The 72,089-nt window shown below is 36.7% G+C and overlaps 5 protein-coding genes across 5 annotated transcripts in view; 3 read left to right on the forward strand and 2 right to left on the reverse strand.

The window, feature by feature from the left end:
• The window catches only part of LOC109009165 (delta(8)-fatty-acid desaturase 2-like), a 1,979-nt gene extending 1,490 nt beyond the window's left edge, over nt 1-489 (forward strand). Inside the window, exon 1 of the mRNA XM_018989549.2 lies at nt 1-489. This exon is cut by the window's left edge and continues 1,490 nt beyond it. Within this exon, the coding sequence (XP_018845094.1) occupies nt 1-241 (241 nt within the window). The 3' untranslated portion in view covers nt 242-489.
• Nucleotides 490-4,697: 4,208 nt separating this feature from the next.
• LOC109009164 (acidic endochitinase-like) lies at nt 4,698-5,833 on the reverse strand. Its single transcript, XM_018989548.2, has one exon. It carries the CDS (start codon nt 5,702-5,704, stop codon nt 4,805-4,807), a length of 900 nt encoding a protein of 299 aa, XP_018845093.1. The 5' UTR covers nt 5,705-5,833; the 3' UTR covers nt 4,698-4,804.
• Nucleotides 5,834-11,078: 5,245 nt separating this feature from the next.
• Nucleotides 11,079-12,557, forward strand: LOC109021829. The gene has a single exon (XM_019004548.1). It carries the CDS (start codon nt 11,079-11,081, stop codon nt 12,555-12,557), a length of 1,479 nt encoding a protein of 492 aa, XP_018860093.1.
• Nucleotides 12,558-43,122: 30,565 nt separating this feature from the next.
• LOC108988371 (hevamine-A-like) lies at nt 43,123-44,203 on the reverse strand. Its single transcript, XM_018961617.2, has one exon. The coding sequence runs from the start codon at nt 44,135-44,137 to the stop codon at nt 43,241-43,243; it is 897 nt and encodes a 298-aa protein (XP_018817162.2). The 5' UTR covers nt 44,138-44,203; the 3' UTR covers nt 43,123-43,240.
• Nucleotides 44,204-48,094: 3,891 nt separating this feature from the next.
• Nucleotides 48,095-55,177, forward strand: LOC108988372 (protein ABIL1-like). Its single transcript, XM_018961619.2, has 9 exons — nt 48,095-48,539; nt 52,222-52,304; nt 53,221-53,371; nt 53,474-53,573; nt 53,685-53,774; nt 53,898-53,982; nt 54,131-54,183; nt 54,297-54,403; nt 54,640-55,177. The coding sequence occupies exons 1-9, from the start codon at nt 48,441-48,443 to the stop codon at nt 54,796-54,798; spliced, it is 927 nt and encodes a 308-aa protein (XP_018817164.1). The 5' UTR covers nt 48,095-48,440; the 3' UTR covers nt 54,799-55,177.
• Nucleotides 55,178-72,089: the final 16,912 nt, after the last annotated feature.

A 72,089-nucleotide genomic window follows, 5' to 3' on the forward strand; every position in this document is an offset into this window, starting at 1 on the left:
ATTGCAGTTCCAGCTCGAGCACCATTTGTTCCCACGATTACCTCGGGGCCAGCTGAGGAATATCTCTCCTATTGTGCAGGAGTTATGCAAAAAACACAACTTGCCTTACAGGAGCTTGCCCTTCTGGGCGGCCAACATTTCCACCATTAGGACACTCAGGACCGCCGCCTTCCAAGCTCGCGACTTCACCGGCCCTGTCCCCAAGAACTTGGTTTGGGAGGCTGTCAACACTCATGGCTGAGTCTACTAACCATTAATTTTCCATTTCTTTTTTGATATTTCCATAAAACTCTCATGGCTTGCCAGCTTGGGGTTGTTAGGACGATTGTTTATTCCAAAAGTGATATCATGTCTCACATACTATGCTTCGTTTTTTTGGGATCCAGATTCGTTTCTCTTTTTCTGAAGTATAACATTTGATGATGTTTTGACCTCCATTAACACAGGGTGTTATATATTTATATATGCTTGATATGTCTTCATATTATCTGTCTGTTGTATATATTCTTGTTAGGGTTCTAGATAAGTAGAAGAAAGTTAAGTTTACTCGTCTACTCTTTACAGTTCTTCTATAAGCCTTATCCCTGGAATTGGTTTATTTCAAGATTGATTATCTCGGATCAAGGATAACCTCCTTTGAGATGTTGTTGGGGCGCCAGGCTGAGGCTATTGGATGCTTATATTGCAGCTGAGCAGTACTGCTTATTACTGCTGTTAGGTAAATGCATGTAGAAAATGTATATAGTTGAAATTGCAAACCTTAAAGTCTGTCCCATGTCTACCAGAGTGTCGAATGAGGAATGATTTTGTCATGTGACATTATCAATACCCGTGCCAAGGGATTTGAATCTTTGTGCTTTGCGAGAGCCCTTGATGTAGTGAACTACTCATTAGTCAGCTCTCTCGCTGGAAAGCTACTCTGAAAGGCATCCCAAAACAGCCGTGCTGAGATACTTCTTGGATGCCTTCTCAAAAACTTGAAAAGATCTCTAGTCAAATGTCAAGGGTGTCTAGGAAAATAAGTTTTGCTGTTTTCCATGTCGGTATATGAACACAAAGCTTACTGTGGGCCTAGAACATTTGTTAACAATGTGGAAAAGTCAGTATTTTTCTATGGATACTGATGTGACAGACTCGTATAGCTTGTGTTTATAGGCGGAATTGGGTCCAATCTTCCGGCTATTAGAACATATTTAACTTCGGTCCTTCAGTTTAGCACAAAATTGATATTTGAATATCAATGGCAAGCTAGATTAATTAAATAAATCTCAAAGGTGTATTGCCAAGGTGCCTCTGCTCCTTTGAGAGCTTCAAGTACCAGACTCAGTAATTATTCAAAAACAGAGCCCTACCCTCCTATTAAATTTCATAGTAATAGCACTATGATTTGTAAGATAATGTAGATATTACTATCTGGATATTATTAATATAGATTGTATATTAGAGATTGTAAAAGTCATCTTTTTTAGACAATTCCCTTTTGTGGATCCTGAACAACTTTTGAGAAAAATTCTTAAATCTTTTTTTAAAAGAAAAACTATCAAATATATTGAGTCATTATCGATTTAAGACTTTTAAGTGATAAATATATGAAATCGCTTAAATGTGATTGATTACATTTTTAAATATGTTCCGAGATAACAAAATTTGATAGTTTTTTTTTTTTTTTTAATTTTTTTTATCTTTTTATGCTTTGGCTCATCTTAAACATCAACTCAACTCGTCTTATTAGACTACTTTTCCAATGTCGAATTATGTTAACAATTCCGCTATGTTTAGTCAGTTTCGCGCATTGCACCCCACATGGTGGGACTTGTTTTTTTTTTTTTTTTTAAATAAATATTAAATTGAAAAACACTTTGAAAAGAAGATGACCGACTTCTGCAAACCTTGAGAAGCTCAACTGTATTTTTCCTCCGCATTCACTTTCCATTGTTTCTGCATATGCACTTGCCATCGCCACTAAGGTTAGATCTTGGGTTTTCCCCCTCTGCCGGCACGCATGTCTCTCTCTTAGATTGTGGGTATTCTTGGGTCGATTGATTCTTCTCTTCTTGTAAGCATCATCATTTCGTTGCTTTTCTCTTGGCTTATTAACAACCAAACAAAGCAGGAAATGCTTATTGCTTCATTTGGACAATTCAGATGTATATAGATGTGGGTTTATTCCTTTATTTGTAATTTTTCTGGAGGACTCTTCGTGCGTGAGATTTTAAATTCTAGGTTGCTTAAATAGACAATCTATGGTGAGCAATTAAAGTCGTCGATGAACATCACGGCGCAACATCTCCTTATATTCATCAGCAAGATTTTATCGTTGCACAATTTATTAATAAGATCTTCAAAACCACTTCTGTCGAATAACTGAATTGCATTTTTGACTACATAATAGAAAACATTTTCAGATGGATTTGATCGCTCAATCCTCGCAACCTTGGGCTCATTATAGTGCGATTAGGCTTTAGCCTCCATGGCAGGAAAAAGCTGAGTGGTTTGATCCACCTCTGAGGACTTGGGAAACAACGAGCATCATTTGTTGGAAGTTGCAACATCCTAGGCAAATCAAGGCTACTACCTTGGCCTCTTCCAAGCTTAGCAAACATGTTTTTAAGATCTTGGCTATCAACTTGTTGAACAACTTGACTGACTGTGTTCCTCATCTGGGGGCTTTGAGAGATCATCTTGACAATGGAGCTTCCAATATTGAACGATTGTCTTAACCTTCATATTAGGAAAAGTCGAGAAAAGCAATTAGGAATTTTTATCCTTTGAAAATGAGCATCATTTGGAATTTCGAAAACTGTTTTTAAGTTGTTTTGATAATGTTGTAGGGCCGAACGACAAACCAACAAATGTTTGAACCTAAAAGCAATGGTCTAAAACATTTGCTTGTTTGGATAAGTTTCCCAAAATTTACGAGGTTTATTTTATAGCAGCCAATGCATGAAATAAGGGTAGTGCTAAACGGTCTAGTTCGAGAAAGCTTATACTCCTACCACTGAAGCCATCATTCTAACATTCTTTAAACTGGTATTCATATCTTCCAAAAAAACATCAGATCTAACCTCACAAACAAGGCTCATTGAACTGAGTCACAAAAGAGGTAAAAATGAAAACGTTGATAACAAATAGTAATCCAGAGGTGAGTAAACAATAAAAGAACACAACTTAACCCAGAAAACTTGAGAAAAAAGAAGTTGATTTGAGAGAGGCATTTTGTGAGATCTTTTAGTCATTTCAAAAAACTCTTATGCTTCCTTATTCTGATATCCCGACATTTTGGCGATTTCAAAAAACTCTTTTATGCTTCCTCATTAGTCTCTGTCAGCATACTCTTGCAAGCTTCGCAACAAATGAAAAATTAATTCTCAACATTTCGTGAGATCTTTTGGTACTTTCAAAAAACTCTTTCATGCTTCTTCATTATTTTCTACCCTTATCCTCTTGCATGCTTCGTAGCACATGAAAGAAATCCCGGTGGCAGGGACCAACTTCATGCAGCTAGGGCCAAGCCCTTTATATAAATCCTGAAACCCTTCTTGTTCAAAAAGTTAGAGAGTAGAGAATCCGATCGTGGAGGAGATGGGTTTTTTGAAATTTTTAGGCAATGCTTCATTTAAGGTCTTGTCTTTTTTTTTACAAATGAGACGAATTGAGATAAAAGTTGAAAGTTAAATAAAATATTATTAGAATATATTTTTTTAATATTATTTTATTTTAAGATTTGAAAAAATTAAATTATTATTTTTTATTTTATATAAAATTAAAAAAAATTATAATAATAAAATAAAATAAAATAAGATAGATGAGATCGGAATAATTATAAAAGAGTAATGCTACTCATCATCCCAACTTCCATCATCCTCCTATCATCCTATGATGTGTCATTAAATGATTTGAGATTATTTATTATATTTTACTTGTAAACTTATAATTTAATGCCACATCATGGAATGATAGGAGGATGATGAAAGTTAGGATGATGAATAGATTTTTTCATTATAAAAACGCCCCATTCTGCAAGCCCAAAACGTCTCCCGCACGTCTGAAAACGCCCCCATCTCATTTCGCAAGAATTTGGGAAATTTCTTGACATTTCCCCCATCTCATTTTCGTCTCCCGCACGTCTGAAAACGTCCCATTTCGCAAGTCCAAAACGTCCCGCCTAATTTTGTGGGTCCCATGCCATGTACATTGGTTGCGCAAGGGGCGCATCGCTTGCATTTAATAGAGTTTTATCTTTCCTTTTATATTTTCTCATCTTTACTTATTAGGCCAAACAATTATACGAATTTAGAAAAGAAATATGTTGGCGCAATTTTTTAAGCAAAGCAGTTCGAATATGCTGCTTTGCTTCTTAGAAAAATCGTAAGGGATACCGAAACAAGAAGACAGAAATCCTTCAGTTGGACTTGAATCTAGTTGGAAATGTTTAATTATTTAGATACCAAAAATAATTTATTCTTTGATATGGCAGTTTATAGAAAATGCATTTCATCATTATAAATATACACATTGCAGAACTGTATTAATGCTGATAACTCGATATTTAGTAGTAAGAAAAGTTTTGGGAAAAATGAGGTTGTTTCTCAGCATGTCATCAGGATTCAGGATCAGAGGGAGAAGAGAATCAAAGGGAAGAAGAAGGGAACACGTACCCATGACAGCACACAATTATATTTATATATATATATATATATATATATATTTATGCATGAAAATAATACACATATAGATAGAACTCAAGTAGAACATAAATCTAGGACGTTACTGGGATACAAATCTCAAATAGTGATCAAGCTTTTCAAACATCGCTCTTGATGGAGGAACTGTATCCAGATTGATCATCGTAATACTTGGACCACAACATAACGCCTCCATACTTGGGAGAATCCTTGATGGCTGGAAGCACTTTGGAAGTGAGATCGGTTGCAGGAATGAAGCCACTTCCAGCTGCTGCAGGAGCAGCAGGAAGTCCTAAGAAAATCTTTGTAGCTGGGATATCAGATGTCCACTGCGCCCAGGCACTTTCAAGATCATTAATACTACCAGGAGTGTATTGGCAAGGAGGGTTGTTGTAGAATTGAACCCAGACATAGTCAAATAGACCAGTTTTAAGGGCATCTCCAACCCAAGCATCAGGAAAGGGACACTGAGGAGCTGCAGTTAAGTACACTTTCTTACCCTGATTACTGTAATCAGATAGGTACCTTGCCAAATCATCCCAATATAGGTTGCTGCCTCCTTCGATATCAAAGTCAATTCCATCCAAAACAGCGTCGCCAAGTGGGCGAGAGGAGGATTGTCCCCCCAAGAAGTTGTCCCAAAGATAAGTAGCAACCTGTCTAGCATCATCGGACGAGGTAAGGGAGTAGCTCCCTGCCCCTCCTCCGATCGAGAGTATCACCTTAATACCTTTGGCTTGACATGATTTGACGTCGGAGCTTATGCCGGTACACCCATTATTGGATGGATCACAATGACCAGCAAGGTTAATGACAGGAGTCTGACCATTTCCAAAGGTGGCTAGAAAAGCTATATTCACGTAGTCATAGTTTCCTGTGGCACAAGTCTCTGCCAAGGTGCCCTCATTTCCATTTTGACCCCAGTAGATGGATATTCCTCCTGCATTCGAACTCACTGCAAGTGCTAGCATTTCTAGGCAGAGAAACACTACCACAATCTGGGACTTGATCAATGCCATCTTTTTCAGGCCTGCTGGAATTTGAAGCACAGATGATCAGATGAATAGGGTTTTAGTGACTTGTTTTGCTTGACTATTTCAGAGAAAAGCAAATGCTTTTTATAGGGTAATGATGGCCTAATAATGATGTTTAGCATCTTGTTTTGGTGCCAGGAGGAGTGCGTGGCTTAAGGGTTACTTGGGCTACATTACAGCTCATGCTTCTTTTTTCTAATCTCAATATTAATATTTTGTGTTAAAACTTACGTACACGGCCGTTTAGATTTCAGGCTATTAATTTTTGGATCGCCACATGTTCATGCTCTTTTTAAGATTGTCGCGTCTCTTTGTTTTTCAGTTTGTGTATTGACTAATGACTTGGTGAAATTTCGGTGTCGTTTCATGAGTCGCATGCATGCTGTTCTGGAAGCCCTTCATGTTCTCCAACACCAACCACATGAAAGTTCTTTAATTATTTGATCTCTTCTTGAATTTTAATTTGGAGTGACCTTATTGTTGTTATCTATACCTTCCAATACTAATTAAATAAACAATCCCTATGATAACGATGGCAGAATTATTGACTTATCTTGAAGTACCTTGGAATGGTGTTGTTTGTGAAACTTTATTTTTATTATTTTTTTTTTTTAAAATTTTTTTTTATTTTTTTATTTACCCTTTTGTCCATATCACGTCTCTAATTTGTCCACTTCATAGTCAGCCCGGCCGATTATGCAACATAACCATTAAATTATTGATTTTTTTTTTTTTACTTTAATCTCCAAAATTTTTGTTTATTTTAATGATCAAGCTGTCTTGAAAATTAATATCAAGATTCACTACAAGAAAATAGGTTTATTGCGGCGATTTTAATTTCGCCGTAATAAAAAACGCCGCAATATGCGGTTAATTGCAGCGACTTTGTGGTCGCCGGTCACTTTTAACAACAACTTCCACTGTTTTCATTTATTGGGTATTGTTTTACTTTTTGCAACGATATTATGGTCTACTGCGTCAGAAAGTTTCGTCGCAACTTCCTCATAACTTGTTGCGTCGGTTTTTCCGTCGGCAAAAATGTGCTCCAACGGTAAGATAAGATCAATTGGACGCCATGCATAACGCACCAAATTTCCATCCCCAAACCCTCTAAACCCAAAACACACGAAAACTTTCCCCTTCTCAGATTTCCTCTTCCATTTACCACGAAATCATAGTGCTCCCACAGAAATCCCCTTCTCCATAGCAACCTTCTCCACTCCATTGTCGCAATCTTCGGTCACCTTCTCCCTGCAGTTGCCTTCACATCCACAATGAGGAGCCCCTAGTATTTTGAATCCACTGGACTCGTAGAAGATTTTCGGCCAAAGGTTGGGATAAGTCGCAAATCCACCGAATTGATAGCTCCTCCTCATTCAACGTCTTCCACGGCACCCAAATCTACTGATTATTTGCAGAGAAGATCCCTCCACAAAGTGGAAATTCTGGTTCCCTATCACAGGGGACTAGAATTATTCTTGGCACCAATTTCGACCTGAATTGACTCTACCAAGTCGCCGTCGAGTGACTATTGGGCAACCCACATCGGAGGCTTATTGTCTTGAATAATCAAAAATTTGCTCCCGACTTTTTACAACTCTACAGGTAACTCTATATCTCTTTGGATTTCCGCTCCCCTTCACCCTTGCAGTTCTCGATATTGCATTGCCATATTCCATTACTCATTATTTTGCTGGGGACTTTAATCTTTAGTGATTAGTACATACTTACAAATTCCTCTAGGTATCTTCCCTTTTGTCTGCCGTGTGCCATTCTTATGATGTAGGTATTACTTTCTGGCGAATTTTTCCTTGGGTAGTATTCTGCAGTGACACAGCACATATGCATGGATTTTGCATTGGTATGCCAAACATACCATTATTTTGGCAATATTTTCAACATTTGTTTTGGCATTATTAGCATTTCACATACATGTCATAATGGTGCATGTCTGTAAAAGTGACTTAAATGAGCAGGGCCTGCATGTTGGTTACTGTATGGACCAACATGGAACATTATTCCCCACCATTCAATCTTGGACAAAAATTAACGTTGTTGTTCACGTCCTGCGTGCATTGTTGAAACAATTATTGCATACCTGTTAAGAGCTGCCCTATTACTTACTAAAGTGTGTTACTGACATCGTGTGGTATAACAATCGATACATTTTGTTTTGCTTTGTATTATTACCGAAAGGGGAAAAGGAAGATGGTAAATTAACAATGCACAATAACATTAACAAGCCATAATGAATTTTAATACTTGTAAATATGATTCTAAGTTTCATCTAGCCCACATAGGGTCCCACATTCTTTCTCTCTGTTAGCTGAAATAGAGCCAACACAAACATGTCAATATAAGCATTTTAACTGGCTATGAATTTAATTGGGGTGTTATAGCCATTATGATCAACAACAACTGATAAAGTGTAGGTGCAAAAGAGTGAATGGACCATCTCCCACCTGAATTAGAAGACCTCCATCAAACTGACTAAAAGACTGATTTACACCTCCCACCAGAATCCCCATTAAGTTAAGATGCTTGATATATATTGATAGTAATTAAATTGTAACTTTCTTACAATTAAACTCATTAAATATATTTAGATCTTTATATTGAGTTTATTAATTAAATTAGTTCATGTATTGTGGCAAATTCTCATAAGTCCAGAGTCTTTTTAATAGATGGTTAAAGTCAATAAATATCCTGCATATTGCAACTACTAAGTATATGTCATCAACGTAGACAAAAATAGATGGTTAAAGTCAATAAATATCCTGCATATATTCAATCTATTATTAAGTTTATAAAGACACTTAAGGCATAAAGTATATAGAGTCTTGTTGGGTAATGTTAAGCGGATCCCGAACTGTTTTGTTGTTTCCCCATGGCATTTAGGACAGATTATTTGCATCCAATAATATATCAAATTCACATGCTTCTCATGAACAACCAATACATTCAATTTTAAATTTCTGGGTTAAGGATTTCTCTCCCTATTCAACTGCGCAACCAATTGCACCATTTGGATTCTTGACTTGCTGTTTTATTTATTTTTCCTATAGACTGCATAAATCTTAGCCGGCAGCCATTCATGCTATCTAGTTAATGGATCTTACTTGACTGAATCTCTCCCACTACATAATATGTTCTCTGTTTTATGACAGTGGTCATTACATATGCGAATAATTACTAGAAGATGCTTATTACTTTCTATATTGGTACGTAACAACTTGACTTGTCATGGTACAAGTGTCATCAAGAAGGGGAGTTTTTGTTCTCTGCTTATTTTGTAATCCTATCTTGATGCATGCTACTGTGCAGATCTGAATTGTTACCTGAGAAAGTGATCTGGACATTTTACTATTTCGTTGTCCCCGCGAATAATATATATTCAATTGCATAAACTCAGTTATTCATCTTTCTCTATTAATTAATGATAGCAATGAGAGGATAAAAACCTGAATATTTCTGTTATTGTGAGGTTGTCCTTTAGCCCTCTAGTTTTTTTAATTGGCGCATGTGGACTATTTTTTACGTGCGCCAATTCAGTATTATGACTCGTTAGTGGACCATTTCAAATTAGATGATCACGACATTAACAATAGTTTAATAATGTCTTTGTATGGTTAGCTGAGCCTTAAACAGAGTTTTAACAGAAAACTCGTTCCCACAATAAATTAGCATGGAAAACAACTGTCATTGCACTTGAAGAACTCCCATAGTACACTAATAATTGCGATATAAGCTTTAGACTTCAAGCTGTGCACAGGCTTCACGTCTACTTGCGTATAAATCTGAAGGGTATCCCTGTGAAGCTCACAAATATATGGGTTGATGCCGGCATCAATAAGACCAAATACAACTAACTTTATAGCTGCGTTCACACAATGGGAATTAAAGATGCAATTCCTAATATATAAATGATAGTAGTACTGTTCAAGTGGGATACATGAATGGTAAGGAATACTCACCACATTGGATTCTCCTCTAGGCCATCATTGTGTACCGATAAAAGGTTGAATCAGCTTTGGTTAGATATCAAATCTGATCCTAACGTCAAAAACTATTGGGGAAAATTGTTGATGTGAAAAGGTTACCATGCAACAAATCAAATAACAATTTTGAACCACAATAGTTTTTTATGTGGATTTGTCATCTTTACTTAACCCAATCGCGTATGCCCTAAAATCATTTTATACCAAAAATCCGCTAATGAAGTCTAACACCGCTATTTAAAAAAAGCTAGTTGGGAGTTTGGATGGTTTTGTGCATACTTGGGGAATGACTGGGATCAAAGGGGGACTAAATTGGCTTTGTAAATTTCTTCCGGATTAGAACTACAATATTAGTTCTACCTTGTAGCTAACTCAACTACTCACTTTTCCTTCCTTGGAATATAAAAGTAATACATTTGTCATAAATGTGATGTTACAAAAGTTTTCGCTACCGTGCAAAGTAATGTGATTTAATGCAATTAGCAGGTTAGATTATAACATGATTTTGGCTGTAAAACACCATTCTAATATATTATATCTACCTACATCATTGCATAAGAAATTTTGCTATATATTCCTCATGTTAGACCCCTATATATTCCTTAGATGCATATCCAATGTGGGTGTTACTCTCTGTTTTCTTCTCTTAATGGTCTACAATATGATCAACTTGTTTATCCTAGATGTTTCATTTCTTTTTATGCACTTCTCTTGGCCCTTTGAAACTTCACACGCCAAACTCTCTCTCTCTCTCTCTCTCTCTCTCTAGATAGTTTGAGGAGAAGTTGTGTTCTCATCAACTGTATATTGTTGTTGTAAATAGATAGACTAGTGCTCTCATTCATAGGGCCTATGCTCTTCCTATGAACGATTATATTCACCCATTTGAAGGCTGACTGGATACCCTACTCATATACCCATTTAAAGCTATTGCAGCCATCAATAAACCTTTGCTTATTGAGTTCAAAGAATTAGATTGGGATTCTTTGAACTCAAGACCCACCTCACAACTCTCCAAGATGAATATTTTAAATGTGTCTTCGCTCTCAACCCATAATTAACACTCAACCAACTAGCCCCGCCAACTTCCCCTCTATCACCATATATATCACCAGAAATATATCCATTTGCCGCTTTGGAGGTTGGCAGACCAAGTTAATTCAGCTCTCCCACAGATGCACTAACTATAGTTAAGTTAAAGACTTAGTTGGGGTCTTTCTAATTATTTAGATGTAATCATTTTTCATCCACCCTTATTAGCTCTCTGTTCTGAGCTAATATAGCCATATTCTCATTTTGAATATCTTCCAAACGACAATGTTGCTATACTCTACTAATAATGTTGTATCATTATTGTAGTGATGGACAAAAGCTGGATGACTGAGCCCAATAGACTTCGATCACTTGCTTATGCCGTAGGTGTTAACAATTTTCTTGAGATGGCGCAAAACCACGCTAGGGGAAGTGATCGCATTCGGTGTCCATGTCGAATATGTTGTAATAATCTCTTCCTACCTTTATTTACCGTAGAGAGTCACTTGTTCATAAATGAGATCGATCTGAACTACACTGAATGGATTTTCCATGGTGAGGAGGAAACCCGAAATTTCAATGTGGACGATGAAGAAGTTGCTGTTAGTGATGAAAATGAATTCATCGATGATATGGACAATATGTTAGACGACATATTGGCTGGGACAAACGTCGATGTTCCCCAAAGCAGCACTCTATTGCCGAGCCGGGATTTAGTTCCTAAAGCATTACCAGTGTCATCGTTTGACGAGCTATTAGAGGATGCTCGATGTCCACTTTTCGGAGGTTGTACAAAATTCTCTAAACTGTCGTTCATTGTGAAATTGTTACACATAAAAACTCTTGGTGGCTGGTCAATCAAGTCATTTGATATGCTTCTTAACTTGTTGAAGTCTGCTTTTCTGGATGCTGAATTGCCACTCTCATATGAAGATGCTCGTTCATTGGAGCGAGGTTTGGGCTTCAAGTACAACAAAATTCATGCCTGCCCCAACGATTGCATCTTATATTGGAAGGAATATTCAGAACTAAATTCATACCCTATATGTAAGGCCTCAAGGTGGATGTCAACTACAATTGGGACCCGTGTGATCCCTCAGAAGGTGTTGCGGCATTTTCCTTTAAAGCTAAGATTACAACGGCTTTTCCTATCTACAAAGATAGCAGCTGAAATGAGATGGCATAAAGAGAAGCGAGTGACAGATGAGAATAATATTCGTCATCCCGCCGACTCTAAGTCTTGGAAGGCATTTGACGAGGCACATAGTTGGTTCGCGAACGATGCTCGCAATGTTAGGCTTGGTTTGGCAAGTGATGGTTTCAATCCCTTCAACAATATGGCTAAGCCTTATAGCATATGGCCAGTGATCCTTGTACCATATAACTTGCCATCGTGGTTATGCATGAAAGACCAATTCTTTATAACATCCCTCATTATTCCTAGCCCAAAATCACCGGGGAATGACATCGATGTTTATTTGAAGCCGTTGCTTGATGAATTGCTTGAACTTTGGGAACATGGGGTACCTACGTATGATTCCTCCACCAAGGAAACATTCATGCTACATGTCACTTTATTGTGGACAATCAATGACTTTCTTGCCTATGGGAATCTTTCCGATTGGTCAACAAAAGGAAAATTTATATGTCCATGTTGCAATGCGAATACAGATTGTAATTGGTTGAGTATGGCCAGAAACACTGTTATATGGGACATCGGCGTTTCCTCCCGCAAAACCACATTTGGAGGAAGAAAAAGTTGTTGTTTAATGGTAATGAAGATCATCGCATTCCACCAAGACTGTTAGGGGTTGCAGATATTTCAAGTCAGTTACAGATGGTTGGGGATGTATCATTTGGAAAATCTCTTAGGAAGAGAAAATGCACTGCCGTAGAGTTGAACTGGACGAAGCACAACATATTTTTCAAGTTACCTTATTGGCCAACACTACTACTTCGACATAATTTAGATGTCATGCATATTGAGAAGAATATATGCGATAACATTTTCGGCACTTTATTGAATATTCCTGGGAAAACAAAGGATAATATAAACTCTAGACGTGATCTAGAGCTATTAGGGTTAAGAAAGGAATTGCATTTGAAGGTTGAAGGGCAGAAAATTACCATGCCTCATGCATTGTACACGTTACACGGAGATGAAAGGAAGAAATTTTATTCTTGGATGGCCAATGTTAAATTTCCAGATGGGTTCGCATCCAATATCTCCCGTTGTGTTTCTGTACATGATTGCAAAATCGCGGGCTTGAAAAGCCATGACTGCCATGTTTTCTTGTAGCGCTTACTACCTATTGCTGTCGGTGGGTACTTAAGGAGTGATATCGCCTTAGCGTTGACTGAACTAAGCACTTTGTTCAAAGAGTTGTGTGCGAGAACACTAGATATCAATCGCCTGTCCCAGCTTGAAACTGATGTTGTAAGCATCCTATGAAAATTGGAGATGATATTCCCTCCATCATTTTTCGATGTCATGGTTCACCTAGCTGTCCATTTACCTCGTGAGGCCATACTTGGGGTCCAGTTCAATATCAGTGTATGTACCCATTTGAGAGGTATTTGGGCAAATTCAAGCAGTATGTAAAAAATAAAGCACGCCTAGAAGGTTCAATAGCGGAAGTATACATTCACACCGAATGCCTAACATTTTGCTCGATGTATCTTAATGATGTTGAGGCGAGGTTTAATCGATTGGACCGCAATGTTGATGTTCAAGAAGAGCCGACTACAAATGGATTTTCAATCTTTAACCAAAAAGTTCATTCGTTGGGTATTGCTTCTGATGTGCGATTAGAAGATAAACTCTTTATCGTAGCCCGTTGGTACGTGCTTAACAATTGCCAAGAAATTGGCCACTACTTGGAGTAAGCATCCTTGATATACCATTGCCATTATTAATTTCTTGTTACCCACAGACGACATTTTTCAGCCCTTTCCATTTGTGGCAAAATTGTTGCATGTCTGATTCAAGCGGTAGTACTAACATGGTAGATTTCCTCTATTTCCTGTGTGCAGGGAGCACTACGAGAAATGTCAGGTGAACAACCAAAATTCCATTGATCGAACACATCAACATGAGTTTCCAGCGTGGTTCAAGAAACGTGTAAGTTAGACTGATGTTTGTCTACTTAGAATGACCAATAAGACCATTCTATATGGTTTCCTGCACTTAATTTGGACAATTAACGTGTCTATATTTTGTAGGTTCAAGACTAGCGAGCTAGCAACCCACTTGAGGTCTTTGTCGATCTATATGCGTTAGCTTGTGGTCCTGACAATTGGATGGGATCGTATGCTGCTTGCATAATAAATGAGAAAAGGTTCCATACAAAGAAGCGCGAACTTCGGCGACGAACAAAAAATTCGGGTGTGGTGGTAGCTGGGGACCAACAGTCTAATAATGTGGACTTTTATGATATTATCAATAATGTCGTGGAGATACACTACATGGGAGGGCGTCGAGTGTACTTGTTCAGTTGTGATTGGTTTGATGTTGGCGATAAGAAATGGGGTGTACGAGTAGACCACCACATGACTAGTGTCAATATGGACAGGACTTGGTATAAGGACGACCCATTTGTGTTGGCATGCCAGGCTTCGCAGTGTTTTTACATTAGAGATCTAAGAACGAGGGGAAATTGGTGTGTTGTGCAGAAGTTCAATAATAGGAATGTATATGACATTCCACCGATCATGAGGGTGTTAGAAGATTTGGATGGTCAATGTAGTGACGATGATGCTTATCAAGAAAATGAATCTGCATATGATTACGTACCCATGCAATGTGATGAAGTTCCTATCGTGACTCCACTAAGTCGGATTGATATAGAACCTAGGGAAATTGATGCACGTGAAGTGGCGATGATGGGTCCAACAGGCATAGATTCAATTACAAGAGCAAGCATGGAAGATTGCCTCCCCATGTCTGGTTCAGATGATGGGTATGGGGATGGAGAATATTCTGATGAGGAAGACCTATCCACAGATGAGGAGTCCATGTAAGATTACACAATTCGTGGGGGGATATTTCTTGGAAGGTAAATACTCTGTATTTCTCAAACCCCCGAAATGGCATGTTTACCACACACCTGTTTCCATGTCAACTACAACATAGTTTTTCAATCGCGTTGGTGCGTGTCGTTAATATGCTCAATAATTACATGTCCTTATTGAGCTAACCCAACTGTTGTGGTTTTGTTAACAGGTGTATGCTCCAAGGGATGCGAGATGGCCAACGCACAACATTTCATCAATAATACAAGTTAACTTATTCATATTGCTGGTAAAAGATTTTTTTCAACACATTTTGTTCACCCATTAAGATATAGAAGATTTAGATGCCACTTACCTTGGGCTTCGATACACATGTGATGTTAATGCAGGTGCGAGGTTGGTGTACATGTTCTCAAGACGTGGCAAGGAATATAAGATGAGAGATCTTCAAATGAATATTACTAGAAGATGTGCTGTAGTGTATAGGCTAATTCCCAAAATCCAGCAATATGCATGGCGATTAGCGGCAACTTAAATTTAAACAAAGCAGTCCATTAATTGTTTAGCAAATCTATACAAACCATGATAATCTTTAAAATCTGCAGCATTTCGAAATAATACCTCTCACCCCCTAAATGAAATTTGAAGAATTAAGATGGTATTGCCAGATTAATGGGAGATTAAACATGTCCTTGGAATGCTATATTGTGTACTATCTTATCACGTATATTTTGTTTAATATCTGACCAACTTTATCAAATGGAATATAGTGGTACAAATGACATCACCCTTGGGTGCAACATTTGCCAAACAGAGTGTAGATGGTGATGAGATTGTTAACTTAATATGTTATGTAGTAATGTTAGATAATGCCATGGTCAATTCATCAGGTGTAACATCGAAATTGGAATGGAAAAACTGGTTACATGTAAAACGTATACGAGCATCAGCTTATTTTCTATTTTGGATTGATGCTTGCTGCATGTTGGCATAATAAATAGGTTGACAATAAAATTCTCCAACCACAATAGGGGCCATTTCTTCAAGGCCTAGAGAGAAGTGAGGTACGAATGATGAATAAAATAGAGTTTCCCATGAAAAATTATAATTACATTACCCAGCTTGAAATTTGTTAAATTATATGGAGCTCTCAAATTTAAGCTAAGGACTTAAACGGGTGATCCCATATTGCTGTGAGTAAATTGTGATTTACATATGTTCTATAAAGATGATGCTAAGCACAACAATATAAATGGGATAAAGTACATATGTTAAAGACTAGGGGATAATAACAAAGAATTTGGCCAGGTAGAGTGGTGCCAAGAATTTTTAGTACGATAATTAGCATGAACTACACTCCCTTACAAACATTGTCAAAATGCATGGCCGTCTCTACACTCAGTATACAGCTGTCATCGTGGAGTTACAAGCCAATTTGCATGTCCCTATCTACTACTAATATCCGAAACTTGTGTATCTCAGGATAAATTCCAAAATGTTGGCTCTAACATCCAAGACAAGATGGGCCGGAGTTTTACAAAAAGCTGAGACAGAATGAGGGCAAAATAGTAATCTCATGCTGCTGACATCAGATTGAGAGCTAACACAGTTTAAGTCATGCTCCATATCATACTTTCACACGGCAGAACCAAAAAACACTTGAAGAATATATATGTTCCTGCCTTTATGCACCTCTATCTGCCCTGCTGCAACCTGAAGAAAAGCTTCAGCTTTTCACCAACCCATGTCCATACCTAAAAGCTGCACTGGACCAGTGCTGATCTACTCCAAAATTGCACAATAACAGAAGCTGTTTCCTGGTAAGTAGTATAGTGGAGCCATTTTTAATCAAGTCATATAGAGAAATGTTTGGTTATGTGTGGTAGGCTTCTCCAAAAAATTACTGGTACGTATTGTTGAAGACCCTTAAGCACACTTTGTCCATAAAAGTGGGAGGTTTCCCTGAAACATGTAAATTTTTCATTTGCAATTTCTGGGTGTTGTGCTGATGTATATTAGCTTGGGGTTTGTTGGGTTAAAATAACATGCAGGGAGGGGGTAGCTATTTACAACATAGTTATATGCAATAAATATGTGGAGTTGATGTAAAAATCGAAATGGCATGTTTACTTACTGGTTCTCTATAATGGGAACCAGATTTGTTTTCAGCCATCCATATGGTATTGCACCCACTTGCCAAATCTCCAAAACAGAAGGTTAGTATATAATGTTTGAATCCTTCCATGAGTAGTATAATTACTATTTATCATCTTCAATAATAAAAAATACATGCATAGTTGGGAAGTTGTCTGGCTTGAAGAATAATGTATCCAATGACTAAGCATGTGAATGTTATAATAGGTTGATGACAATAATGTGATCTGTGGTTCGTTCTTTTCTGCATTATTTTGTGGGACATTCGAATATGGCCAGCAACATGAGGCATTGCCATGCAATCTCTGTTTTTAGATTTTAGCATTAGATCTTTTCACATATTGTATACAGTTGTTGGTAGTTTTGATTAGAAAAATAAGTGAGGCACGAAGTTGAATATTCTGATGCTTATGCTCTTTTGTTTCTGTTCCAGCACATTTAAATGTACTTTGGCATTCTCTGCATCCAATATTATTTGTAGCCAATTGTTAACTAACTACAACTGACAAGATTTAATGAGTTATATTTTTAGGTGCCCTCATGGAGACAAGTGGCCGTTTTAGAGGAAGGGGACCAGTGATCTGTCCTAGAAGACGTTTGCCATCGTGGTCAAGTCGAGCCCACCGACCACACGGTGTTCACATCGCGTCTTACCACAGCCCTGTTGAGTCATCTGAGTCTAACTCAGATGACTCAACACAGCCTCCCTCACACGTTTGGGAGACTCCACCTGCCAATCCAATCCCACAACCGCAACCTACTAGAGATGAAATTGGGAAGGTTAATTACTATTTATAACTGGATTAATACTAATTAACAGTTTTAATCATGTAATAGTACAATAGGCAATAATCACCATTCATTGTGAGATTGATATATTAATTTATACTTTCATACAGACATGGAGGCAACGATGGTGCCTATTGTAAACCAAGTTCAGAATAAACGGAAGCGGGGGCCCGCGAAGTGCACAGAGTTTGAAAAATTGCGAAAGCATGGAAAAATTCACTTGAAGATTAATGATGGAGAAACCGCACCTTGTTGTGAGAACGCGTCAATGTTTACGATGCGGATAACATGGATATTAAAACATCATTTGGACATGTCATATGCTAGATGGAGTGACGTAGCGAAGGCAGAGAAGGATGAGCTGATTGAACGGGTCCGGGTAATTTTCTCAAAACTTCGCTGACAAAACTAAAAGTGAACTTAGCATATATGTCTGGTAAATGACTACATTTTTTGTTATAAATATGTAGGGTGACTTCGAATTAGATTGGGAGCTGGATAATCATCGATTGGCAGTTACAAAACAGCTGCGAAAGAGGTTTAACGCCTTCCACCATGAGTTGCATAAGAAGTACATGGCTTATGGCAGCCATGAAGAAGCGTTGGCGTCTGGAACAACTTTGGTCGACAATCTCGTATGGGTAAAGCTATGTGGTCGATGGGGAAGTGACGCGTTCAAGGTATGGTGTGGTTGTTTTCTGAACTTAGTTAGATAAGTAATACAATATATAGTGCTGTAGATTGGAGGTTGGCTGGTGGGATCACACATGTAGTAGTACTAAGAATGGTTGTTTTTGGGCAGAAAATGTTAGCCCAAAATCGGGAGAACCATCAGAGACTCAATACCAATCACACTGCAGGGCGTAAATCGTTTGTCCGGATCCTAGAGGAGAAGGTAATATGGACAATAGTTTGGGTGGGATATGCTATAAGCGGTACGTAAAATAGATTCAGCTTTGCTAGAGCTAGTTGTGGTAGTCAAAATAAGCATTGTTTGAGTAACGGAATATATTTTAGAATAATCATCTTTCGTATACAAAGTGTATATTCGATTGATACATGTCATATGCACAAATTTGTAGAGGGCTGAACGAGCCAACTTGGTGGACTTCTACAAGGAAGTTCATTGGTCGAAGAAGAACCAAAAATTTGTGACGCCTACCACAGAAGACATACATGTGCGTGTTGAGAAATTACATTCAGCCACTACTACTTCTTGGTTAAATTTTTGTTCCAAAAGTGATAAACAAATCAACGTCATAGGAGCACTTAAAACAAATCTTCTCTGACCATGTGCAGAAATCCATGGTCTCCAAGATGTCTGAGTTAGAACCTTCCCAACGTACTGAGGAGGCAGCGGCGACAGTCTTTAGGGAGGTCCTTGGAAGTCGACCAGGTTATGCACGAGGGCTAGGTGAGATGGTGATACCAGAGACTACTAGAGTTCGTGACCGGGAGCGAGATCAACGATACTTAGATTTAGTGGCCAAACATAAGGGAGATGCAGAGATGCACAAAGCTGAAATAGACGAGATGAAGGAAAGGTTGAACAGAGTTTTGGATAGACAGAATGAGATGGAGAGGATGTTGACGACATTCATTGCCGAATTCCCTTCTCAGCTCACTGACTCTCTTCGGAGGTCTCAGTGAACAAGATACAATCAGTAGATTTTTGGGTGGGATCTTTTTGAGTATTTTGGGTGCATTTTTGGTAGAGAGATGGTGGCTGGGCAGTATATATGCATTGGAGGTTGAAGATATAGTGTTTTGTGGTAACTAGAATAACCTCGATGCAAACTAGTGTCATTTGATATGAATCATGTACATCTTTTTTGATATGAGAGGATCTGCCGATCTAGTAATATGGATGTTGCTTTTTTGGCAAATATGGGTTTTGGGGGGGACACAACAGGCTGTGTTGTAATGGTAACGAGGTATGATCTTTAGATTTTGGTACCCTATATTTTCCTGAAATGCAGTGATATAAATTGTGACTACTGGCATGCTATCTAACTCCTGTATAATGTTGTTATACAGGCACTTCTGATGGGCAGACTTGGGTTAAATTGGGAAACCCAAGTTGTGGTTAAGACTGAGGTGGGAGAGACGGACGTTTTCAAGTTGTATTTAAGATGCATACTTGGGGAAAAGGCCAGTGTTTTCCTTTGGGGTGCATTTCAGGTGCGGTTGTTTTTCATGTTATATAGATTAAGAATATATTATAAGACATAACCCGAAGATGAAATTAAGCATGTTTCTGTTTGATATTTGTTTGCAAAAAAACCACCTCCATCACATATCTTCCCTATCTTCCAGACTACATACAATAGTGTCAATATATGCTGATGATATTTGAACATCACAAAATAAATGATAGTTATTTTGTAATTCCATGATAACAATCAAGTATTCTGATGATATACTTGTCATCCCTCCCACTAGAGTTTTAACATGCTACATGCCGTTGTGGGGGAATTTTTGAATGTAGGGGCAGTAGAGTGTAATAGACATCCTGCATGATGTCTACAAAGTTAGATAGAAGCAGTAAATACTCTGCCATAGGGTGTTCATAGGTACAACAAGACTTATATTAAATCATGGACAAATTAGATAGTAAGCATGTACCGCCACAAAAAATTTCGGTCTGTTTTCTTGTGAAAAATGACTGCAGTTACTTTCAGATTATAACTATCCATCCTCAATGCCAGGATATATCAACATATATGCTGAAATCAGTCCACAACTATAGCCCACCTTTATCAGCATATATCAATCTAATGTCAACAACAAACTAAAATTACCCAATGCCATTAATTGATGGTATATATAGTAATTTATCCATGCTGGAAGAGAACAAAAAGGCCTTCTCAAAAATTGAATAAAACTAGTCAACTAGTTTCCACACTCCGGGGACCAAATACATGAAAAATCCTACAAACCAACCTGGGGAATGCTGAGTGGAAGTTGGGAATTACAATATATGCACTAACTTCTAACTAGTATGTCAATGGATTTGCATATATACCATTATATATATATATATGCATAGGTGAGGTATATATATATATATATACCTCCACTCAATAAAGAAAAACTTCAAGAAATATCATGTAAAAGTGACATCCCTCATTATTGGGTAAAAAACAACATAGACATTCAAAAATTAATTAAAATAAAAAGGGAAAAGGAAGCTGGCTAGCTAAATAAGAATGAAGGGAGCCAACTAGCTAATTATGTACAACATAGCCACACTGAGTTGTATTGTGGGTAACATTACATATTGGATACCCTGGGAATACAGACCTGAAGCTAGCTTAGCTTAATATTATTTTGTCAAACGAATTGATATTTGAAGGGTTATTGACAAGATCTAGAGAGAGAGAGAGAGAGAGAGAGATCTTAAAATTTGTCCATGATTTAATAATACTAAGTAGTACTAAGATACAAACAAAGAACAAACTCTTAGATGTTATCATGAGAATATTCATTTAATTAATTGTGTAAATTAAAACCAAGATCTCTGCATATTCCTCATTTATTATATCATGAGGATATTCATGTAAATTTGATCCTTTCAGCGCCCATCTTTCCCTGAAGGTCAAGGGGAGTTTTTGAGTCAGCTTTCTGAGTCTTTTATTTCAAAATATTAGTTCTATCAGCTTACCATAGATCGATTAATTCCATTACTTCTGTGTAGATCAAATGAGAAAATTATCGTTGTTACAAGACCAGTAATGGTAAATATAATGATATATCATTAGTGGGGTTGAGGCTAATGATACCATGATTCTACAGAGAGAGAATTTATGTTACTGCATGTCGTGTAGTATATATATAAGCAATGAAAGGATGTATGTCATTTGGTTATATTCAGTGGTTATATTCAAGCGGTTATATTCAAGTGGTTTCATCTCACTAATGATATATGTTAAAGATGTATTACACTGAGATGCAGGGTTGTAACCTAGATGCAAGAGCTGATTAATGTACACATATGAAAAAAGATGCTGCTAGTGTGTAGACGGGAAAGTAGATGCAGTACTTATGTTGGTGGAGATCCAGTAGTCATGCATGCGGCAACAAAGATCAGAATATAACTAAGAGTTGTGTGGGCATATGGATTGAAGGAGAAAGCTGTAGGTCATTGAGTCCATGTCTGTTTGTGAAATAGGGTATCATTCCTAACTGCTCAAGCCATAAATCTTTCTACATGTCTATAGCCAATATGCACGGGACCATGTATATAGTGGCTTATAATTTTGTTAAAATGACATGATGTATGCCTCTTGGGGGGCTATGCTGTTGATATGAACTGCTTTAGATATTTGATGAATGAATCATGATCTCTATCTATTGTCTCATGATGATGGTTTATTTAATATAGAAAAAGGAATGTGTTTCTATATATGTATATAGCCATTGGGTGTTCAGGATCGTCATTCTCAACTTGATGCTATATGTATACATGTATATATGTAGCTATATTATACTAGATGACTACTATGCATTGACATGTTCATAATTAGTCATAATTGAATTTGTTTGTTTAAGTCATAATTTGTTCAAGATATATGTTTGTTTAATTATAAAGTATGTACCATCCCAGATTGACGTTACCACTTGGATTTTAATGCAAATATATATTGCAAAATATAACATATATGTTAAAACAAACATATATGTATTTGGGGTATGTACGTAAAATTGTGCCAAACGTAGTGCAGCAGGACAGTAGCAATTTAAGTGCCCACTAATGGGCTTTTTTACACGCAAATACGTGCACGTTTTGGGCTGAAACAACACTGTAAAAAAATACCTATCGCGGCGAAATGGGAATGACACCCCAGAATCCCAATTACAGCGTGTCGAATACAAAATTCGTTGGAAAAAACCTATTGCTTGGAAAAAACTGCCGTTGCAAGAGTCAGACATTGGGTCATACACATTTCCGTCGTATGCTAACATCGTTGGTGAAATTGCTTATTGCGGTGATGAAGGAACGTTGCCAGAAGAAAATAAATGTTGGAATAGACATATTGCAGCAGACTGTATATTCGTCGAGACAGCAGATTTTCGGCGAGAGAGGTGGATTTTACGTCGACATACATTGCGGCAAGAAATCCTAATTACGGCGATTACTGACACACTGGCGAAAAGCGCAATTAATTGCTAATTGCGTCACAAAATATTGACGGAAGCAAATTATTCCATCGATAAATTGTGATTCCTGACATGCATTTGTGGCGAGTATGAACATATTCGCGGGAAAAGAAATGCCATTTGTGGCGATTTTAACATCTCGCTGACTGTCATAAAAAAATTGCATTTAATCTCAACCAACGTGCGGCAATTTGCTTATCGTCGAGAGAGGGTATTTGCAGCGAATTGGGGGGGATAATTGTGACGAAAACTGGCACTGAGAAATGCCTGTTTTCTTGTAGTGATTTTTAGAAAGTAGAATATATATTAAAATAAAATCAAGATTTTTATTTTTTTCAAAAAGCTAATTTCAAACTAAAATACTAAAAACCATAACTTTTGTTAGAATGATTTTTATCAGTCAAAATAGTCTCTCAACCTGCAGGCCAGGTGTAACGCCCTGGTCCCGCATGGGTCGGAGAGTTACTTCCTAACACTTAAACTCATATTTCAATAGTATAAAAATAGATTCCAAATTCCCAATATCATATAGAAAATTCGATTCAATCTAATTTACTCAATATAACCAATTTTTCAAAATGCCAAGTTATCAAAACATAATAAAATTTCTTAATAAAAAACGACAATACTCATAAAAAACTTCCTCTGCTTAAACCACTATACTTAAATCATCTCACCCAATGCCGCATAATCTTGATCCTCAGCTGAACTATCAATGTCATCTGAAATATTATGAAGATTAAGGGGTGAGTTATCAACAACTAAGTAAGCAGAGAGCATATACTAGCATGTAAACATGAGCATTTTTAAAGTTCGGTATGCAAAACAAGACATTTACTTTCAGAATGCAAAAACAACATATTTTCTTTTAGAATGTATAAACAAAACTTGTTACAAAATATTAGAGCGAAATTTTCAGAAAAACAAACTTGTTCTCAAAAAGAAAATCCTTTGGCATTTCCAAACTGAAACATTATATTCATTTCATCTCATAGCATCACATCGGGACAAATACCATGTTTAACCCCCGTGGTAGGGTTATAAACCACCATTATACCCGTGGCTGGGCCGTATACCATGTTTCACCCCCCGTGGTAGGGTTATAAACCACCATTATACCCGTGGCTGGGCCGTATTCCATGTTTCACCCCTGTGGTAGGGTTATAAACCACCATTATGTTCGTGGCTGAGCCTTAACAGAAACAGAACGGAACATCATCGGAATCAGATCACATTCAGATACAGAATCAGAACTTCATCCCAAGGTTTTCATATGACACATCATATAAAAACAAAATAATGAAAAGCTTCAGATCATTTCACATGTTCGAAATAAACAGATACCAAAACATTTTCATTTATTCATAGCAAAAACTTTTAGACTTTCATATTCGCTCTTTTTGTATAGTTCAGAAACAGAATGTACAAAACTAGCTCATGTCTACACCAGTCATGACAGAAAATACTTTCTCTTATAGAATTTATGCATATACAGAACAAACATCTGAGGTCTTTTTTAGATTTCTTTTCAAAAATAAACATAAATATTTTCAAAATCAACTTCATTTCATTTCTTTTATGCAAAACTAGTATATGAACCCCGCTTACCTGGACTTTTTAGCTTTACAGAAAATTCTCCACAACAGTACTGATCAATTGTCAACCGTCACCTATAAAAATTCATGTAACTTAAATAAATCTCCAATGAACAGATAATCTCATATTACACTTGAAGTACCTATTTTAATTCCTTAAAAACCTAAAATTTCTCTTAATTCTAAAATACTATCACTTCCTAAATTCCTCAATATCCACATACCTATTAAACTCAAAATATTTCTTAAATTGCATAATAAAATTAATAAGAAATACAACTATGCCATAAAATACATTTTCGATTTAAAGACTTATTAAAACAAAACTGATTAAAGTAGGAGAGAAAATATTTCATTTAATAAAAAATAGACTAATTAGTTCTCTTTAAAGAGTTCAAAATAAACGTCTTGCACTACTGTGTTCTTCTAAAAAAATATATATATATATTAGTACTAATAAATATTTCAAATATTTATTTATTCCGTATTTAAAAGAAAACTCATACAAAGTGAGATTAATATATAAAAACTAAAACACGATCAACTTATAATTACTCTGTTAAAAGCATCAGTATACTGACTTAGTAGTATAAGTCCAAACGTCTACATCTAAATAAAAATATAACATGCACGTAATATAAAACTCATGATTTCAATTCCAATATACATAAACAACTCATTAAAATATAAATCCATTAACTTAGGACATCCGAAATAATATATCTGAAAACATCATAGGGGCAGAAATGGTAACAGCACAATCTATTAGGTTAACCGAGACATCAAAATATTTCATTTTTAAGTAAGCAATCACAAAAACAGAGTAGCGGCAGTAGCACTTACCCAAGGAAAACTACGATGCAGCAGCACCGAGGGGAATGAGGTCGCGGCGGAGTTGGGTTGTGGTGGACGGTGGCTGTTTAGACGGCGGCGCACTGGAAGAGAGAGAGAGTGATGAGCGAGAAAGAGAGAACGGAGAGTGAGAGATGCGCGAGAGATAAACAGAGAGGGAGGCTTACGGTGCTGATGGTCGGAAATGGAGATGGGACTGTGAGGACTCCGAGAGGCACCTTGGGGTTAGGGGGTGCATAACCGACGACGACAGTGGCTAACTCGCAGTGGTTGGCGGTCTGAACAGTGAAACAAGGGCTGGTTTTGGTGTGGAAGTGGGTATGGTTTTTGCTCTGTTTTTAGTGCTTGGAACAGGGGCTAGCCTACGTTGGCTTACGGTTTCACGTGGGGTTAGGCAAAGTTTGGTGGCTTCCATCGTGCAGAGGGAAAGACTCGCACGGGGTGGTTTCCATTTGGTTGAATGCACACGGGCTTGGGTTTTTTGTGCTGGTGAGGACGTGCAACTAGGCTGGCAAGGTCTAACGCAATGGGTGTGGAGGCGTGGGGCTGGGCAGTGGAAGTTGTCCCACGGTGGTACATGGCTGCGACAAAGGCTGGTACCTTGAGGAGGAACTTTCGTGACTTACGGCAACAGGGAAAAACCCGAGAGGTAACATGAGATAGGAAGCATTTACAAGGTGCAGTGTGTTGAGAAACCAAATTGCCTGGCATTGAGCGCACGGGAAAGGAAGAAAAAAATACAAAGAGGAAGGTAGTTACGTGCATGGCAACGGTTATCATGAAGTTACCGTGCTTGATGCGGGGAACTTCTTGTACGTGGGGAGTAGCAAACGAGTGAGAAGAGAAACGGTTGGGAGAAAAAAAAAAAAAATTTATATATATATATATATATATTGATTGCAAGCTCTATGCTAGACTCGGGTGTTACCCCAGGTACCCTTCTAGAGATCGAAGGGAGTCACACAAACTCATGTAGACTGCAAGACACAACATGCTTGCGCACATACATGAGATCAATGTCTCCTAGCCTTATGTTGTTGTCCAAATTATTTGAAGCCTCAAGTAAGAGAGAGATAGATACATACATATAGTGAGTCTTACTACATTTATAACTCATTTAATGCTGACCAAAATATTTATACGAACATTAATAAATATTGTAGGATCCACTTCATTTGCCCATCTCTCTTTCACTTGATGCTTTCCCAAACTAAATGTTTTTTCCCACACAAGTGCGCATCCCAAATCATTCAAATGCTGGGTTCTATGGTCTTTCCTTGTCATGGGACCTTAAAATAGGTCAAGCATTATATGAGCACATTCCTTGATGGTCATATTAGGAAAAATCAAAGAGGTGATATTTGAGGATAAAATTTAATGTGATTTTCTCATTATAAAATATTTGCATATTCTCATAAATATATGAATCAATAGCTTGAATGGAAATGAATAATATAAACTACCCACCGTTTGGATTCAAAAAGTATTTCATCTTATCTCATATCATCATTACAACTTTTTCAAATTTTCCTATAAAATATAATAAACAATTCAATTAACTTTTTCAAATCCTAAAACAATAATTAATAATATTAAAAACTAATATTCTAACAATATATTTTTTTAATTTTCATCTTTTATCTAAAGTCATCTCATCTCATCTTTGAATCCAAACCACTCATTATGAACTAATGTCTCCGACTCTATGTAAACTAAGACAACTTTTGAGTGAAATGAGAGCAATTGGTATATCCAGAGTACAGACATGTACATGTGAGTACCACATCATCCACTTTACGGGAGTACCTAAGAAATTGTTGTCAAGTTGAAACTTATAACACTAATTAACCTTTTCTTGCCAAGGTTCTTATGATGAAATGATATCTCTTTAGGGGTGAAAGTAGCTAGAAGAAATTAGATCAACAAAGCACTATATGTCAACTATATATCAACCCCATGCAAGAACCGTTTGCAGTCCAAACCATGCAGGTCCTTCTAAGTTCTACCTATATACATTGAAAATGATGCCAAGGTTTAGCTTGGTCTTTACCTAATCACAACATAGGTACCAAATTTTATCAAAGTACTTTAGTAATGATAATTAGTTCTCTCCGAAGAAGATGGAGGACAAAAGATTTCAAAACAATCGGTCTTAGGTAAGGGTGTTGAACCGGACCGGATTTTTTCCGGATCCGGTCCGAAACCCGGAAATCCGGGTGCATCCGGGCGGTTATCCGCCCGGATTACACCCGGGCGGTTAAAAAACTCCGGATCCGGTTACGGATCTGGTCATGTGACCCGGTTATCCGTAACCGGGTCATTTAAAACGAAAAAAACCCGCCCCTTTCTCTCGTCTTCAGTCTCGCTTTGCTGTCTCGACTCTCGAATAGTTAGGGTTTCTCGTCTTCTCGAATCCGTCGTCACTCTCAGTCTCGAATCTGCCTCGTCTTCAATCCGTCGTCTATCTCGGTCTCTCTCGGTCTAGAATCTGCCTTCTCTCTCAGTCTCTCTCGAATAGTTAGGGTTTGCTGTCTCTCGGTCTCGAATCCACCTTCTCTCTCAGTCTCTCTCGAAGTGCTTAAGGTATTTTTTTTCATTTGCTCTGTTTTTCACATGTAAGTTTTAATCACTGTTTTATGTAATACTCGGTTTGTTTAGTTTATATTATTTTTCCTTTGCTCTGTTTTTCACATGGGATTTAGTTTTGTCAGACATCGTGGGTCAACGAGTTTTGGACGTGCTGTGAGCATATGATTATGGTATCCAATTATTATAAAAGCAAAACCCAAGTAAATACTTTGTAGCAGTAATGAATTTTCAAAACTTTCATCACAAATAAAATTCAATTTAATTCACCAACAGATTCCCGTGTTCATTATTTTGGGATAGCTGGTTTGAATTGGAAAACACTTCTCAAAGTTCATTATTTTTTTCTTTGAAGCTTATTAATTTCATTGGTGCTAAACCTACCCTTTTGATATTGGGTACATTGGTGTTAATCATGAGCACCTTGTGTTTCGTGAGTGTTATTATCATGAGCACCTTGTGAGTTGCTTAAGGCAATATTTGGTTGTGTACATTGGGTTATATCATGAGCACCTTGTGTTTCGTGAGTGTTATTATAGTATCCTGAGTTTTGTATTGAGTACCAGTACTGGGTTTTTGTATGGGTTGAGTGCTGAATTTGATTGTATGGTTGAGTGTAAAAATTGGCAGGTTTATATGTTTGTATGTGTGTGTATATAATAATATATATACATGTATATATTGAATAATATTGAATTCATTTATAGCACCCAATTACCTAATTAATTAGAGGCCAGCATTGTAATTGGGGACTCAAGTACTCCTCGGCATAGTTGACCAAATGTTTAACCAAATTAAAGAGACCAAATGTTAATGATCTAGATGTGCTCCAAATGGATCTCATTTCTTATGGAACTCTTAAAAGCCTTCAAAGCCTCAATCTGAACTTCTAGGCTTGATTCTTCCGATAGAACAGTCACTAGAACAGCACAAGTTATGACTATTGCCAAACTTATACTTTAGATGCCATTGATATAGATCAAATGCTAGATACTGATCATATATGGAAGAATGAAGATGAATTGAAAGAAGCATTTATAATAAAAATAACCAGCTAATAGTTGGGCCACAAACCTTGACTCTTTCCAAACAAATTTTGTCACTGCATGGAAGAAAAACTTGGTTCTCTGAATCATACCAAGAAACCTATTTTTGACTCTGAGCTCATCTAAACATGACAAATACATATCCAAAAGCTAATGGAGGTACAAACGAAAACATGGCCCACTTTTCCTTCCATAATGTGGAAATAAATCCCATATATCTTGGATTCATATCAAGTTTCCTTGACACATTTAGCTGGATGGTACCAATGAGTAAAGTAGCAAGAAAGGATGGTGGGAAAAGTTCATTAATCTAAGCTAAAGTCCAAGATTTCTAAACAAGGGTCAGTAGAGAAACTAATGCAAAAGCAGCACACTGATCTTTGAAATCTAGCATAGTAGTTTATGTAAGATTTAATAACAGAGTTGAGACTTGAGAGAAATGCAGCTTGAATACTGCTTGAGTATATTTTACTGATATATATATATATAGATGTATATACATTGTTTATATGTTTGTAAAAATTGGCAGGTTTATATGTTTGTATGTGTGTGTATATAATAATATATATAAATGTATATATTGAATAATACATGTATATATTGAATAAATTATATCAATTTATGGTTGGCCAAGAATAATAAAATTTTAAATGAAGAGTAAGGTTGTTTTTTTCTTTTATCTTTTAGCTATTACATTACTATTGGGGCCGCTGGACATTTAAGAGTCCATTTCAGATATAGTTATTAAGGGTATTACCTGTATGGTGCGGGAGGGGATGGACCTACCCCCGCACCCCGCCCCACATAATTTATAATTTTTTAGACTCAAATTGTAATATAACTTAAATTATAATTTATAATTCATACATTCATACATTCAAAAAGAATATAAGCTCATTAGAGTTCTATATTATTCAAACATGTTTATATGTTTGTATGTATGTATATATAATCATGTTTTTTTTTTTCTTATGTTTCAAACAGATCGAAGGTAGTTTTAGTGGTAGTGTTGGTGGATCAGCGCCTATTTCATTGGATATGGAGGAAAACACTAGTCCTTTAGTGCCTTCCTCTATGAATACCCAAAATCCCACACAATCTCTCCCCCCAAAGTCAAAAAGAGCCAAGAAGGCTACGAACCAATCTCTTGTATGGGATCATTTTATAAGGGTTGAACCTATTGATCCCATTGCACCCAAAGCTCAATGCAATCACTGTTTTAAGATTTATGGATGCCATTATAAAAATGGTACTTCATCAATGTCACACCACTTAAGATTTGCTTGTCCGAACTCTCCCATTAGAGAGAATAAAAATCTTGGGAAGGATAAATCACCATCACACACTGGAGTTAGGATGGATGGTAAAGGTTCTAGTCCTCAAGTGTTAGGACAATATGATCGTGAAAAATTAAAGGCGATGATTTCCAATTTGTTTATCCAGTGTGAATTTCCATTCAAGATTATAGAGCATCCGGCATTTGTTAAACTTTTGGGTTATTTAGAGCCTAGACACACTTTGCCATCCCGAACCACCTTCCAAAAAGAGTGTATTGGTTTATACAAAGAGGAGAAGCAAAAGTTGAAGGCATTGTTGAGTAGTCAAAGAGTGAGTTTGACCACCCATATATGGACATCGGTGCAAAACAAGAATTACATTTGTGTTACATGCCATTATATTGATCAAAATTGGGTATTACACAAGAAAATTATAATGTTTTTTAAGATTCCTAATCATAGGGGTGAGACCATTGCTTGGATGTTAGAGTCTTGTTTGGCGGATTGGGAGATTAATCGCCTTTGTACGATCACCATGGATAATGCCTCCTCCAATGATGTTGCTATTGATCATGTGAGGAGGAACATAAGAGATAATGAGTTCACAATTTTGGGAGGTGAGTTCATACATGTGCGATGTGCTGCACATATTTTAAACCTCATTGTATGTGATGGTTTAAAAATTATCCATGATGCTGTAAATAAGATCAGAGAAGCAATTAGATTTGTGAGGTCCTCACCGGCAAGGCTTGATATGTTTAAAACGTGTGCAAACGAGCTGGATATTATGTGTGGAAAAATGGTGTGTCTAGATGTTCCTACTAGATGGAACTCAACATACCTAATGCTTAATATTGCTGAAAAATACAAAAGAGCTTTCGTACTAATGGGAGTGAAGGAGTCACAACTTTTGGCACCTCCGTTTGAAGATTGGCAAATGGCTCGTATTTTCATTAAGTTTCTAAAAGTTTTTTATGATGCCACTTTGAAAATCTCTGGCTCATTGTATGTGACATCTAATATGTTATTTCAACAAATTTGTTCAATTGAGAACACTTTGAACAACATGGGTCAGAGTGAGGATGATATGTTGATGAAGATGACTTCTATTATGAAACTTAAGTTTGATAAATATTGGGGGAAAACAGATAGGATGAACATGATTGTTTATGTAGCTTTTGTCCTTGACCCTCGATATAAGATTACAGCCTTGTCATATTGGTTAAAAAGATGCAAAGGGGATGAATGCGGAGATAGAATTGAGGCCAAAGTAAAATTGCTCATGAATCGTTTGATTGAGCAATACCACAAGTTTTATGGGCTAGGTAGTGGAAGATTAAATATGGCCCATAGAAGTTCCTCAAGTATTATTGGTGATGATCTGGACTCTGAAGATTTTGATACAGCTCTAGAGCAATACCTTGAGAAGCAAAACAGTTCAGTACTTAGCTCGGACATGGATAGGTATTTGTCGGATGTGATTGAACCAAAAATACCCGAGTTTGATATTTTGGATTGGTGGAAGAAGAACTCATTTAGATATCACATCCTTGCGGAGATCGCACGTGATGTATTGAGCATTCCTATTTCCACCGTCGCATCCGAGTCCGCATTCAGCACCGGTGGACGTGTAATAGATCCATACCGAAGCTCATTAGCTCCGGAGACTGTCCAAGCACTAATTTGCACTCAAAATTGGTTGACTTGTGAACCACTTAGTTCTTGGGAGGTCGAGGAGCATGTAGAACGCGTTGACATCGAAGGTAAACACTTTTATTTGTTAAATTTGATTTTTTATTATTAATTTATCCATTTAACTTAGCCTTTATATTTTTTTTGCTGAAGGTAACCCTCTTCCTTCAACTTCAGCAACTTAAGCATATGGACTCCCACCAGGTGGGACCCACCCTATGCATTGAAAACTCTCTTTATGCAGTAAGTTATCGGATCCATGCCATATTTAATTTAACCAGATCATGAGTTTCTTAGTTTTTTGTATTAATATTTGTAGTAAGAATGATTGCCAACTAATAACTGCCTTATGCAGTAATGTTTGATTTGAACTCAAATTAGTAAGTTAACTAATAACTTCTCCAACACCACTGTGCTGGACCATGTATTTGTATGTGTGTATACATTGTATTCGTTTTGGTACCATGTCTTTGATCTTTATAAGTTAATATCTGGTTGTGAATTTTTTCAGATGGGCTGGAGAGACGGACCCTTGTATTCGTTTTGGTAACATGGACCCTTAGACATTGTTCAGGTGGTTGCTAAATCGTGATTGACCCTTGTGTTCTATCCTTCTTTGTTTTTTTATTTTTGCTTCCTGCTAACTGTAGCATGTAAGTTTTAGAAGAGGCTTTAAACCATTAAGTTGCATGCTTGATGAGTTAGAATCAAGTGGAGTTCTTTTTCATTCTTGGGTTTTCATGCAATTTCTCAACTGCTAAGCACTTGAAAGACTAGCACTGCATGTACATCTGAAAGCCTTTTTCCTCCCATTTGCCTCACACAGCTAAGTTGTCCATGCAGTAAGAATGTGCTCATGATTGTGCATGGTACCCGTAACATCAAGTCATTTGCTGTCTTCCAGAACTCATCATTTAGATAGGTAAATCAATTGCAATTCTATTTCAATTGCAGTAATCTGTTTCAACAATTTCTCAAAGGTTTTTTTTTTTCTAACAGTATTATCTTAATTATCTTATTTTATTTTTTTAAGTAGTTTCAACCACGCATATTTTATCTTTATTAATGATGGTCTTTGCAGTTGTGGACAAGTGAATTTAGAAGCAGAAGTCAGGCATGTTTGCTGTTTGCCACAGCAAACATTAGTGTCATAATCATGCTGCATGGATATTGCATGTATCTGAGGTACTTGAATACAAATGATGGAACAACAAAGCCAACCTACTTTTCTGTTGAGGGTTAAATGTTTGATCAACAGGTTCAATAAACAAGAGATATTACCTGTTAAGCTACTAGTTGTTATTTGTGTGTGTCATCAGTGCATTGTGAACATTTGAACTAAAATTTGCAGTAACTTTGTATAGGTTATTCTACTTGAAAAGTACCAAGAGGGTGCTTGGATTATGACCAATTGCTAAATATTGCAGGGTTGTTCATGGCCCTGCAGGCCCAGATTATGACCACCTCGGTTGCTGTTGGATTAAGAGGTGTAAAGCTACATTTTGCCGTTGTACAGGTACTGAGAGCTGTACCAATGTAGAAGTTTTCCATGCATGTTTGTTTGCATGGATATATATCTTGCATGTACATGCATATTCATCATCAATGTTGGTGCATTTCTTTTTTATATACATATATGCTAGACTACCTAGAGAGAGAGATTGATGGATTTTAATTATGATTGTAAAACTTTCCATCTGTTGGATTTATAATCATGTTATTGCTGAATCACAGGCAGCTCTTCCACAAGGGATTGCACCATTTGTCTTTGCAAGGGAATATGAGTTGAATACAAGATGTGAAGACTAATAAATTTTTATCTTTGTAAATTTATTTCTTTTGTTTTTTGTAAATTTATGCTTTAGTTTAATTAGTTGTGATGTATTATTATTTCTTTTATTTTTTGTAAATTTACGTCTTACATTGTGATGTAATAACAATATTATTTATTTTACATTTTTATTTATTTTGTTTGTTAATTTATTATCAGAATTAAAAAAAAAAACTAAGTGCTAAAAAAAACATTTTTTAAAGTTTTAAAGTCCTTTTTAAAAAAAAAAAAATTTAAAACCGGATTAAAATCCGGTTATAACCCGGATTAAAATCCGGTTATAATCCGGATCCGGATTAAATCCGGATATCCGGTTATAATCCGGATATCCGGATTGAATCCGGTTATCCGCCCGGATTAAATCCGGATTAATCCGGGCAGATAACCGCCCGGATTTTAGCATCCGGATCCGAATCCGGTTATGGCTGGATATCCGGATCCGGATCCGGATGAACACCCCTAGTCTTAGGGTTGATAAATGGCCAAGAGTTTGGATGATCAATTCCTCCACACCCAGCACTCTATACCCTGAAGGTGAATTGAAAACTGTTAGAAGATTCTTAAAGATGGGTAGTGGAAGTATTTTCTTAAACAAATTTCCATATAATAGACCATAATCTTTTAATGAGAACTCCGGGAAAGAAAATTGCATACAGGTCTCGTCGTCTAGACCATCCAGCTTGTGCAGAAGATAGTAAAATATCTTTGTCCGGCCATCACAAGAGCTTATGTACAAAGAATGAAAAAAATTTACACATACACACACACACACACATATTCAGATATGCGGAAGCACACCACTCTAGGACTGTTAAATCATCCTAAAACAGACAACAACTAACACATGATAAAAGCTTCTATACATGACTGCCTGAAACGATCTTTGGTTTGGCATCTGTAGTAAACTTTTCCTTCAATAATATTAAGCAACAATGGATTTCAATTAACTCTAACCAAACCATTTATTATATGAAGATCAGATGTTTATGCTCCTTCAATGTCTTTCTTGGTCAAAAGTCGAAACCAACAACATTCACATATACATATTAAAAGAAATAAGAATGTAGATCGGCTTTAAAAGGAAAATGATACACATACAGCTCTTTTCACAACCCTGTTTTAAATGATGTGCGTTTTTGTAAAATTACTTATAAAAGTAATATCATTTTACAGAAATCCCCTCAATTTAAAAACATGGTTGTATAAAGTATTGTACATAAAAGGAAAATGATACATATACATACCAAATTAGTAGAGTTGCTAGTTACATGTCAGATTGTATAGTTGCAAGTTACTATTAATCTTTCTTTGTATGTACCTAGGGCACTATAAAATAGCGCACCTCTTACGTTTCAGTTCAGTAAGAAAATTCTGGTTCGGTTCCATCCCCCAATATGATTAGCTCAAATAATTCTCCATATTCTTCAATACCCTCTTTGGATGGTACTCACTTACCACCACTTCGAAGGTCTACAAGAGTACATAAGACCCATGTTAACCATGCTACTACATCTTCTCTTAATCTTCCATGTTCAACAGCTTCTACATCTTTATCTTCAGATAAACAATGCAAACATTCTGATGTTCTATTTTACTCTAAACTTCTACATCTCACCGTGCCTTTAGTGTTTCTATTTCTTCTCCTATTCAACCTAAATTTTATCATCAAGCAGTCAAGTATTTTTATTGGCGAGATGCTATGGTTGCTGAACTAGTTGCCTTAAAAGAAAATCATACCTGGTCCCTTAATTCTCTTCCACCCGAAAAAACCCCTATAACGGTGACGGTTCAATTGAGAGTTATAAGGCAAGGTTAGATGTGTTTTACCACTTGCTGCCATGCATGGTTGGCCTACATGACTCTACCTCTTGGTTAACTTAGTAAGGGGGACAATAAGATATGGAAACTGCAGAAATCCTTACATGGATTGAAGCAAGCTTCTTGACAATGGAACTCCAAATCTACTGCTATGCTTCTTGACGAGGGTTTTTAACTTTATAACAATACAGATCTAATTATTCCTTATTTATAGGCAAGGAAGGCTCATCATTTGTTGCTTTAGTTTTCTATGATGATGCTATTTTGATAGCCAATAATGATGCAACTTCTGTTTCTATACTAAATGATTTTTTGCATAGTCGCTTCAAGTTGAAGGGCTTAGGTCTTTTAAGTATTTCTAGGGCATGTAGGTGGCACATTCAAACAAAGGGATTTCTTTGTGTAAATGAAATTATGAAAGCATGCACTAGAACTTCTTTTAGAAGTTGGACTGCTTGGTGCCGAGTTGTAAATTTTCCTATGGATACTCACCTAAAACTGTCTAAAACTAATGGAGAGTTATTGTCACATCCCTCTATCATAGATTGTTTGCTTTCCTATTATATCTTAGTCATACAAGACCTAGCATTACATTTGTTGTAAACTATCTTAGCCAATTTTTAGATAGTCCTCGAGCACCTCATTTACAAGATGCACACAGAATCCTCAAATATATTAAGAAGGCTCATTCATTGAGGCATTTTCTTCTAGGCTACTTCATCTTACATGTAATGGCTTTTGCTTACATGTAATAGCTTTTGCTAACTCAGATTGAGTAAGTTTTCCATACTCTCATCTATCAATATCAAGGTATTTTTTCTTAGTTGGCGATTCATTTATCTTTTGGAAATGTTAATGTTAGAATTGTATTAATTAATTCTATATATATATATCTTGTGCTATACTGTAACGCCCTGACGGAAGGCCCAAACCACATGGCCTATAGTCCAAAATGACTAGTCAATGATATAATTAGAACCCCATTGGAACTTTATAAAGAGCAAGAATTACTCATTCCCAAGCAATGTGGGATCCCATATACTATTTACCCTTATTCATATCATATGGGATATCACATATACAGTGCGGCCTATATATAGGAGACCAAAGACTATACAAAGGTCTCATCTAGTCAATGTGGCATTAACATAACACATATACACTAACACTAATATATACACTAACAACCCCCCTCAAACTCAAGGAGGATGAGAAACCGAGCCATAGGATGAGACTTTATAGAGATGTCGGCAAGCTGATCTTGAAATGAGACAAAGAGCAACTAAAGAGAACCATGAAGCAAATGATGATGAACGAGATGATAATCAATTTCAATGTGCTTGGTTCTATCATGGAAAATATCATTATAAGTAATCTAGATGGCACTACGATTGTCACAGTAAAGAGGATTGTCACAATAAAGAGGAGTGGTAGAGGTGAGAGGTACACCTAAATCCTGTCGTAACCATCGAAGCCAAAGGAGTTCAACGGTGGTGTCTACCAGGGCACGATACTCGGCTTAAGTGAAGATTGAGAGACAACAGTTTTTTTCTTGCTACGCCAAGAGATCAACGAGTAACCGAGAAGGAAGTTGTAACCTGTGGTGAAACGATGATTAGTGGGGTCACCTGCCCAATCAACATCAGAGTATGCTCGAAGAACTAGTGGAGATTGAGTAGAGAAGTGTAGACCATGGAAGAGAGTGCCCTTAAGATACTGAAGAATGTGTAGGATGGTAGTATAATGGGTTGTTCGATAGGCAGACATGAACTGGGTGACCTCATGCATAGCATAAGAAATTTTTGGATGAGTGACTGTAAAGCAAACCGAGCTGCCAACCAATTGTGGATAAAGTGTGAAGTCAGACAATAAGTCCCCACACGAGGGGGTCAGATCTGCATGAAGCTTGATGGGTGTATCAGCAACCTTGGTGTTAGTAAGGCCAGCTCAAGACATGAAAAGACCATAGACATACTTGGCTTGGGTGAGGTAGAATCCATCTGCTGAGGAAGTGATCTCCAAGCCAAGAAAATAACTTAGGTAACCAAGATCTTTCATCTCAAATTGCTAATTGCTAATTGAGGAAGTCCTTAAGCTCCTAAATGCCATTAAGATCATCACCAGTAATAATCATGTCATCCACATATAGTAGTAGCAAAATGAGACTTTTGTCGGAACAACAAATGAAGAAGGCCGAGTCATAGGAACTAAAGGAGTAGCCTAAGTAAGAAACCATGAAGGTAAATTTTGTAAACTAGGCGCGAGGGGCTTGCTTAAGGGCATAGAGAGCATGATGGAGGGGCAAACCTTGGCTGGTGGATGAGAGAGACCAGGTGAAGGCTGTATATATACTATTCACACAAATTGCCATTCAAGAAGGAATTTTTTGATATCCATCTGAAAGAGCTTCCACTAACGAGAGGCCACAATAGCCATGAGAGTGCAAACAAAGGAGAGACTAGCAAGTGGGGAAAAAGTCTCCTCATAGTCAATGTCATATTTCTGTGTGAAACATTTGGCAACAAGTTGAGCTTTATACATTTCAATAGAACTATCTGATCGAGTCTTGATCTTGTAGATCCACTTACAACCAATCACAGACTTTCTAGGAGGCAAATCAACCATATCCAATGTATGGTTCTTAGATAATGCATCAAGTTCCCAAGTCATTTCATCTTGCCATAAAAGAGTGAGGGTCGTGCATAATAGGAAGGGCAATGTCACAATAGAAATCATGCAGATCAGTAGGAAGAGATCTTACCTAAGAAGAACGATGAAGGGAAACATCGGCTGGGTGATCCGCAGGCTGGGTAAGAAAAGAGACTGCAGCCAGAGAGGGAGGCAGTTTAAGAGACGAAGATCCTAGCCTAGAAGTGTCCAAAGAGTGAGTAGGTGGAATGCATGGAACACTAGATATGGACAGGCGGAGAATGATTGGAGGGCTCATCTAGTAAGGTAGAAGATTAAGAAATAGATGGACTAAAGATGGATACCTCAATAAACAGGCAATGTTCCCAGAACACAACATGATGGGAAATGCGAAGGCAATGAGCAATAGGATCATAACACAGATAGTCCTTATGAGTCTCGTCGTAGCCAAGAAAGCAACAAAGTCCAAAATTTGGCTCCAACTTTGTATGTTCATGAGACAAAAGAAGGACAAAGTGAGCATAACCAAAGGATCGAAGGTGTTGATAGTCAAGAGGAGATCCAAATAGACGCTCATATGGAGATTGATTTTAGATGATTGGACTTAGAAGGTGGTTAATGGTATGAACTACAATAAGGGTGACTTTTCCCCTAGAATGGGGCAGGGACTTTAGCATAGAGGACAAAAGTCCGAACTATGTTAAGGATATGACGAAATTTTCGTTGAGCTCATCCATTCAGCTGAGAGGTGCCTGGACAAGAGGTTTGATGGATAGTGCCATATGTTTGTAAGATACTTTGAAAAGCAGATTGTTTGTATTCAAGTGCATTGTCAGATCAAAAAATTTTAATACATTTAGAAAATTGAGTTTCAATCATTTTGCAAAGTTACAATAGATATGCAATAGTTCAGAACGAGAGTGCATAAGATAAATCCAACTGTAACGAGTGAAATCATCAATGAATATAACAAAGTAACGAGATCCACTGATACTAGTTACGAGACAGGTCCCCAAACATCAGTTTACCAAATAAAAAATACTAGTAGACAATGATTCGCTACTATGAAAAGGACAAGCAAATTGTTTTCATAACTGACATGAAATACAATACAAGAAGAGGATGCATGACCAAGTCGAGAGTGCCATAGAGCGAAGGAGAGAGAAACAAATGTGACATGAGAAACCACAGCAGGTGGACCATGAGGAATTGAGGGAAGATGCAAAGTGCTCATTGGAAACATACACTCTACTCTAGAGCCTGTTTCGTTTGTGGATCCTGCACAGTACAACCAGAGTAGTAAATAATAACACGATAGTCAAGTTGAGCCAATTGCCTCACGCACACCAAGTTATAAGACTGTTTAGGAACACGAAGCATCTCAGAAATGGAAATGTTAGATGTAGAGATAGAGCCTATACTAGAAGCAAGTATAGTGGATCCATTGGCAATGTGTATAGCAAGTGGTGGATGTGTAGAATGCATTTAGTGAACAAGGATGAGGAGGGCGTCATATGATTGTGACAAGGAGAATCCATAAGCCAAGAGAGAGACTTACTAGGCATAACATAAATAGCAGAGAAGGATGATGTATTATTAGACCAGATCAAGACCTAATTGAGGAGGTTCTCCAAGTCAGCTGTGGAGAGAGTGATAGTGGATCCAGAAAACTGAGATGCATCTCTAATAGTTTCATAGACCTAAGGAGTATCTGAACTAGCAAAAGCAGCAGTAGGAGGTCATTTCTTGTTACGACGGTAACAGTTCTCGATAACATGATTAGGACATTTACAACAATGACAAATAGCCTATTGGAGCAGCGGTTGCTAGAACCATGCCTTCCAGAACCAAACTGTTGACGTTGGTCAGAGGAGGAAACTGATGGAGTGGTAGCTAAGACATTGAGCTTGTTCTGAGTCTATACTGTGTACAGATGAGTATCCTCACGAATTAGCTCATTGGTAGAAATATCGAGGGATGGAGTCAGAGTGCGATTAAGCAGTTGACCACAGATCGGCTCAAATTCATCCTCTAGGGACATGAGAAACTAATAGAGATGATGCTGATCACGATGAATGGCATACATGTCAGCATCAGTGGGATCCTTCCTGAGTGGGTCAGAGAAATCAATTTGATTCCAAATGTGACGAAGACAATCAAAGAAGTCCTTGATGGATTGGCTAGACTCCTGTCTGAGTTGATACAACCCAAGCATAAGTTGTTACTCTCTGGACCCATGAGGGGTAGCATAACGCCTGGTTAACATGTTCCAAGCAGATAGAGCATCATCATAGCTACCAAGTAGGTTGGAGATAGTCAGAATGGAGGTGTTGCACATCTAAGTAAGGATTTGGTGATTATGGCTATCCCATTTGAGAAGGTGGTTTGGAAATTTTTCTGCTTGTTCATCTCCTTTTTGCATTGGCTTTGTCCAATCACCCATGCAATAGAACCAAAGTTCATGACCTTTAAGAAAGCTGCGAAAAGACTAAGACCACACCAAATAGTTTCTATCACCTAATATAACATGAATAGGACGAAGAATATCATTGTTTTGAGCCATTACGAGACCGGATATGTAGAAATAGACTGTAAAAATGAGATCAGCATGCGAAAATATGTAGAAAACACCTGGATGGAAAAAAGACAACGCTGTGGTCAAAGTCAACGATCGACAGTGCTGACGTGGAAAGCTGCTAATATGGCAAGATGACGTAGAAGTCTAATGGCATGTAGGTTGATGCGGCTGATGTCAGCGAGTAGATGCTCGCATGTGGCGCGTGGCTATGTAGCTGCGGGGCGCATGAAGTGTGTGGCAGAAACTTCGACAGAGCATGGAGGTGCGTTCCGCTCCGATCTGAGTTTGATGGTGCTGAGTCAATCTCAATGAGGTCTTCCCAATAGTATCAGAACTGAGCTTCAAGCATAATGATTATGAAATTTTGTAGTAGTCCTTACAACAGTTGCAACTGTCTAACGACAGTGAGCAACACTTGGATGGCTTAGTCATAGAATACAGAGGTAGCGAAAGAATGTTGAGAAAGATGAAAACTACTAGTACTTAAAGGATCATAATAATGACTTTGATACCATACTAGAATTGTATTAATCAATTCTATATATATCTTGTGCTATACAGTGTGGCCTATAAATAGGAGGCTAAAGGTTATACAAGGGCCTTACTCAAGCAATGTGGGACTAACATAACACATATACACTAACAATTAAAAACAACATACAGTTTCTTGTTCCTTAGCTAAAGCAAAGAATAGATCCATGGCCACTGCAATGTGTGAGATTACATGGATCATGTCTTTGCTTTGTGACCTGCAACATCATCCACAAGCTGCTTTTCATTTTTGTGATATCCACTCCGCAGAAAACCCAGTACTACTTTTGCATGAGCGTACAAAGCATATAAAGTTGGACTATCACATATAGAAATTGCAAGCTGGTGTCTTGCGTACTTTACATGTTTCTTCCAACAATCAGACGGCTGGTTTACTAACTAAACCATTAGTCTCTTCTTTGTTCAATTGGCCTGATCAGAGTCGATGTACTCCTTTACATATGGCAAAGAAAACCAAGACATGCATATTAATTTGGCTCATTTCCCACTCTATTTTCTTTTCTTTTTTATTGGTGTATCTCTCTTAATAGTATTGGAATTTTTTGGGCACCCCACCCCTTCTGTGGCCATTATAAATATATGTGAATTGCTTATCAAATAACTTATATCACACAATGAGTGAGAAAAAAGGACTTTCCTTCGAACAAAAAATGATGCACATTTTTTTGAAATTATCTTAAAACAAGAAGTGGTGTAAATGAGGCTTTTACATTGGTCTCCAACCTGCCACATCAGCTTTTTTTGTTACAAATAAAATGTAATCACCCACATGTAATCAAAACTCGTTCAAACTGAATTATTATTGCATAATCCTAACCAATTGATCTTTTGATGTTGGAATATAAAAATGAAAGACCAAATTACCGTGCTATATATATATATATATTATATATTGTCCAAAGGAGTGTCAAGCGCGAAGATTCATGTAGGGAGTGGTTTCTGAATATGAGCCATTGACCATGTTAGTTAAGGTTGCGTTTCGATGTTAAATTAAATTGAATTGAATTGAATTTTTTATAAATGATAATGAGTTAAAATAGCTAAATAAATTTTATAAGATTAATTTAAATATATTTATAAATAGTCGTAAAATAAATAATTATCACTATTAAATTTTACTGTTCATATGACATAATAAAAATAAACTGCCGGCGTCAAATCCTACAAAGGGCAAAAAATTTTCTCCAAGCTGCTCTTGCAGCCATCCACCTCAAGTCAATAAAGGGCAAAATAGATAAAACATGATTTTTCCAGGCTTCGGTTTGCAGGCATTATGATGCCACTGTAGAATCTCTGCCACAAGTCAGAACCGGTTACATCAATGTACAATACAGACCCACTGAACTTATTTACTATGCAGCTCAAGTGTATTTAAATGGTAGAAGATGAACTGCACCAAACTCAGTTGAGGAACCAAACGGGCCTAGACTCCTTATATGAAATATCTGGAAGGTATAGAGACGTGGAGGAACAAGAACCACTTGCCCATGTTGATTTATTCTGGAATGTCTGGCCCATGTTAATGGAGGCCGCCAGACATTCTGGAATAAATCAATTTGATTTTTTAATTCAATATTTGGTTGACATTAAAAAAATCCTCGAATATTTGTGTTCAATACATGACTTGTTGATGTAATGATATTTCTGATTTAATTTATCTCTTCCAGGGATTCTCTCACAACAAAACCTTCACCATTTTTTTCATAAAATCTGGCCATTTATATGCTCGTTTATAATTAGAGAGGATTACATTCATTTATTTTCTTTTTTAACTGGATTAAAGAGAAGGATAGATGGTCTAAATAGATGCATATTCAGCATTTGGGAGAATAGATATGAAAGATCGATGTAGAAATCATGAAATTATTAATGCATGATCAATTAAAGGGTAGTTCAGATTTCTAAACATGACTCCTGATGGAAGAACTGTATCCCGTCTGGTCATCATAGTATGTGGACCAAAGCATCACACCTCCATATTTGGCAGAAGTTTTAATGGCTGGAAGCACTTCAGAGGTTAGAACAGCAGCCGGAATAAAACCACTTGCTGCTGCCTCAGGCGCTGCTGGAAGACCTAAGAATATCTCAGTTTCTGGAATAGAAGTCCAATTCTTCCATGCATGCAGTAGTTTGCCAATATGATCTGGGGAATACTCACATTTTTTACTGTTATAGAACTGAACCCAGACATAGTCAAACAGACCAGTTTGAAGGGCACCTTTCATCCATATATCAGGAAAAGGACACAAGGGAGCTGCAGTTAGATACACTTTCTTTCCTGGTTTGCTATATCTAGAGAGAAAAATTGCAAGCTCATTCCAGTGTAGGGTTGTTCCATGCAAAATAGCAAAGTCAATTCCATCCAAAACAGCATCTCCAAGAGGACGAGACTTGGAGCATCCACCCAAGAAGTTATTCCAAAGATAGCCTGCAACTTTTCTAGCATCCTCAGTTGAACTAAGGTTGTAGGTCCCTATCTCTCCTCCGAGAGAGAGCATCACCTTAATTCCTTTTGCTTGACATGATTTTATGTCAGAACTGAATCTGGTGCAGCCATTGCTGTCTGGATCACAATGGCCAGCAAGGTTGATGGTTGGTTTTTGACCATTGCCAAAGGTTGGAAGGAAAGCTATGTTTACAAAGGCATACTTACCTGTAGCACAAGTCTGGGCTAAAGTTCCCTCATTTCCATTCTGACCCCAGTAGATTGCTATCCGACCAGCACCAGTACCAACGATTTGTACTAGGATTATTGACAAGATCAGGAAATCTAGTGAGATTGCTGAATTTGAGGCCATAATGCACTGGGATTTGGAACTGATCAGGAGTCAGACCTCTCTGCTAGACTTGCATGTATGTGTGGTGTTCAGAAGAAGCACAACACTCACTTATATAGAAGAAAGTTGATGCCTGCACATTATTTCTCATTTTAGTTTTGCCATTCGAAAACTAAATTTTTACTTTGCATTTTGTGGGATTGTACGCGCATGCTTGGGGTCACAGCTTGGTCCCACCATATTGGCTTAGATCGATCGATGTGAATGTTTAATGCATGGATTACGACAAAGTCAAGAAAAACAAGGCATGATCTGAATCATCTTAAAAGTAACTTAATGCTGGTAAATGACAAGTACGTACTAGCTAAGTGGCAACACCCCAAATATTCCTTTAGATGGCGCTTATGGCCATCTGCACCCAAGATACCTTAGCAACATGCGGATGCAATTGCCTTGTTAATTAATGATGAAGCTGCATGGGCCCCTGTTTCCCCATGTGGCCAGCATGTGAAAATATGGGAATTCCCACCTCTATAACACTATAACGCTATATAAAATGATCTTATTCCAAAACAAAGTACAAAAATAAAATAAAAAAACCAATACGTTTGGTTTTTCCTTTGCACTAAAAATATATATATATATATATATTTTTTGTTTTTTTTCTCTTGACCAGCTTATTGTTGGAGCAGCCCGTTTGGAGTGGAATAGGTACATTTTTAATTGGTCTTGTCACTTGAATTACACTTTCAATGTTTTGCTTTTATATATATATATATTTTTTTCCTTGTCTTAGATGATTATCCAAGCATTACAATACATATTAATTAAGATCCCTACAGATGTTTATTTTGTTTGTATTTTGTTCTTCGATTGAAGGTCTTCCTGCTCCATGCATGCTATAGGAATATACATAAATAACAAAGTGAATAGCACTTACATATTGATGTGGTATCCGGTTTTCGTCTTTATTTGGGTTCAAGTGATTAAAGGACTGAAATTTGGTAATAAAAGTTTTTTACTAATATCTCGAATGGATTAAGGTTGCGCGAAAAAAAAAATATATATATATATATCACGAGTAATATACCTATAACGTACTATTTTATAACTCATTTCAATTTTTCATAACTGATTTTCATTTCATTTAGAGTTGTAAAAGAATTGTAAGTTGATTTTTTTCTAACATTATATAGGGAGCATGATAGGTCCACCTTATTGCTAGGCGCTAGCAGATCTGAAGTTGTCTGATATACCTCTTCATGCATACTACAGGAAAAACGCTTATTCGTAACTAATTATTTGTTACGAAAATGATCATTTCTTATTAAAATGAGTTCATTTTACAAATAATTCGTTACAAATACTCATTTTTCTTATAGTAACAAGAATGTGATTCCTCTAGTATGACAATTGTGGCCTCCTTAGAATTGGCGAGAAACTGCACTTAGTAGATGGAGAATACTTTCAAGGCTCTAGTCTTTGTTGTTTGTCATCTTGATCAAATTATGCTTGGATTTGCTATTTATTGTATTTGGAGATAAAGGAATATTGCTAGAATGTACAATATTTTGTTTAATGCCATGATTTTTGTCCTTGTTTATTTTGATCTTCTCTATTATATCAATCAAAGGATGAATTCTCCAAACTGGGGGGTTGTATGGCTCTCTGCCAAGCAACAGGTTGGCATCTTGTTGGCATCTCTGTCATTTTGTTATTTTTACTGATTTTAACTAATATGTCATATTTTAAATAGTTTTTTTTTATATATTTAAATAATTTATATATAAAACAACTTAAAATGTGTAGCATGATCAGTTTAATTAGTGTGATTAAAAATGACAAATTTAGACTAGCATTACTCGTGTTTGAATAACCTTGGAGCTTGTTTAGAGTACACTTAGAATATTTCAAAATATCTATGAATAGTAATAAAATGATTTGCATTAAAATATTTTATTGGTTGGAAAATGAGAGAGAAAAAAATTGAATAAAAATATTATAAAGTTAAAAATTGTTTGAATATAATTTTTTAAATTATTTTTGTTTTGAAATTTGAAAAAAATTGTATTATTTTTTATGTTTTGTTTAGAAGTTTGGAAAAGTTATATTGGATTTTGTGTTTGGCTAATGATTAGGTAATAATTAGATAAAAAAGTTGAAGATTTGAAATTGAAAAATGTTTTGTGTTTGAATGATGTTTGGAAATGAAATATTTAAAAACAGAATTTGTTATACATCAGTCACTATTCATCCCCACACCCTACACCTGAAAACTTTTTCTTTTTTATCTTCATAGGGTGTGGGGTGTGAGGAATAGTGACCGATGAGAAGAATTATTCTCTAAAAATATATGAAAATACCTTGTTACACAAACAAGACATTAGCCTCACCTGTACCTTGTGCCTCCCATATCACTACAAGGTGCACATTCAAGGGAGTCAAATAAGTGCATGGTTTCAACTAGATTACAACATCATGTCCAAAAAATTTCTTTGTTTCTTTACCCCATGCAGACATCAATGTCATGCTATGTTATCTATGAAATAAATGTTATATCCCTTTTACATCAATTGATTGCATATTGATGTTCATCCATAATACTCCAATATTTTTTTCCTCATCCATGATACTCCAATTATGTACTCTTAACTACTGCTTATAGTATACAAGATCTCATCTTGAAAAGTGACTCCCTGCTTATGGTAAATGAAATTAAAGTTGTTGGGAATTTAATGCCCCTACAGGAAAATCTCATTACTGAGATAAAGGAGCTAATGAAACAATTTGAAAGCTGCGATATACAACATACTGGGCGAGATAGGAATGAGACCAATGTTTTGAATACCGTACCGGATGCTGTATCAGTCAAGGCACTGGAACGAAATATTTCGATACCGGTACCGTTTCAGAATAATTGATATATGAATAAATTATATATATAGATTATATTCCAAAATAATAGTCTATATATAAATAAATTATATATAAATACATATACATATAAATTATAAATAACCTAATCTAAATTGGGGGTCAAAAAATAAATTTGTAGTTTGAAAAAAATAAAAAATTAAAGGTCGAAATATCGACTGGTACAGGTCGAAATACAGGCCGAAATATAGGCCGGTATGACCGCTACCGGTCGGTACGAAACACATATGATACTTGTATTGGCTACTGGGCCGGTACAGAAAATTTCGACCGTACTGGTTAGTACGGTACAAAATTAAAAACACTGAATGAGACTGCTTATAAGCTTGCTAAATATGCTTGGCATGTAGATGATCTTTGTGTATGGTGAGATTCTTTTCCAGATTGTATCTCACAAGTCATTTGGTCTGAAAAACTTATTTAAGGTTTTGATGGAATGAATATTTTGCTATAAAAAAAAAACTATTACTCATATTCAACAAAGACCGCCAAATATTACTCTCATTACTACTTTGATAATAATTAATAAATATATGTAGAATTTGCTAACAGATTAACTTCTCTGATAATTTTCATTATAAATTTTAGGTAGGTTGGAATATAATTTAAAGGAGTTGATTTCGTGATTCCCAATCACACTTATTTTATGATAAATTCTAAATTACTAGAAACAATTATTTTAACATAGAGAAATGTGTTTGTCATAAAATAAATAAATTTATAAATATATATTTTTATTCATCATTTCATATTACACATTTTATATATTTAAAAAAATTTATTATTATTATTATTATTTTATTCTTATTAAATAATTAATTTGTTTAACTCATCATTCATATATTACATATCTATTATGAAAAAAAAAAAAGAAAAGAAATATAGTGTGATATATATATATATATATATATATATATATATATATATATATATATGATGATAAGTAAAATTATCTCTTTGACATACGTGGCATCAGACAAAATTAGGTTTGACCAAGTCAACTGTAACGGAGAAGGAAGTCTCGATAATCCTACTTGACAGGAGAACGAAGTCAACTGGAGAATCCCATTGACTTCGCCGCCGCATATTCTCACCCGAGAGTGGCCACAGTTCGTTATTGCGGCGAGCGACGGCCTTCGATTCCCCGTTGGTTTTAATAATGGATGGAACCAGTAAAAGCCCGTCAACTACCCTCATGACTCTCACATTTAATATCTATCAAAAACAGACTCTCTCTCTCTCTCTCTCTCTCTCTGTGAAAACCACTTGCTTGCTGGCTCTCCCACCCACCAGAACCTAACCCCCATATCTAACCCTTAATATATTTCTAATTTTTTTTTTAATTTCTATATGCTCTAACTTGAAATTTAGAGGTTTGGTAATTTGTACTATGATGATGGAAGTGGAGCAACCGAGGGCAGTCAATCCGGCCATGACCTTCGACGAGGTCTCCATGGAACGCAGCAAGAGTTTCGTCAAAGCTTTGCAGGTTCAATAACTCTCTTCGCCTAATTTTTTTTTTTTTTTTATAGCATTTATGCCTATGTTTCTGTAAGTTTAAATGAATTTCTTGACAGGTGTTTTGGAGCCACATCTGATTCTTGTTGTTACGTTGATTGATTTTGCTATGCTTGGAATTCTTAGCGTTCAAATTCTGTAAAGTACTTGCATAGATGGCTTTGTCTTTTATAATTTACGGTATGTTTGGTTGTTGAGAAATTTAAGGAAGAAAAGAGACCTTGAATTATGGGAAAGTATCAAATTAACTGGGTCAAATTATGGGATATATTTATCCTTATTATGTGCTTCTATTCTCTTATAAGAAAAATATTATTTTTCAACGTAGATTTTATCATCTCTAGTCACACCGTTCATAAGGTACATTTTAAGGGATTGTCTTTTAAGTAGTTTGACAAATAAAATCACTTAAATATACCATTTCAACATTGTGACTAAGGATGACAAGATTTAGAATGAAGCGCATGATTGCTCATATTTTTAAATACTTTCTTGGCAGTCAAGAGACTTGAGTTGATTATTTCACTTTACGCTCTGCATATTTTTTTTTTTTGCCCCTACGGGTTGGCTCAAGTGTTAAGAGCCTTGGTCTAGGTGGTATGCTCCCTCTAGATCTAAGATTCAAACCATTTGATACAAACAATTTCTAGATGCCATCAGATTAGAAGAATTTTCTCTTGAATTACTTGACGTGCACTTGCAAGAAACTCTTTGCCGAGGGCCTGTGCTCACTTGAGATTAGCCGGGACTTGCTCTGGACCCTTGGTGCTGATTAAAAAAAAATGTTGTGCGGTCAACATGAGTAGCTGCTGGGGAATTATTTTGATGGGATTTGTTATGGAGTAATGGGTGTGTTGTAATAATGTGAGTGGGTAATTAGAAGATGTTACAGTTATTTTTGCACATAGGATGATTGGTTCCCCGTGTTTTTCCTTGAATAATTGGGATTGATTATTTTCCCATTATTGCTAGCCTTTGGATAAATTTGACAAGGTTTATGAAGAGCATATATATGACCAGCTTATTAAAGAGGAAACGGTACTGAAAATATTATTGTTTTCTAGGTGTATTACACTTACCATCCAAACTATCACTTTATTCTCAAACACACCAGCAAACTTTAAACAATTGTCACCTTAAACAAAAATTACAGTTTCTACATATCAAAATAAAAATAAAAGATTACGTTTTCTTTTATCATTTTCCATCAAATTCATCTATTAAATCGAATGAAAATTGTGTGAAATAACCAAATTGCTCATGATATGAGATCACAATTTTCTATCAAATTAAGAAAGGAAAAAAATTCACTTTCCCCCTTTGGAAATCAAAAGGAAGGTGGACTCAAGGGGTGTTTTCTATATATATGTATGTATGTATGTATGTATATTTTTATTAAATTATCAGCTCTGGAACCAAATGGCATGTCATTCATATGAGGGACATATTCATCATTTCTCTCTTTTCCATCTAATTAAATTCCTGAATTTGATGTAAGGGGGTAAATTGAAATTGAGCATTTGATTTAGCAAGCAAGTTGTAGCAATTTAATGTTTATTAATGTGTTTGCAAATGGGATGGTAATTGGAATGCTAAAGTGCAATTTACCCTTGTTTTTCAACCACATTTTTCTTAGTAAACATGGGTGTTGCCAAGTTAAAAATGAGATTGACCTAAGTATAAGTTGTAGACCGGGAGTGGATTTCTACATAGTGTATGCAATTACGGTAAACTTGGAGACATTGGATATCAATGGCTAGAATTGCCCAAGAGTAACGATTTCAAGTAGCTAGTAACATAAGCAATGGCTGATGGGGAGGGGGAATTTTGAAAAGATGTTACTAGTGATGAACCATAGAGCAATTAGTGAAGCAAAAAGTGCTTTTAGAGTGTTCTGAACTTGATGTTATGTTCTGAAAAAATCTTGGTGATTGACATGTTTAATAGTACAAAATGCAAGACAATTGATATACTCTCTGAACAATAGAATGGTTCAAGAAAGATAAGTAGCATTGATGTATGAATCCATCCTTGGAAAGCTGGAGCTAGCATGCTAACACAGGGAGAGATGCAAGCAGGTGAACTGGAATTGCAAGATTAATAGAGATAAATCCACAACATGTCTCCATAGACTTTGATGGCTTTTTTGGTGTTATTATATCTGAATTGAATTTGAACCTTCAATTTCTTGATGTGCTTAGACAAAAAGAAATCATGATGTGACTATAACATATTACTGGAAAAGGTTTATTATCTCTTTTTTCTACAACATTAGAAAATAATTTGATAATGAAATTTTAAAAATATCTCTGTGGCTTGATTTCCCTAAATTGAGTTTACCCATGTTAGGCAATCACTACATGAATCATGACTTGTAGAAACTTATAGCTTTCTTTTATTAGATTCATGATGTATAGCTATTCTTTTTTGTATGATCTATGTCAAGTCATACTTTCTTATTTTACAAATGGAAGCACTTGGTAAAAGCGCACTTAAGCGTGAAGGCCAAAGCGCTTGGCATACCAAAAGTGAAGGGCATTATCGAAAGTGCACATTAAGCATGCTTTTGATGATTTTTTAAGTGAGCTTAAAAGCACAAAAAGCATGCTTTTGTAGTTTTTTTTTATGTTATTTGATGCACAATAATCTCTATATGTCAACTATGGATTGTATTGCTTATGTTAGCATAGATGTCAATACCTACAATTCTTCTGCTTGTTTGGTCATTGCCTTTTGGGTTGTTTTGATTCAACCACGTTTTTTGTTTTGACTGTCAAATAACATGGTTCTGTATATTTTGTAAAGAACAAGACAATGATATAAACGCTATTGTATTCTTATCATTCATTCCTAAAAAACAATTATATAAATGCTATGTTTAAAACTTATGTAATCAGTTATTCATTTGGCTGTCTTGTTGAATAATACTCTTAACAAATTGAGTTAATGGGCTAAATATATCACTATCTTGCTTTCTTTAAACCTGTTTTCTTTTTTTTAAAAAAAAAAAAATTCTCTGATTACTTTTTTTATTGGCGCTGGGTGTCCAAAAACAGCGTTCCGACTAATCCCGGGGGTGCACAAGCCCTCGGCAAAGAGTTTCCCACAAGTGCAACTCGGATAATTCAAGAAGAAAATCCCCAAGTCCGATGGCCCCTAGAGATTGTTTGCACCCAAGGGGATTTGAACCTTAGACCTGGGGGGAGCATACCCCCAAGCCCAAAGTCTTTACCACTTGAGCCAACCCCTAAGGGTTTTCTCTTAATACTTCGCTATTATACACTTTTCTCCTAGGCTTTAGGCAGTGCTTGTGCTTTCACCAACACTGGGCAATACCAAGTCCATGTAATATGGTCTGAAACATTGCATCTGATCAATTATTTTGTTGATAAGTGCATCTCATCAAATTATTTTCTAAGATTTCTGGGATTTCTTCAAGTTTTAGAAGGTTTTTTTGCTTATGCTTATTAAACTCTTTGAAATATTTTTTCCCGGACACCCTGTGCCAATAAAAAAAGACTCTTTTAATATACTATTCTTATTAGTGGTTTTCTTGTCTTCTATTGTGGTTCTTTTTCTTTTCTTTTCTTTTTTCTTTTTTTTTTTGTACCAAATTGTATGGTTCTAATTTGGTTCTTGCATTGTTATTTCAGGAACTTAAGAACTTGAGACCTCAACTATATACTGCTGCAGAATACTGTGAAAAATCATATCTTAATAGTGATCAGAAAGAGATGTAAGGCTATGCATTTGATTATACATTATTTGGAGAGTATATCACATATGTGAATTGATTCATGAGTGAGTTGCTGTGAGAGGTTATGTCTTGTACCACAGCTGTCCTGTTCTACGAGAGAAACTGATGACCACATCATCTTTGAGATTTGCATGCAACTGAACCAGTGTAATCCTGGCTGAGATTCCTAATTGGCACTCTCCAAGACTTCTATGATGTTATTGCATAAGTAGTTGGGAAGTCAGTTAAATACTGTGTAGAATCTAATGAAAAACTTAGATTATGCATAGTCAAAGCCTTTCAAAAGTTGCATTTGTCATAAGGTTCTCACATACATTGAAGAATAGGACCCAAAAACTTGTGAATTCCACATAAATAATTATGTAAGTAGAATAAAGGACATAATATTAAGCCTATGATTTAATTTGGTCTAACATAAATAAAGTTTTTAATCATTTTGAGAATTCTTACAAATCAAATAGGAAAAACTTTTAGGCATGTGGGTCAGCTTATGTTGTGTTGTCCTGGCCTTTCATTTATTACCGATGAAAATAGACACAGTGACATATCATCATCCTAGATAGAGTTGGAGGCTTGTGTAGATAGCCCCAAGAAGTCAGGACGTTGTATATAAGGCTTTGCTTTAAGTTTGCTGAGAGAGAACGATTACATCTTCATCTAGAGACGACACTAGAAATGAAAAGTTGGCATATATTTCCAAGTGAATGAACCATGACTAGTTATCATCATTCCTCCCTGATGGTATATGCTCTATGCCTGCTCTTTTCACGTGTTGATCTTTAGTTTTGAACCACTAACAATAGGCATGAGCAAGAACTTGCATTCTGTGTCTGGATCACATGCCATTCCTATTGCTGCTCATGGCAGAAAATAAATGTTAATATTTTTGCGTTAGGGTGCTGGAAAACCTGAAAGATTATGCCCTAAGAGCCCTGGTAAATGCTGTTGATCACCTTGGCACAGTTGCTTACAAGTTAACTGACCTTCTCGAGCAGCAAAAATTAGAAGTCTCAACCATGGAGCTCAACGTTTCTTGCCTAAATCAGGTAACTTGCTCATGTTAGTCTGACTCGATGTGCTATCATTGTGCTATTATCAAGAAAATATTGAATGGATAAAGCTGACCTAACATGATTTCTTAATATCAGCGACTTCTGACGTGTCAAATGTACATGAATAGTGAAGGTCTCAGGCAGCAGCAGTTGTTGGCATTCATTCCCAGACATCATAAGCAATACATTTTGCCAAGTAAGCCTAACTATTATTAGCTTCTTTTGGTATTTGTAATATGCTTGATGAATTTTCTAACTTTTTTTTACTCTTTTTTCGTTTTTTGAAACGGTTTTACCTCCAACCTAGATTCTGTCAATAAAAGGGTACACTTTAATCCACACATACAGACTGATATGGAAAACCATTTTCAAGCTAGAGCTCGTCTTCAGCCTTCAGGCATGTGCTTTGTAGTTTTTCAGTAGGGATATCTTTTCTTTGCAGTTCTCCACGTTTTTTAAGTTACTTCTCATTTGGCAGTAAGTGAATTCTGCATTGCTTATCTCATTATGTACTAAGTAGGTAATCTTGCACCAAAAAATCTTTCCTGGCATTTAGCCTCAGAAACAAAGACTACCTTAAAAGGGATCCCACATGCTTCAACCAGGTAAGTAAAAGAGTTTCTTACATAAAGTTAAATGGTGGACACATATCTCCTTTTCTGTTTTTTTTTTCTTTTGCACTTGATATTTCCAAGGTAGCATAAACTATTTCACTTCTATTTTTGGGTTTATGACGTTTTTCTTTTTGTACAGTTCTGAAGAACCAAAAATTTCTGGGAAGACTTCTGGGGTTTTCCATCTTTCAGGTATGTTGTAGAATCAAAATCAAGCCTTGTCATATTATCTATTCCAGTTGCTATTGCGCTTTAGATGAATATGCCAATGATAATGCTTATGTGTCAAGCTCGTATGCTTGTAGATAACGAGAAGACTACCAGGACTAACTCCCCAGCAGCTCATCTTCAGTTCCCAAGTGGTGGCTCTCCTTCTAGTGCAATTATGCAAACATTGAGTGGCACAAGAAGGGTAATGTCAAAGTAGAAAAGAACACATACATGTCTGATATTCTTCTAAGTGCATGCTTGATAATCAAAATTAAGAATAGTTGGATTTTTCCTGTTTGCAATGTTGTTTGCTTGAGTTTCTTTAAAATGTGTTGATCTTTTATAATTAATCCAGTCTGGTAAGGCTCATCTGTTGCAAACATGTATTTATAGGTACACATGGGTAAATTAGGAAGCTGACAGGGTCTATTTTTGTAGGATGGAATGGAGAGTTCCCAAGCATTGACAAGATACAGGTCATTTGAAAACCAAAATCGACGCGACATTGCACGTGTCCCTGTTCGCAGCAAAAGCATACTATCAGCTTTCTTTGTCAAACAGAAGACACCAAAGCTGAAGGCTGGTTCTGTTCTGTGAATCTTCAACAAATCAAAGAAGTTGCCCTTTAAAGCTTCTCCCTTTGTGGGGCAAGTTGCCAGTAAAAGCCTTCTAAGTTGATGAGCTGTTTGCTTGGATAGTTGGATGTTAGTTCAGCAATTGCTTGAAATCATTATTTACTCCACTTTCAAATCTTTCATTTTGCTGTTAATAATGAACAAATTTACCTCCTGTGATGAAGATGGTCAGGATCTGCTCACCCGGGTACGATCTCTGATCAACAATGTCATAGATGTTTCTTTGTCCATAATATGCAAATACTATGCCAATCTCTATGATTCCACTGTTCATATTGTACATATGAGAATAGAGCAAACTTGCTGTGAAAACCTTTTATTCCTATAATGCCCATTGATGATGGTGGATGGCATTGGTAGTGCTGATGCAAGTAGTTGGGACCATATACACATACATGTGTATATATGTATATTCACATATGTATGTGTATATGTATATTTGAATGCCAATGAGAGCAGATAAAAATACGTTTGGGATAGTCTATAGTCCTTTGGATCAACCATGCTCCTTAGTCGCGGGGGGGGGGGAAGATGATATGCCTGGTCTGAGAGGGTGAAAACATGTAGTAGTTTGATTGTAATGACTGTCTTTTCAGCCGCGTGGCCACAAGTCTTAAGAGTTCAGAACCCCATTTATGGGGTAGACTCTTAGACTATAGCTGAATATTGAAACCGTTGACGTATCAAATATTAGAGAGGGTGAGTATCGGCCATTGAGGCCGAAAGAAAAACATAAGTTGTGCTTGGTTAGATTAGGGAAGGGACGTCTCAAATGGATGATGCTGGACCCCTTGGCAAATACAAGTATTTCCGACAATATTCTCTAGTTCTTGGTGATATATTAATCTATTTCTAATTACTCAATATAAGTTTTTTTTTTTTAATCATTTCTATTTCAATGGCATTCTCAACAGTTACACTCCAAGCCGCCATTGTCAATGGGGTTCCAGAGAGGGAAGGACTTAGGGCTTGGAGAAAGCAAGAACTAAAGACACGGTCGGGAAGGGGTGTCGTTAGATTAAGCTGTTGTGGGCTTATGGGCTTCCATCTGTTTGGGCCCTTTTATCTAAATTTAGTAGAAATAACAGTCAGTTCCATTAGCTATTGGGTGCAAGGTAGGCTTGCACACCGTCCAACCTGCACTAGTTATGGCCTCGACCCGGTGTCCAGACCAACAAGAAAAGAACTGACCCGACTTGAGTCAGGTCAACTCGTCTACCAGTTGAGAACTTAAAAGTCGTTTCCAGGCCTTGAACATTTCTTCCTCCCATCTCATCTCCCTTTCTTCTGCACTGCAAAAAATCTCCTTTCCCTTTAGTTACTGTTGCTGCTGCTACACTTTGAGTGGTCGAATAACTTTATGGGGCTTACTATGGAGGACTTCTTGAACAAGTGCCAGTAGTCCGATGATGTGGTCCTACGTTGCCTTTCGATCCTTGCTTGATCGCCTCGAGAATACTACCACCAGCATTGACGCCCGCATCTTCCTCTCCCTTCTCTAGAATCACTTCTCCTCCTCCCCTTCCAAACTTGCCGTCGATTTGTTATTCCACTCTTTCCATTTTTGTATCGACAACATTCTCCTCGATGGGTATCAGTCGAGTCGCGTGATGTTTTTCTTCTGGTTGTGATGAATTTCTGGTTGCTTGGAGGACGAGGGCTACGTTATTGGGTCGTAGGGAAGTGAATGTGATTGTATTGTTTGAGTCATAATGGTCATGTGATTTTCCTTATTTTTCCTTTGTTTGAGGCTGTGCTTGTTGGTTGTTGGAGTCGACGAGGAAGACGAATGGAGTCAACAATGATGACGAATGGAGTTGACGGTGATGGCAGAGAGAAATGGGGAGGGATGGCAGCTAGGGTTTGAGATTTGGGGAGGGATGGCAGACGATTTGAGATTTGGGGAGTTTTAGTTGGATCGAAACCGACAGTTAGCGGGTTTGACTCACAAGTTAGTTCAACCTGTTAGGGGTGATACCCGCATGGTGAGGGGCGGGGGTACCCTCCCCCACACCCCGCCCCGCACCATGCGGGGGTTGGGGGGAAAAATCCCATCCGCCTCTCCCCCCACCTAGGCCACCACATTGTGTTTAAAAAAAAATTTTGGTCTAAAAATATTTTTTTAGACCTAAATTATAATATAATTTAAATAATAAATTAAAATTTATAAATATAAAAATAAAACTTAAACTCATTAGAGTTAGATTTTGGATTGATTTGGCCTCCTAGACCAACCTTTATATAGGAGGTCAAGACAATACAATAGTCATCCTTAAGCAATGTGGGACTTACTACTAAGTCTCACATTGCTTAAGGATGACTATTGTATTGCATTGACCTTCTATATAAAGGTTGACTTAGGAGATCAAGGCAATCCAATGACTTGGATATAATTTTAAGTCTTTAATAAATTGTATATATCTATATACAATATATTTATTTATATATGTATATATAAATAAATAAAAATTTATATGTGGAGCGGGGGTGGGGCCCCGCTGGGGTCATCCCGTCCTCCGGGGGGCTTGGCCCTCTCTATGTGGGGTGGGGGACCTCGCCCCAGCATGCGGGGGCGGGGCCCCGCTGCCCACCCCTACAACTTGCTTTTATCGGTCGGGTCGGGTAGACGATGCGGGCTAAGGACTTTGGGCTTAAGCCCATGTGAGTCAGGTTTCGTATTATTATAAGCCCATTATTGGGTGTCTATCGTTTTACTGGGTACCTTGCACAATAACTTTGTCTTTACTTTGAGTTTGTTACAATCTGAGCATATAGCTCGCAGTGTAGTGGGAATTCTTCCCTTATACAAAATAATACAGAACCAAGTTCTCTCTCTCTCTCTCTCTCTCTCTCTCTCTTCTGGACGCACCCATCCCTGAAGTGAGATCTAAATTTCCTTTCTTCCACAGCCATGTAAGAGATTGGCATTAGAGCCGGTCATCCTCGGCAGCATTCCACCACCACCATGGCTAAGGGTAACCTTATGAACCAGTTGCAAGAAGGGTTGAGTGGGCTTAAGAAATCCATCGAGTCTTAGCTGAAAACATTGGAGACAGAAGTATTAGCATTAAAGAGACAATTTGATGTTGTGGTTCAGCAACTTGTAGCACTGACTTTAGAATTACAAAAGAGGAATTCAAGCCCTCATTGAGAAGAATCCACTTTAGGGGTGAATCCTAGAGTAGAAGGCTATTGTGAAGTTAATGGAGAAGTAATCCCAAGTCAATGAGGATTGATTTTCCTTCTTTCCAAGGAGAAGACCCCTTGGGTTGGCTTCACAAGGCTAACTAGTTCTTTTTTACTTTATAACACAATGTCACAAAACAAATTGAGATTGACTTCTTTCCACATGGAAAGAAATGCCATGGTATGGTTTCAAGATCTGGAAAATACGAGAGTCATAACTGATTAGGAAACTTTTCTAAAAGCCTTCCTAATTAGGTTTGATCCAAGTTCTTATGACGAACCCATGGAGGCACTAACTAGATTAAGACAAAAAGGATATGTTGAGGAGTATAAGGTAGAGTTTGAAGCCTTATCTAACAGGTTGCGTAGACGATCTGACTCCCATAAGTTAAGCTACTTTTTGAGTGGTCTGAAGGATGAAATCAGATTGCAATTCTGAATGTTCAATTCCCCAGATCTCTTGACAGATTTCAATTTAGCTAAGTTGCAAGAAGAACATGTGAAAATCAGTAAGAAAGGGCTTAAAAACCAACCCTCAGGTTACTCAAATTCAGGAAGTAACAAAGGGTTTAACAACCACTCAAGGCAGGGAATGAGTAAAGACATGGTACCAATTCAAAAAATAAATCCCAACCAAATGAAAGAAAGAGGGGAGAGGAGACTGTGCTATTACTATGATTCTAAATAGAATCCAGGACACAAGTGCAAAAACCCCCAAGTTATTTTTAATTGAAGAAGTCGGAGCGCAGGAAGAAGGGGAGGCAAATACAAGCCAACATTTAGTAACTATTGATGAGATTAAAGAAGTAGTGGAAGGTACTGAAATGACTTCCAAGCCTGAAATATCCCTGCATGCCCTTATAGTTTCAATGGATCCTAGAACAATGAGGGTAAAAGGGAAGGTGGCTAGCCAGTGGGTTTTGATGCTGCTAGACTCTGGCAACACCCACAATTTTCTTGATAGCACTATGGCCAAAAGGGCCAAGCTACCCATATGTGCAGAAGAAAAATTGAGGCTCAGTGTACCAAATGGAGACCAACTGATCAGTGAAGGCATGAGAAATGAGGTCAAGGTTATGATACATGGAATTACTTCATCTTAGACTTGTTTGTGTTGGAGTTGGTGAGGTGTGATATGGTTTTGGGAGTGCAGTGGTTGCAGTCTCTAGTCATTGTGTCTTGGAATTTTAATAAACTTACAGCAGATTTTTGTGTGCAAGGGTAGCTTGTTACACTGCAGGGATTGGTATCTACTCAATTGCTGGAAGAAAGCTCATGCAAAAAGATAAATAAGTTAGAAATGAGGGGTGTGATTTTGCAAATGGTAAATGAAGGAGATTGTACCTATAAGTAGGTGTATGTAGAACCAATAAAGGCAGCGTTAGACCAGTATTGTGATATGTTCCAGGAGCCCAAGGTACTCCCTCTTGTTAAAGCTCAAGACCACTCTATTAACTTACTGCCAGTGTCTAAGCCAGTATCTGTGAGGCTTTACAAGTACCCATTTTTTCATAAAGACGAGATAAAAAAAAAAAAAAAAAAAAAGTGAAGGATCTACTGGGTTCTTGGGTAATATAGCCCAGTCAAAGTTCATATTCCTCTCCAATCTTCTTGGTTAGAAAAATAGATTAGTCTTGGAGAATGTGTGTTGACTATAGGGTTTTGAACCAAGTCACAATCAAAGATAAATTCCTAATACCCGTAGTAGAGGAGCTGCTAGATGAGCTAAGTGGGTCTAAACTGTTTTCCAAGTTGGATCTTAGGTCTGATTATCACCAGATCAGAGTGAAGCCTGAAGATGTACACAAAACGGCCTTATTCATCCATAAGGGCCATTATGAATTTTTAGCCAAAGCCTCATCCACATTCCAAGGCCTGCTGAATGAGGTTTTTAGGCCTTTTGTGAGGAAGTTTGTGCTAATGTTTTTTTATGACATCCTAATCTACAACAAGGATGAGGGGCAACACTAAGAACACATCAAAATGACTCTTGACATGTTGAAAAGGCATAAATTATTTGCAAAAGAGTCAAAGTGTAAATTTTGGTGCCAAGAGGTGGGTTATTTAGACTACATAATTTCTAGTCAATGGGTTAAAGCAGATCCTAATAAATTAAGAGCAATGGTGGATTGGCCCCAGCCAAGAACCCAAAAGGATCTAAGGGGTTTTCTAGGGCTTACGGGTTATTATAGGAGGTTTATAAAGAACCATGGGGTTATGGTTGCTGCTCTTACTGCATTACTGAGGAAAAATATATTTCAGTGGAATGAGGTTGCTAATTTGGCATTTATAGAATCGAAAAAAGCAATGACACAACCTCCAGTACTGGCTCTTCCAGATTTTCCAAGCCCTTTGTGTAGAATGTGATGCCTCAGGGAATGGGGTTGGGGCCGTTTTAGTCAGACCCTTAAAGGCATGGCTCTTCTGTTGTCTACCTATGAGAATGAGATGTATGCTCTAATTACAACTATTCAAAAGTGGAGACCATATTTGCTGGGAAGGTCATTTGTGGTTAAAACTAACCACCACAGCCTAAAGTACATCCTAGATCAGAAGATTGGGACACCAATCTAACAAAAATGGCTAAGCAAGTTGCTAGACTATGATTTTCTTGTGGAATATAAAAAAGGGCTAGAGAATAAGGTGGCAGATGGTTTGTCCAAGGTAATGGTAAAAGAAGAGGTTTCCTTAGCACTAATATCAGTTTCTTCCCTAGAATGGCTAGAGGAAATCAAGCAAGGGTATGGAGGGTATCATAACCTACAAAATTTAGTTGCTACAATGCCTTAAGAGACATCTGTCTTCTGAATCGGGTGTTGTTCTACAAGGGAAGGATCTACATTGTAAATTGCCCTGAGTGGGGGCATTCAGGGGGTGATAAGACTATTCAAGGGGCCCAAAAGGAGTTCTACTGGCCAGGAATGAAATATGAAGTAAGGGCCTTCATAAGAAGCTATGAGATATATCAGCAACAGAAATTAGACCACTCTTTTCCCAGTGGGTTATTACAGCCCCTCACAATCTCTTATCAGCCATGGACCCATATTACCATGGATTTCATAGTGGGATTACCTAACTCCAACGGGTTTAGCACCTTATGGGTGGTCATGGACAAGCTGACTAAGTACAGCCATTTCATAGCTTGGGGGCATCCTTACACTGCCAAGTCAGTGGCTTAACTATTCATTAAACACATGTTTAAGTTGTATTGATTGCCGCAATCCATTGTCTTGGACAAAGATAGCACATTCACAAGTGTTTTCTGGAAGAAATTGTTCAAGGCTCAAAGGGTACAATTGGAATTCAGTACTATATACCACTTAAAGATTGATGGGTAATCTAAGGTAGTGAACAAATGCTTGGAGACCTATCTACGGTGTTTCGTGGGAGATAGACCCAAGGTTGGGTGAAGTGGGTGCCTCTTGTCGAGTGATGGTACAATACCACCCAACATTCAATGACAAAGCTCACTCCTTTTAAGGGATTGTACGGGTATCCCCCACCTAAGTTGACATCCTACATACTCAGGACTACAAGGGCAAAGGAGGTGGAAACATAACTAAAATCTAAAGACTACATCACACAACTCCTTCGTCACAATCTTTACAAAGCACAAGGATGATCAGATATGCGAATTTAAAGAGGAAAGAATAGGAATTTAAGGTGGGGGTTGGGTTTACCTTAAGCTCCAGCCCTATCGATGGACCTCGGTTGCTCATCGACGAGATCTGAAGTTGGCTCCATGGTTCTATGGGTCGTTTCTGGTCGAGCAATGTATCGGTGAGGTAGCCTATAGACTGCAACTATCATAAACCTCACAGATCCATTGGGTATTCTATATTTCCCAACTCACAAGGGATCATATAGCCGGAACCAGAAGAAATTTTAAATAGAAGGATGCGAACCCTCAATAATTGGCCAGTGACAGAGTTATTGGTGCGATGGCATGGACAAGGGAAGGAAGATGCGACATGGGAGGATTACTATAAACTGAAAAATGTCTTCCCACACCATGTGGGCAAGGTGTTTTAAGGGAGGGGCACTATTACACTCCATGCCACCACCATCAATGGGGTTACCAGGGCGCCGCAAAGAGGGAAGAACTTAGGGCTTGGGGAAGGCAAGAACTGAAGACATGGTTGGGAAGGGGTGTTGTTAGGTTAAGCTATCGTGGGCTTATGGGCTTCCATCTGTTTGGGCCCTTTTATTTGAATTTAGTAAAAATAAGAATCAGTTCCATTAGCTATTGGGTGTAAGGGCTTAGGCCCATGTGACTCAGGTTTTCGTATTATTGTAAGCCCATTATTCGGTTTTTGTCGTTTTACTGGGTACCTAGCATAGTAACTTTGTCTGTATTTACTTGATAGAGTTTGTTACAATCTGAGCATATAGCTCGCAGTATAGTGGGAATTCTTCCCTTACGCAAAATCAATGCAAACCAATTTTTCTCTATCTTTTTTTTTCTCTCTATCTTCTCTAGAGGCACTAACCCTCAAAGTGACATCTGAATTTGCTTTCTTCCACAACCGTGTAACATCAACTTTAGCTACTTAGTCTATCAACACACCCTAAAATATATGTTTTTCAATATGATTTTTATATTTTATATTATTCAAATAAAAAATGTTAAAAAAATAAATGAACATACCATGCTCCTTCATAGTATGGAACCACTTTGTAGAATGCATGTTATTATGTATCTTTGGAAAACCTAATAAAACCAAAATTATCTAAACTCACTTTTCATCCAATCTGAATAGAAACATCTTTAAAATGTTACCATATATCTTTGGAAAACCTAATCAAAACAAAACCAAAGTTCCCCTCTCGCTCAATATCAGTAAAAATATATTTGGAAACAACATAGAAAGTTTATATTTTTCATGGAAAAATCCTCTGGAATGCCATTCCCTTCGATCCAACATCACCAAATTCACAGAGCCTCATCCTACACTCAACAGTTACTATCTCCCATGTCAAAAACTCAAACCCTAGACTACATTTGTCTAGAATGCCCCTTCTCCCAAATAAGAGCATTGGCATTGGTTTAGGCATTAGATTAGACAATTTTTCGCTAAAGATGACGTCTTTCGCATGTTAGCTAATGTATTCAAAATCAAACTAACATTGGATTAGTTATTCTTCTCTCCATAATAATAAAATATTATTATTTTTATTTATTTTCTTAATCTATTTTTAATGCATATATTAAATCCATCAAAGTAGCTTCATTTTCATTTTCATTATCTTAGAAAACAACCTAGAAATCAAAATACATCCAAAAAAACAAAGCATCAACATAAATCACATTAAATAAAATTTACATCCTCCTCAAATTACATTAAGAAAATAATGTCAAAAAGAAGAAATATTTTAGCATATGCAACTGATGAGAGAGAAATAATATAAAACTCACTTGCTAAGTTACTGTAGTTATTTATTGAGCTACTGTAGCTCCTAATCAAATTTTTACACTCATGCCTAATCCAATGTAGGGATTTTAATGGGTAGATTAGCTAAATTTTAATTAAAGTTGGCATTTTCCTAATCCAATGTGAATGCTCTATATGATGTGCAAACCCCCTTCCTTACCCAATCTAACAATCACTAAACATGAGATCCATTATACACTAAAATTGCAAACCCAACACCTCCTTCCTCTAGAACAAACCCATAATTTTCTTCCATCCATAGCAAATGTCCTCGACTAGATCTAAATGGCTCATAACCAAATACTCTATAGCAAACTCATCTCACACCCCCCAACAAATTCCAAACCAAATAGCCAAAACATATTAAAAGCATCCACAAGCAAGGAAATTCAAGCCTAAAAATCCCTCAACACAAGCAGCTTGACCCCCTAATTAGGAAAGACTCAAGATTATCTATGATGTTACCATAAGAACATTTTTCTCTTTTGTTGTAGTCCTTCATTGTAACCAATTTAGCACCATACTCCACTCCAAACAAAACATTACTTGACAAAATACTTAACCATAATTAGGGCTGTAAGTCGGCCGGTCCGGACCGAGAAAACCGACCGGACCGACCGGACCGACCGGTTCAATCCGGACCGGACCGGACCGAGAATAGGCATTCTCGGTTTCGGTCCTCACAAAATGATATTTTCGGTCTTCGGTCCGGTCCCGGGTTTAGGAGTTTTCGGACCGGACCGGACCGAGAAGCATTGGACCAGACCGGACCGGACCGAGAAGCATTGGACCGGACCGGACCGACAAAAAAATTAAATTATATATTTATATTTTTTATATAATAAATTATGTAATTTTCATCTAACCTACCACATGGTCCAATTAACCTATCATCAATTCACCACTAACTAATTAGTAGACATCTACAAATACAAGACTACATCTATCTAGATTCTACATTATTAGATAACATTTTTTAATATATCTAAATTGTAAGTAAGTATAAAGCAATTAAAAATTTAAAAGTAACTAATGTAAATTATAATTAACTTCATGATTCATGTATGACATGAATATCAATTAACTCACCTATGAGTCTATGACTAATTCACCATTAACTAATTTATAAGTTAGAACTATAATAAATTGTAATACATTGACATATTCTAAATTAGTAATAAAGTAACAATTAACATCATCAATATAATTATAAGTTTATAACTAAACTAAATTTATAACTAAATCAATGTAAGTCTATAAGTTATTATAACTAGTAACTACAAGTCTACAAGTCTATATATAGTATCAATACAACTAATACTATGACTAATGACTAATGAGTATTACTAATGAGTATGAGTAATGAGTCTATATGATATATCACTGATTCACTATGACTCTAATTTACTATTAGTAATTTAGTATAGTATAGTCCATAATTTAGTATCCATGTGTTATTATATAATATATATTCCATAATATATAACATATATAATTATATTATTAGTATCACTATTACTATTAGAGTATAATATATAATATTATCATTAATTATTTTTTCAATGAGTTAAAAGAATAATCACCATTAAATAGTTTAATTAAATTTACTAATTTAAATAATTTTTTTAATTAATATATGTGCCAAAAAGATAAAAAAAATCACAAGTTTAAAATTAAAACACATCAAGTTTGGAAAACATCAAACGGCGCCGTTAAAAACAAAATTGGACTTAAACGGTGCCGTTTAAGTCCCAACCGGTCAGGATATGCATTCACTGGTTGCGCAACCTTTTTTTTTTAAATGAGTGCAAGCTTACTTAAACGGTGCCGTTTGGGTTCAAATTTAACACAAACGGCGCCGTTTCGTCACCCCCACTTCCCCAGTTAGCCCCCGGCCCCCAACCCCCCACTCCACGGGCCACGAAATTGGAATTCTCAGTTTCCCAATTTCGTAACCCTAGCAACCGCGCGACAACCCCCCTCTCCAGCAGCCCAGCCCCTCCGTTCGGTCCCCTGAAAATTCTAGCCGGCAGTGCATCGTCTGAGTCGTCTTCGTTGGGTCCTCAAAAAATTACAGCCGACAGCCCCACTCAACCGCTCCGGTGCTGTCTCAGACTTCAAAGCCTCACTCTCGATATGTTTATTTCATTTCATCTACTTGTAATTCTCGATATCTTGATCTTGAATATTGTAAATTTGTGGGGGTATAAAATTTCGGATGCTCAAATATGAAACCCTTTTTTCCTCTTGATTTTGTTTATTTATTGGCCCTCTTGTTTGGTTGGTTAGAAAATTTTTTAATGGTGAATCGGTGATTACAGAAAAATCTCTCTTTTTAAATAATAGACTATAGTTTATTATGTCTTAAATTTTAATAACCTGATTATAGTTTACCTCCAAAAGGCGCAACACTATGTCACTAACGAAGTTTCTGTATTTCTTATCCATTTAGTAGCTATAGTTATATTACCAAATTCCCTGGGACCATCTTCCGCTTGGAAATAATCTCCACATTTTACCATCTGCACATAAAGTTCACATCCAGAAGGCATCTAATGAATAAATTAATAATAGAGCTCCAAAGTTAAAATTGACTTCTTAAGTGTAAATGCAAATGTGGTTTCAATACCATTTATAACAACTAAAGAAAATTACTAGCCGAATCTGCATTTACACTCTAAAATGACTAATTTGGGTTATTAAAGCCCCTTCAAATCCATTATAAATGTAATACTCCAAATTTAGTATGAGAAAGTGGCAATATGAATGGTATCTGCCATTGCTTGAGAGGGGGACACTGTGAAAGTTCTATTTATCGGATTGAGGTTGGTATATAGAGAATATTTGGCATGATTCGGGTTGAGAAGGGGATGATTAATGTTGTTCATGTAATGCTGAAGTATCTTTACTTTTCGTTGTTAATGCATTTTTACTTTCTTTCGTGGTTATGTTAGTGATCATTTGAATATCTGAGAAAATTCTGTCTTCTTTTCAGTGATAAAAATTCTGTTTTAGTGTGGTTTTCTTTTTGTCACTCCTCTTGGTTTACCAATTAAATGGAATGAATTTTTGGTTGTGTTCTTAATGCTTCATTGACTTTCTTGTATCCCTTTCTAGCTCCTTTTTATGTAACTAAGTGTAATATGTCTACTATTTATTGATTATATGTTATATGTTATTTAATTCCATTTCTTTTTTTTTTAGATGGAAACGATTCCAGAATTATTTCCACATGATTCTACTACAGATGATGTAGAGTCAACACAGGCTACACATGGGCAAGGCATTTCTCCACTCCCACCCAATGTAAATGTTAATACTACACAGAGTGGTAGTGGTAGACATAGGTCAATGGTTTGTGATCACTTTACAAAAATACCAAAATGTGATCCAAGTAAACCTAGGGCTGCATGTAATTACTGTGGTGCTTCTTATGCATGTGATACGAAGACCAACGGTACAAAGTCCATGAAGTATCATATTGAAAAACAATGTAAGAAATTTCCATTGAGACAGACAGATAAGTCTCAAACTACTCTCGGTTGGAAGGCGGGTGTAGGAAGTGTTAGTGGGGAATTTGTGCCCATATCATTTAGTGTTGAGGCTTGCAGACAAGTCTTAGCAGAAATGATTATTCTTGATGAGTTGTCCTTTAGGTTCGTTGAAGGGGAGGGTTTCAAGAAATTTTGCTCATTGTTTGCCCTAAGTGGGTCGGGATTCCATCTCGTGTTACGGTTGCGAAGGATTGTTTTAGTGTGTATATAAGGGAAAAAAGTAAGTTGAGAAGTGCTCTACAAGGGCAACGAGTTTCCCTCACCACGGATACATGGACATCCGTGCAAAAGCTCAACTATATGTGTCTCACTGCACACTTTATTGATGATAATTGGAAACTACACAAAAGAATTCTTTCTTTTTGTTTGATTGAGAATCACAAGGGTGATACACTTGGTAGAGCCATAGAGATGTGCTTGCATGATTGGGGGAGACCGAAAGTACTTACAATCACACTTGATAATCAAGTTCTAATAATGGAGCAATTTCTTTTTTGAAGAAAAAAACCAAGTATAGGAAGGACACTGTTTTGGAACATGAATTCTTGCATGTTCGGTGTTGTGCCCACATCCTAAACTTAATTGTCCATGAGGGGTTGAGGGAATTTGATGAGTCTATTGTGAAGGTGAGATGTGTTGTGAAATATATTAAGTCCTCACCTCAAATGTGGACTACATTTAAGAAGTGTATTGGGTTGGAAGAAATTGCAAGCAAAAGTGGCATTTGTTTAGATGTACCAACTAGGTGGAACTCCACCTATCTTATGTTGGAGGGGGCTTTAAAATTTCGAAAAGCTTTTGAACGGTTGGAAGAAGAAGATTCGGGATTCCTTAGTAGTGTTGGAGACGATGATGTCGATGATGATGAAATTGGTGATATAGTGAATAGGAGAATATCAAAGAAGTTAGGGCCTCCCAATAATAATGATTGGGAGAAGGTAAAGTTGTTTGTAAGGTTTCTTGAACTATTTCATGATGCAACTTTATCTTTTTCGGGGAATCAATATGTAACTTGCAACTCTTTCTTTCTGGAGTTAGTTAAAATATCTGATGCAATTGAAGTGAAGTGTGAAATAGGAAGCCCTGTGGTGGGATTAATGGCCACAAATATGAAGAAAAAATTTGAAAAATATTGGGGCGACTTAGATAATTTGAATATGTTGTTGTTTGTTGGGATTATTCTCGATACTCGGTATAAGATGCGGTATTTTGACTTTACATTGAAATGCATGTATGCCAATGACCCCACAAAAGCGGTTGATTTGAGTTTGAAGGTGAAAAATGCTTTAACCCGCATGTATGAGGCATACAATGATAATGACAGAAGCAACAATTCTGATTTACAACAGCAGCGCACAAGTTCCCCACATGAAGAAGTAAATTCTACAGATGGTAGTGGTAGTGGTAGAGTTGATAGGACGGCAGAAAGAATGGCCATATTCAAGCAGCGATTACAGTCGGAAAACACTTTAGGGAGCAATAATGAGGTTGATAGATACCTAGCTGAAAGTTGTGAGGAGGCGTTCCCAAGTTTTGACATTCTTATTTAGTGGAGGGTTAATTCAGTTAGATATCATGTACTTTCAAAAGTTGCACGAGATGTATTCGCAATACCGGTATCTACAGTGGCCTCTGAATCTACATTTAGCACGGCGGGTCGTGTCCTTGATCATTTTCGAAGTAGTTTATCTCCGATAATGGTTAAGGCTCTCATTTGTACACAGAATTGGCTTCGTTCTTCTTCTATTCCAATCAACCTTAAGACTTTAATGAATGAGGTGGAGGATTTTAAAAGACAGTTGGGTATGTTTCTTACTTATTTCATTTTATAACTTTTTTTTTATAAGTACATCATTTTATAACTTTTAGGAGCTATAATACTATATGTTGTGTAAATTTATATAATTTGTTTTATTTCTTTATTGTATAGAACTTGTTCGGGACGGTGACAATTCTATGGAGGCTTCAAATACAATGTCTACAACCAATGCAAGTTAATGAGGTGAATCTATTTTAGCTTGTTAGTTTTCAATTTTCACTTTTGTTATTTCCTAATAATTTCTTTGTTTACACTTTACAGAATACTGTGAAAACTGAAAAGTATGCCAAGCCAAAAGATGTAGGAAGCTATGGCTTATGAGCTGTCAGGAGAAGAATTATCTTTATTGTAATTTGTAGTTAGAGCTTTTAATTTTTCAGTTATTTGGGAATTGTATAATTTTTAATTTTCATTATAATTTATCTATGCTTGGGAATGATTTTTTTTTTCTTTCTTACTTTTAGAAGCCAAATCTGCTTGGAATGTTATTTCAATTTTCTTTAATTATCTAGTATAATTTTTAGTTTAACCATGTTTAAATTGTTTGGAATCTTTGGATGGATTAGTAGTAAGAAAATCAAGTAGCTATTCCTTTTTTAAAGTTTTTTATGGATATAGACAAAATTTATTTTTTGTACTAAAACTTTTTATTCAAATTTATTCACTGTAATTTAGTTAGCATATTGCTTGGCAACACAAGTATTATTAATTTATTATATTGACAATTTTTTTATGATTATTTTTATTTTCCCTTTAAGTTCTTTTGTATTTTTTGGCTTCAAATTGGATAAATTGTTAGTGGGCTTTCACCATTGGGCCGAAAAAAAAGAGGAATAAGATTGGGCTTTTGGCACCATTGGGCCGAAAAAACAGAGGAAGAAGATTGGGCTTTTGGCCCATCCGGTTAGGATTGGACCGAATAGGACCGACCGGACCGGACCGGTCCTTCTGCCTATTCGGTCCGGTCCAGGGTGAAAAAACCCTGGACCGAATTAGTCCGGTCCGGTCCATAACACCTCCTTCGAACCAACCGGACCGGACCGAATTCACCCCTAACCATAATAGAACATAAAGTTGTATTTCTAGTTAGGATGCTACCTACACTATACGGGCGAGATCTCCCTAGCGCCCGTTTGGGCTAGGTGGCCATAATATATATATATATAATTATATATATATATATATAAAAAAAAAATAAAGTGCCACCCCGTGTTCTGTGAGGAGTCTTAGCTTTTTTGTCTTTTGAAAATAAAAATATTTTTTTATATTTTCGAAATAGTAAATTTTTCCAATCTCCTAAGTTTTTTTATATTTTATTTTGTAATTTATTCTACTTTACATTTTAGGTTTACCAATTTTAAAGTTTTTTTTTTTGGGGGGATTTCCTAATGATTTTTTATTTTTTTTTAATGTTTATGTGTGGTGCACTGATAACCTTTAAGTCACGTTTATCAAATGATTATGGGTGTAGATATTTCGAATGATTTATTGACAATGGATCATTTTGATAAGTTTAAATTATAGAAATAAATATTTTATTTAATGAAAGACAAGAAATAAATTGAGTTTAAGGCGAATTATGAGATCAATTTTGATGTTATTTATCATTTTGTAAATATTATCTTTCTATCATTTTTTTTTATCAAAATAATAAAAAATAATTAATTCATTTTTAAGATCAATGTTTAGTACTTCATTTTTCAAAATAAGTCCTAGAATTTGGATACCCCAAATTCAAATAGTTATTCAGGAAATATTAATGATATACTTGTTTATATTGTTAATACAAATATATCTTCTACATCACACACTCGTGACCAACTAAAAAAAATCATTTTCTCAACAGTCGCTCTCTGTTTTCTCTCGAAAGAGAATATACAATGGAATTTAGTCACCCTTCTTCAATAAACCAGGGTGTGGTGGATTAGGATTTTTTTAGATAGAAATGGAAGGATTTGAGGAGCATTGGCGAAAACTGCATAATCGAGCTTGATGGCTAGGCAATTGTTGAAGTACAATGGAAAGGGGAGAGATGCTTGGTGGGAAAGGTGTGCACTGAGAGAGTTATCAGTAAAGAGGTAATTGCAACAACCATGGCAAAGATTTGGCAGGTTAGTACACTAGCAGTTTTTAAGGAGATGAGGAATAATGTGTTTATCATCACCTTCGAAACACATGCATATAAACAAAAGGTTGAGGGAGGCCATCCTTGGTTATTTGTACTTGCTTATTTTGCATCAAACAATTCGATGGGGTTATGTAACCTAGTCGAATGTGTTTTGATCATGAGCAACTTTGGGTTCAAGTTCATAACTTGCCATTTGTTTGTATGTCCCGTGAGGTGGATATGAAAATTGGGAATTCTGTTGGGCTGGCTATAGAGGTGGATGTGCAAGAGGATGGGGTTGGATGGGGAGATTATATTTGGGTGCACGTTGTAATTGAATTAAATAAACTCATAGCTAGGGGAAGAAAAATTAATATTTTGGGTAATGAAGTTTGGGTTTCTCTAAAGTATGAGAAATTACTAAGTTTATGCTTTTCTTGTGGGTGTATAGTTAATTTATCAGGAGGACGTGCCGGAAAATAGGGGCTAGGGGAGAAAGAGAAGACAAATCAATTTGGAGCTTGGCTTAGGGCGAAGACTGTGGCAAGAAGAAATGGCAGGCAAAGTTTCATGGGCGGTGGAGTGGGAGAAGCCCTTCAACGAAGCTTGAAGAAGACAGTTATAGAGACTGCCATACAATTCGGGAGGGGACTAGAAGTAACCAAGAAACACAGAGGGGATGAGCTGTGGGTGAATAGAGATGATTTTTTGAATGGGATGATGGAAGGTAATCAAAGTCTTCCAACTAGTAAATCTGTCTTGATACGGCAGAGGAAGGAAGTGGAGAAATTTACGGAGGAATTTGAAAAAGTGAATGAAAGAGTAGAGTGTGTTTCAATTACTGAGATAACTGAGATAGGGCTGAAGAAATATAAGCCTAATAGTGAATTACATTCTACTAATGGGCTAAAGATCCAGGATGCAAAACATGAGAACAAACTCTGCCTCGAGTCTCAGGTTGGGCTAGACAACAAACAATTTTTTTTTTTTTTTGACAAGTAAGAGATAACTATTATTGATATGAATGCAATAGGCATGTACCAAGGACACATGAAGTATACAAAAAAACACTTAAATACATTCTAAGAGCGATGAACTAAAGACAAGAAATCATGAATATCATCCCCGTTTAATACAATAGCAGAAAACCAAAGC

Source organism: Juglans regia, chromosome 7, assembly GCF_001411555.2.
Source record: "Juglans regia cultivar Chandler chromosome 7, Walnut 2.0, whole genome shotgun sequence".
Classification (NCBI taxonomy): Eukaryota; Viridiplantae; Streptophyta; class Magnoliopsida; order Fagales; family Juglandaceae; genus Juglans; species Juglans regia.

Coding starts and splice junctions, on each gene's coding strand:
- LOC109009164 (XM_018989548.2), bottom strand. CDS start 5,704: ATGGCATTGATCAAGTCCCAGATTGTGGTAGTGTTTCTCTGCCTAGAA.
- LOC109021829 (XM_019004548.1), top strand. CDS start 11,079: ATGGACAAAAGCTGGATGACTGAGCCCAATAGACTTCGATCACTTGCT.
- LOC108988371 (XM_018961617.2), bottom strand. CDS start 44,137: ATGGCCTCAAATTCAGCAATCTCACTAGATTTCCTGATCTTGTCAATA.
- LOC108988372 (XM_018961619.2), top strand. CDS start 48,441: ATGATGATGGAAGTGGAGCAACCGAGGGCAGTCAATCCGGCCATGACC. Junction 53,574..53,684: donor TAAGCAATACATTTTGCCAA/GTAAGCCTAACT, acceptor CCTCCAACCTAG/ATTCTGTCAATAAAAGGGTA. Junction 53,775..53,897: donor AGCTCGTCTTCAGCCTTCAG/GCATGTGCTTTG, acceptor TGTACTAAGTAG/GTAATCTTGCACCAAAAAAT.